Raw genomic sequence first — 72,089 nt, 5'->3', positions numbered from 1 at the left:
AGGAAATCAACAATTGTGTTTTTCTTTCTTGGCCTATCCAAAATGGTAATATTAAATTCATGTAGTAATAAGAGTTGTTGAGTGATTCTACAATTAGTGATTAGTTTATTCATAAGATATATAATAGCATAATGATCAATGTGAATAAAAGTCTCATATCCAGTAATATAGTGTCTAAACTTGTTGATAGCATGAACAACTGCCAAGAACTCCTTTTTAGTGACTGTGTAATTCAACTTTGTAGGAGTTAAATTTTTTCTTGTATAATATATTGCATAAGGAGTTAGATATTTCTATCCTAATACAACCCCTAGATCTGTGTCTAAAGCATAAGTGGAAATATGAAATGGGAGAGACCATTTTTGTCCTCTAATAATAAGTGTTTCAAATATTTTTTGTTTCAATGAATCAAAAGTTGACTACCATGAAAAATCCCAATAAAATTCACAATGTTTGGTGAGTAACTTAAAAGCGGTGAAGCGATTTTGTGTTGTTTTCTATGAACCTTCTATAATAACATGTAAATACCATAAAAAATATTACATCCTTTTGACATTTAGGTACCAAAATTTTGGAGATGACTTTAACCTTTACTGAGTCCACCTTACTCCTAGAACCTGAAACATGATGCCCCCAAAAAATTCCTTCATTAAACATCATAAAGAATTTTTCATTACTCAATGAAATATTAGTTTCTTGACATCTAACAAGGACCTTTTCTAGTCTTTCTAAAGCTTCTTCAAAAGTATTTCCATAAATAGTAAAAGCATCCATATATACTTCTACACAATCATGGATCAAGTCAACAAACCACCCTTTGAAATGTAGCAGGTGCATTACATAACCCAAAAGGAAGTACTTTATAAGCATACTTACCCTAGCAACACGTGAATTTTGTCTTATCTTGGTCTTCTGTTGCTATCTGGATTTGATTATAACCACGCGAGCCATCAACAAAAGAAAAGAAAAAAATCCTACTAGTGTATCCAAAACTTGAACAATGAAAGGTAATGGAAAATGATCTTTCAAAGTTGCTTTATTCAATTCTCTATAATCTATAAAAACTATCCACTTTCCATTTTTATTTGGCATAATAAACAATGGTGAGACCCACTGGCTATCTGAAATCAAATAGATAAAAATTTACATTGAGCAAATTATATATATATATATATACAATGCATGCAAGTGTTTGGATTGATTCATTTCATGCCTGTGTATTCTGATGCAAATGAAGAGGAATTTTTATGCAACATCATAATCAAATGTTCCTTTTGAAACTCTTCCAGGTTATTATTGATATTTTTTTTTTTTTCTAAACTATTTTCTACAAGAGTATTTCCAAATTTCTCCATTGAATTTAATGATAACTTAGATTGTCATGATGAAAAATCTTCAATACTACAATTTTCTTGAAAATTTTGTTCTAACATATGCACACAATAATTTTGTTTAAAATATTGAGAAAAATCACAATTATTCATAAGATTCATTAATTCATTTTCCTCATCATTTTGTTTAATTGTCATTTCTTGTGAGATAGTTAAAACTGGTTGAATATCTTCGTAATCTTCTTCATCATCATCAATCCATTCTTCATTTCCTAATTTAGTTATTTCTCTTTCTATAGGATATAATGTAATCTTTTTCATTGAATTGCCATTAGAAATGATCATGTCACCAGATCTACAGCTAATAAATGCATCGGTCATGGCTAACCAAGGCCTACCTAGTATTAATGGATGACCTCCTAGATTGGTTTTTGGTGTTAATATCATGAAATCAAATGGATATTCCCATGAATCTAGGGATACAAGTACATCTTCTAATATATCCTTTGGTTTGATAGTAGACATGTTAGCTAACTGTAATATAGTAGGAGTATATTGAAGATTAGTCAATTGTAATTCATCCATAATACTTTTTGTCATAACATTTATTGTTGCACCTAAATCGATTAATGTGTTTGGGATTTCAACATTATTGATGTGGATTTTTATGATGGGACTCCCTAGATCTAAATATTTTTCAATTGTAGTTTTTCCCATCATAAGTTTTGCAATTTTTCCAATGAGTTGTACTTTTTGTATTTTTTTTCTTTTTCTACCAGGTTTTTTAATACACAACTCCTTTATTGTTTTTGCAAGAATTGGAATATCCTTTATTTCTTGAAGTAAAGGAATTTTAATGCAAACATTCTTTAACTCATCTAGCATGTCATAGTTTGGAAAAATTAATTGTTTCTCTACACCTTTATCTATTTGTAATCTCTCCGAGAAAGGACGAGTTTGTAAGGATATAGAGGGTTGTTCTGCTAAAGGAGTAGTAGGAGTTGGTCTTATTTCATTGTCATTTATCTTGTCATGGATTTCTTCCTTTTGAGGAGTCTCCTCCCTTTCAATAGTTTCATTCCCTTTATGTTCTTTAATGACAATAGGAGGATTCTTATTTTTATAAAACTCTCCCATATCTAAGATGGATATCGTTTAAATTTAGAGGATCTATCATATAAGTTTGGAAATTTTATATTTCAACAATGTAAGTGGGTTGCGAGGTATTTTATTATTGGGGTTTGGGAGTGGTTGTGTAGGTAGTTGATTAGGTCTTTGTGGTAATTAAGTGGGCAGTAATGGGAGAGGTTGGCTTGTAGTCAACTAAGGGTGAAATAGAGGTTGTGGAGGTTGTGGCACATAAAATTTTAAGGATGGAAATTTATCTTAAAGCTTACAAACCTTGGTGAATCCCATTAGTCCATAACATGAAATCTATAAAATGTTGGGAGATATTTTTGTAAAAATATTCAAATTTATAATATTTTTATATAGTATATATATAATTTTTTGGCAATTTTTAGGATAAAATAATTTCATTCTATAAAATTTGGGCAAATCATTTTTACAAAAAAATGGAAATTAGCGAATCTTTTTTTTGGAAAAGGTATAGAAAATTAGCCCATGGGCGAATACTAGCCCCTAAAATTTTCCCTGGGTTGTGGTGGTGGATAATAATATTGACTTGTATTGAGGATATTGAGGGAAATATTGAGGATATTGTGGATTTATACCATAGGATCCTTTCCAACCTTGTGACCAAGATGGGTTTTGATGTTGAGGTGGACAGGTTTGCCAAGGTAGGGGTGTGTTCCAATTATTTTGAGATTGTTGTGCATAAGATTAAAATTGTGAATTGGGATCTTGCATCATACCTAGTTGACGAGGTTGTCAAGTTCTTTTAGGAGAAATAAAGAAAAGTTGTTCTGGTGTTTGACATGCCACTATCTTCTTCGTAAACATATTTCAACCTACGTAGTGGTGGACAATCTTTCGTAGCATGTGATTTGGCACAGGTGACACAAATTTCAATATTATCAAGTGGGCATTCTCTTAATACATATTTCTTTCTAAATCTAGCGCATAACATAGGCAAAGCAACATTCTCAAATTTTTGCTTGTTTTGTATTCTTAACATATCAATTTCTTCACTAATATTATGAAGAATTTTTGTGTTAAAATTATCAAGAAAATTTCCAAGTTCAGCTCGACTTACCGATCCTGATGCAAATTTACTTACTCTTGCAATAGTTGGATCTCTAGGACTTCTGCCATGCTTTGTTTTTACTCTTGATATGTGCTTGCACAAATCACAAATTTCTTCAAATGATAATTGAGACACGTCTCCTTTACCCATTAGGTTAAGGATATCACTTCACTCATCTTTGATTTCTCTATGTAAGAGGGATTTTAGTGAATCAAATCCTAGATTATGTAATTTTTCCCCCTTGAAATTATATGCAAATATCTCTACCAGATCCTCTAGATTCTCATCTTATTTTTGAGTCATTTTAAAGATTTACTCTTTAATATCATGATGTATACAATAGTCTCTATATTTCTAAAAATATCCTTTTCATATCATCCCATGATCTTATAGATTTAGTACCTAGACCCATAAACCATTTAAGAGCTCCATATTTCAATGTGGCTGGAAACAATTTCAACTTTTAAGCATCAAGTAAATAATCATAAGATATACATAATACTTCAAATTCAATAGTGTAAAGTTTCTAGGTATTTTGTTCTAATACAGTGGAAGTTAGGAAGTATAGATGGATGATGTTATTCATTATCGTTAGTATATTGAATGGGAAATTCATACATATCTTATTCATTGTCACCATCTCTATCATCACCTCTTCCTCTACCTCCTCTACCACCTCTTCCACCACCAGGAGGTTGTCCTCCTCCTTTTCGACCTCTAAGTAATGGTATTTATTCTTCTCCTTGTCCTCCTCCTATTATTGTTTCATGTCATTTTAGAGGAAATATTTTGCTTTCACCTTCTACCATTGATCCTTCAGAGTTGAGGTATTAAGGTTCTTCAAAAAGATTTTCTTCTTCAAGTTATTTTATCAATGGTTCTCCAGATAAATTTCCTTCTTCTTCTTCTCCTCCTTCAGCAAGTACTATCTCTTGCCCAACAAGTTATTTTCTTATTGAAGAAAGAAAGATGGCTGCCTTGGTTGAAGATGTAGTTTCATCTACTACTGCCTTTGTGGAAGAAGTTGTCTCTTCTTTGGTTGAAATTTCATATCTTTGTACTTCGAGGAGTCTTCTTCTACCTACAAAGGTTGGAATTCGTGATATGTATGGTGATGTGGCTCTTACAACATGATGTGGTCTAGTGGGGGTGGTTGGTGATCATGGAATTGAAGTTTGTCCTCTAAAAAATCTACCCCTAGAGTCTCTTTCCCTGTACATGCATTCTAGATTTTATGAAATTAATTTTTATGCATCTAAGAATGAGTGCAAATAAAAATGAGATGCAATTCAACAACTCTAGTCAGGAAGAACTTAACAATCATGATGCACAGGTTCTTACAACTCATCTTACTTCTCTTCCTATCCAAAGTTGTGTAAATAAAAATACATTCTAAATTGAAAGCTAATGCCTATGTAAACTTCCCCAACAATGATGCCAAAATTTTTGGGTAATTTAATTATGCTTTAAATTACTTTCATTAAAATGTCAATTCAAGTTCGTACACTTGTGAAGTACACTACACTATATGTGCTAGGAGATTAACTTTTCAATTTCAATGCTAAAGAAGAATTGTATTCTATTGGAAGCAAGAAAAAAATGACCAAAGAATGCAATAAAGTGACAAATATTAATCTAAGAAGTAATGAGAGTAATGAAATTCTACTTATGAGATGAAATCTAAATGAAACACACACACTTGTAATGAAAGTAAAGGTAGTAAAGATGAATATTTCAACTAGTGAAAGCAAGGATAATCTATTCTAAGAAAGCGATAAACTTCTTATCTAGGAAAATAATAAACTCTTAATCTAGTATATGCTTTAATCTAGGAAAGCAATAAATTTGATCTACTCATTTAAACTAGTAAGCTAATTCTAAGAAAGCATTTAAATTCTTATCTATCAAAGGTAAAGACAATTTACAAAGCATAAACAATTATTCTATAATAGAAATGAAAATCATCTAAAGAAGGAATGACAACTAAATTGTTAAATTATTGTTGCAACTTCAATAAATTACTAACTATTTCCATTGTTGCAAAATTGAACTGTAGGTGTATTTTTGCAACTCTGATGTTAATGTTATTTGTGTTCACTCACTAATTGATTTCGTGAAGCGATGTGTTAGTTTTTTTCTGCAATTCCCATTGTTGCAACACTACTATAACGTTAACATTACTCTATTTCCATAATCTTAGCAATTATAAGTTTCCTAAACAATTTTGATTTGTTATTTTACGCATTTGGTTTATGGTTGCAATTCCTTTACAAGAAAATGTGAGTTAATGGTTTGTAATTGGATGCATTTTCATTACATGTTCAACTGCATGTTAGTTACAACAACCAAGATCATTCTTAATACTTGAGCAAGTCACCTTTAGATGTTGGTGTGAATTACTTTTCTACAAGTGTGATTTAGTTTCCTACAACATAGATTAGACATTGTGCTTTACTTTCTTGAAAGTGTGAATTGGATTGAAGGTGTGATTTAGATTACTTAGTGACTTGTAAAAGGAACTTTATATCTTGAACTGTGACAATCATTTAGTTACTATAACTTCAAGATACATACATGATTTTACTAACATATACAGTGCACAAAGGTTCACAAGTTACCCTACAAACCTCAGGTTGACAATTAAATGAACAATATTTTGGTTATCTCTATAAGCAATTAGAAATGTAATTAAATGCCACCATCAAACTATGTTATAATAGGGTCACTAAGAGGAAGGGTTTCCCTTTTATTTGAGTGAATTTTGTTCCATATATGAGCAGAGTAACCAAGAGTAGATAGGGAGAGAGATAACATAGTTGGTTTGTGCATTGTAGTAGTACATGAGCCACATGCCTCACTTCTTTATGCTTGCAACTATTTTCATTCAAAGAAAGAGTGAGCGGAGCAACCTCACCTTCTAGCAGGGTTTTCTTTTGAAAGGGTTTTCTAGGTCATATCTTGTGTTATTGTGGTTTGTGAATCGTTGTTTATATGTTCTTTATTTTCCACATAATTATAATTTACATGCAAATGCAATAAAGAGTAATTAACACATCTAGAAATATAAGGAGAAGTAAACCCTCATATTGTAACTTTCATATTTTCTAATATATTAAGTAGAGCTATTGTGATGAACTGTCTAGTGGAATATCCACAGTAGTTTATGGATCAAGCATGCATCCATGACTCATCTAATATTTAATTCATACATATGAACTAATTTATCATTTCACAAGTAAAACTTGCATATTATCCCAAAATGCATTGTAAAATTTAAGCAATATAATAAAAATACTAGCCTTCTACAAAGAAGAGATCTAAGCATTGTTCTATGTTCAAGTGAAGTCCACTAAACTAGTTATAAAGAAGTGATTCACCACCCCATCATACCTATGGATTCCAAGCCATGCCATGATACCGTTAAAATAAGAGGAGCTCCTATAAATCTATAATCTCACTCAACCTAATCTACTTATCTGGTGATATAACAAATATGCTCATTATAAATTACTCCATGCTCTCATTCATCTATAATTAAGTGATGGGGCTCTCTTCCACTACCATATACAACACAATAAATATTGTTCATGGTCATTTACAAATTGATGTAAAACCAAACCCATGACTAAAAAATAGTATAATTAGAAAAAATATCATGCGAAAATCATTTTTGATGGTTACCTTCACCCTATAAAAATGCCTTAAATATAACCATGTTGATTAATATTGATAACTAGAAAATATATAAAGTACCATTTAAAAATAATTAATGAAATTTAATAATGTAATGATAAAATTTAAACTAAATTTAATAATGTAAGGTTAAAATTATGAAATTTAATAATGTAATGTTAAAATTTATTTAAAGTGAATAAATAATTTGTTAAATTAAAAGTGAAGGGTTTTTTTAATTGATTTTATTCCGATCATGCTTTGTTTTGAGATATTGAAACGAAATATGGTTTTATATAAAAATTTTGATAAATAGATTTAGAATTATAATAATATTTTTTATATTTAAAATTTAAATTAAATTTAAGAATTAATGAAGTATTATTAGTTGGAAATATTCGATGTGTAACTTTTAAAAAGATTATGTGAATGTTATGTGAATTTTTGTATCTATGGTTTCTGAACACATTTCTCCTATTTTGGTATTCCTCAATAGATCGACTATGAAGGACCCGATATGTGATCGATGGAACAATCCGATCCATACTTCCATGTAATCATCAGAACAGTTTATATGATCTCAATATAACAAATATAGATTTTTCTTCTAGAAAAAACTTTTAAAAAGATTAATATTTGTATGATTCTAACTTCTCACATTCAAAATTTAAATTTAAATCGGAGAAAGAAAATGAAATGGTAAATCATCAAATATCTATCATTCACAAAGGATATGTTTATATACAAGAATTTATGGTAAACTCAAGATAAATAATTTAATATTAATAAATAACATGCACTTCAATGCAACATGGAAAATTTGAAGCTAATATCATAAAATGGTATGTTTATTCCTTTGAGTTGATATTTGTTATGGGGGTGGCAAATGAGAAGTTCCCTATTCACTCCACTATTATAATTTGCGTGTGTTGGTTAAAAAAGCCGACATCTAAAAGAAAATTTTCATCCAAACATACATTGAATTCAATGTATGGAATGTCCAAAGTGTATTTGAACTCCTTGTTCATTGGAAAATAAGATAAATGAAAAGTTCAATGAATGTGGATTATTCAAAATCTTTAATATTTAAATCCATTGTATGAATAGTCTAAAATTTGTTGTTTGAAATGGGGAATTTTTGTTTGATTTATTTATTTGGCAATCTAGGGTCAACATTTGATCTTGTTATTTTAATCTCAATATATATAACTTTCATGAGTACTGTACATACACCCATGTGCCATATGTTGACACCATACCTCATGGACGTTTCTTGAACCCAAGGGGCGTTTGTATATGTTTGGACGGTTTTTGAAGTCCCCCCACAAGCAAATATTATGCCAAAGACTAAGTACTTTCAAGAATTTGTTTAAATGGGAGATTGGATGAGGTGGACCATAGAAAATCACAAATAAGCCAACTTAGGTAGGAAGAGCAACTAGAAGATGGAGCCCCTTTAATAACCAAGTAAGAATCGGAGCAAAGTATGCTAAATAAATATCACACACAGAATGACACCCCCACTATTTGGTCAAACAATGGTTGGGAAATATGACATTTGAGGAATTTCATTTGAGTAAGAGAAAGGAATGGTGGCACTAGGAGTATTTTAGTAATTACTATATAGATGGTGTTCTTATCATCACGAGCATGATATTTGTTTAGAAGGCTTATGTTTTATTTTTATTTTAAAATGGGATATATATGAATATGATTTTTATTTTAATGTAAGTGAACGTTGTATTTTTATTGAGGAAGATGAAAATATTTTTTATTTGTAAATTTAAAATTATAAACATAATATATTAAATGGTTTTAGGACTCATGCACATATAAGTGGATCAAATCTCACTCTCGTGACTTCTTTTGTTTTAAAGCAAATCCCATATGGGATGATCAAGGAAGTAATAAGGGGTGAGAGAGGTGAGACCACCATTACTCATGCAATGAATGAGGTCAACATGCCTGTCATCCTTCATTAAGAAGCGACTATATGGGTTATGGCTCAAGTTGCATTTCATTCTTGGTATGATATTCATTCAACCCAAATAATCCTTTTCCATGCACAGTCAAATCTGCTTCCGGATGCCCACTCATTCAACATATATTCAATTTGATTACACTTTGTTTCATGATGAAACTTTCCTCTCATTGGCTTCAATCCTTCTCTGCCTTTATTTCCATTAGCGCATTGTCTTTCCCTATGGATTGCACTGAGAGTGAATTTGGTTCTTTCCTCCCCATTAGTGACTTGCAAGACTAGCTTCATTGTGGATTTTTTGCTAGGGTTAATCAGTCTTTTTTCTTCCCTTGTTTATCGTTGCATTCACCTCATCCCCATCTCCCTCGACCATCAAATCTCTTGCTCTTTTCTTATTTCATTACATTCTCCCAATTTTGGTCATGACGACACCAAGACTAGTGTAGGCATGAAAGCACAAGCAAGGGTTCTCCAAGCAGCTCGAGAGCTCGTTTCCATGTTGAGTCTTTTGCTAGATTATTTCATGACATACAACAAGAGATATAAGACATATAAGTGAAGGTGTGGATGTGCAGGAATGTCTCTTAGATATATAGGCTTTGATAGTAGCAGTAGCCTAGGTACCTGACACGTGGCACACCTGAGGCCACAAAAACCAATATCTACATACCATCGATTTATATTGGCATATGAAATCACTCTTTGGCAAAGTCCTACTTGAGAGAAATGATGCTAAGGATGAGATTATGTTCTTGTTGGATGAAATTTAGTTTCAAATAAAAGACATGGATGGAAAATTGGCTCTCACAATGAAGCATCTATTGCTCTAGGTTCAGGGCCAGACACCCATAGCCCAACAATGTTGATCCCTACACAGATAGAAGCTTTGATTTCCCCCTACTCTTTTATATGATTCAACATTATCTAGCATTTGTGTTTATTGTTTATTGTTCTCTTTATAAGGACTATCAAGATAAAGAAATTGTGGTTAAGTGGTCGTTTTGAAATTTTCTAGTATAAATTTTGGTTCTATGTTATTTTTTATTAAATTCTGAACTTAAAAACTGTTTAGATAAACAATCTCTCGTTTTACCAAGAATCTAATTTCTCTAACAACAAACTAGAAACCAATAAAAATCTTAAAAATAAAAATATGTAATTTAATTAATAATAATAAAAAAATTACTTAAAAAAATAAAATATTAAACCGTTAAAATAAAACCTAAAAATTATTATCAAACTTAAATTAGGGTGTAAATGATTCATTAAAACTTGAAATGAGAGCAAAACCAAAAGCCTAATACTTTAATGTAATCTTAACAAGGCTTTGAAGAGAGACTACGAACAAGAGGCTAATACTTTAACATAATCAATGTAATAAATGACCAGGCTCAAATTTAATTATCAATTTAAGTTATGATATGAATGGAAAGCTTCAACCGGAAGTCAATATTTCAATGGAATCCTAAATAAGAAGGCTCATATTTAATTATCAACCTAGGGTGTGTGAATGGTCAATGAAATTTTCAGATGAGGCTAAAAGCACGAGGCTAATCTTGTAATGTAATCGCAAATAACATAAAATTACCTATCATGTAGTTAAAAAATCAAATTAAAATTCTATATATCATTATACAATATTAAATATAAAGCAATCCATTACCATGTAATTTTAGACAACTGTTATGATTGATGTTTATATTTTTCTAATATCATACGAAATCTCTTTCCATATCCATAGAATATGCTTTATTTATGAAAATGTCAAATTCCATATTCATTAAATCAGTACACAAAAATAAATATAAAACAATCCATTACATACATGATTTTAAAATATTCCGTTCCAAGCGATATTATATAATAGTAAATCTCTTTCTATATTAATATAAAATGTTTTATTGATGAAAAATCGAATTCCAACCTTCAAATTCCATATTCATTAAATGATTACACAAAAATAAATATAAAACCATCCATTACACACGTGATTTTAGAATATCCTAGGGTTTCTGTTGTTTTTTCTGTTTTCCTAATTAATTTTTGACTGTGTTTCTCTTTCGTGATTAATAAAGAGAGGACCGTTTATTGGAAGGGTTATGAAATTAAATTTTCATATGTAATAATTATTTTTAAATATATAATATAATATAATTTTTTTTAATTTGATAAGAATATATTTTTAACATGTTTAATATATTATTTAATTGAAATAAAAAATTAAATTAATAATTTTATAATACAAAATATCTTAACACAACATCTTTTCACCGCCAATCCAAAACCATACACAAAATAAATATTATATTTTTAAAATAATTCTAATTAAAAAATTTAACACAACTATCGTAAAAATTATCTACACATATCAAGGTTTATAATTGTAGTGTGTAGTCATGTCAAATAAAGTGCATATTCTATGACAACCAACCACTTTAAAAAAATATGTGTTCGTCATGCCAAAAGAAAGATGTCAGCAAACTGCTATTAAAAATTATATAAAGGTAACAATCATATCCAATTACAAACAAGCTCACCACCCACCATCCATATCTTGTCTTCCATTTCTTAATTTATTTTCCATATTCTTTCCACGTACTCAACTTTGTCGTTTACAAACAATTTTTCGGTTTGTCCCTTTCAAACATACCATTTTTCAACGAAATATTATCACTATTTCCAAAAAGCTGGACAAAGCTTAATTGCATCACATGTTAGTCAACCAAAACTTAGGAACTCAATCCCAAGCTAAAATGAAAGATGTGCATCACATGTTAATAAACCAAAACTTAGGAACTCAATCTCTTTCTCAAAGGAAATATGTGATGGGGTATTTTGTCATAGCCCCTTCCTCTTCTTCCACCAATATTCTCTATCCAGACTACTATGCCATAATTTTTTGCATTCACTAAATAACGTTATATAACTCCATAACAAGTATAATGAATAATTTTTCCCAATATGATCCGTCATTATCTATAGAGCCAAATTCTATAATCTAGAATATACAATGACCCAAAATTTTAAAATCTCCAAAAATAAAAACCTTCTTAATCCCATACTCATTTGCAATTTTAAGAAGGGTAATAAAAGAACGAAGTTATGCCCAATTGTTAGTGACTTTAACTAGTCTTAAAGAATAAGAAAATAAATGATAAGCATTCAAGTATATAACTTTACTAGCATCTTAAAGAGCAAGGTTGCCTTGGGAAGCCATATTAAAAAACACGCCAATACACCATTTAAGTCCATCTCACCAATCAACATAGGATTTATTCTTTCACATGAACCTTGAAATCTTCTTAATTGTATTTAACCTTTTGAAAGATATGTAGTGGAGATAGAATGTGAGGTTCAAAATGGCTTCATTTACTATAAAGTCAAGTGGTTATTATAACAAAGGAAATTCATGTACTCTTTACAACATAATCATCCATCCATGACTTTAAGGCTTCACAAAAGGACTGACTACTCTAATTCTTGATGCTATCAATAGAGGTTTTAGTAGCATCTCAAACTGCCAAGGTAAATGGGCATTCAACAAAAATAAATTAAATTGTTTCCCCACTCTCTCTTCAAAGATTGTAACTACTAAGGCTTTTCATGCCCTTTGATGCAAATACTTCCCACTAGTATAGAGCCTTGTTACCACCTCCACTCTTCACCTAACTATATATCTTGTGAAAAAGGAGAAGCATAATCCTACTTTACAAGGTAGGAACCATTTATTAAGTTCAAGGATTATAAGGATGAAGCTTAAGATTGCTAGCTTTCAGTTATCATGTGAAAAACTAGCTTTGCCCTTTTAGATCTTCACAAAGTTCATATTTTTCAGAAGTCTTTCATCTCTCATATCACATCACCTTTTGAATATAAGTAAATACATTAGTTAACACATGAATATTTAATAAATGCATATGGTCTAACACATTCTTGGAGAGTTTGAAGGGACCTTTGCAACCAATCCAAGGGTACATTCCTACTCTAAACTTATTACCATAAACTGCCTCCCATGTTAACCATGAGTCAAATATTGAAAAAGAAATGACTATTTCTTTCTATTTAATATTTTTTTAAGAGCTTCTATTCTAATTTTCTAGGGGCATAATATCAATAATTATGTTGATAGGTGCGTCTATTTTGGAATAGGGCTTCCAAAATTTTAATTTAATTATCAATACTTACTAGGCAAATGGTAAGTATTTAACCTCCACAGAATCTTCTAGAATATTTTGAGTATTAGTTACAAATCAAAGGTGGGACTTATCTCAAAAGTAATTATGCCCTTTCTACTTTTTTAATTAAAATGATTAATTAAAAAAATGTCATATGAACATGTGTCATATTGCTAAACGCACATGAAAATGTATCATTGAATGCATTTTATTCACAAAGCTATACATTTTAAACATTATGTAATGACCCTTGGTTTTCATATTCCAAGTGGTAGCTTGGTTTATAATGGCTCTTCATAATCCACACCATAAACCTTAATGGATTAGGTGTCCAACACATATGAATATGAGTTATGGTTTTTTGGGCACATGGTATTAGTCATAGATGGTATTGTCACAAAGCATATTTATAGGTTAGGAATCTCCATAGTTAAGTGGGGGTGAATCTCCATGGTTGAGATTTTGTTACACGTTTTTTTCAATGTATATATGTTCAACTCATATGTGTAGATCAAATCATGAGAATAAACATAGAATAGGCTAGGGAAGTACTTTAGATGTGATTCTAAAGTAAGTATCTGTCCTCCTCCTGAAATGCTCTCGAACTTCCCAACTCAATTTGCCACCCAACTAAGATCAACCTATCTGGCTTCCTAGCCCCCAGAAACATCCGCAAGTTCCCTATTCCTTTGTGCACAACCCCAGAAAAATAGCTCGTAGTGTGTCCAAATTGTTTGTCCAAACCACTAGGTGTTCAACAGATCCCTCAACCTCTATAGATTGTAACAACTACTCCATTCAAAACTCTTCCCATTTTTCCCAACTTCCTTTTCCTCCCTCAAGACTCCAAACAAAATCCAAGATGACCAAGTGAGTCCTACCATTTTTTGTCGCCCCTCCTTGACTCTCCCCGTTCTCCAAAAAAATGCATCCCATATGAATGGTTCATCTACCAAGTTATAAAGTATCCCAACCGACATCCTTGCCCCTCATAAAGCTTCACCCACTGAGTCATAAAGTCTCAGATACCCCCTAAATAATAATAATTAATACACAATAAAATAACCAACAATCTCAGTGATTTAGACAAAATCAATGACGCAAGTGACTGCCCAATTTAATATTAAATTAATCATAAGGTTACATTAATTAATCATTAATCAAGCTTTAAGTTAATCATAAGGTTACATCAATTAATCATCTAACATAGTAGACCACAAAATACTAATGTATCGATGGGGTGTAGTACATACCTTGTACATATACTAATAATATTAACAAGAAATTACACAACAATCAGTCTTGCAACAGGTAAGCTAATAACTAAGCATAACATAATAGGGTCACAGAGTGGGTATTACACAGAAATTACACAACAATTAATAAGCATAACATAATAGGGTCACGGAGTGGGCATTAGACACAAATTACACAACAATCAATCTTGTAGCAGGGAAGCTAATAACTAAGCATAACATTAATAATATTAACAGTAAATTACACAACAATTAGTCTTGCAACAAGTAGGCTAATAACTAAGCATAACATAATAAAATCACGGAGTGAGCATTACACAGAAATTACACAACAATCAATCTTGCAACAGATAAGCTAATAACTAAGCATAACATAATAAGATCTAGGAGAATGGATTCACTTTCCTTGACCGCCAACAATCATGGCACAAAAAATTCAATTCACCCAAGGATAATGGAAGATGAATATGCTTATCCAATTCAAAATCTTATGGAGATTGAAGATCCATACTCACCAAAAAAAGCAAAGCATGGATCATTTCTCACAAAGTTTGATTTTTTCTTTTTTTGGAGTTATCTGTATTTTATCTCTATATATTAAACAAGACATTAGTAGACATTAGTAAAAAATTAAATATTTTTATTTAGAAGAGATTTTTTGTTTTTTAAAGATATTATTCAAAAATATAACTAATTTATAAAAATTCCCATATACCTTATAAAATATACTAATTTAAAAATCTTTTTAAATGAATATAATATTTTTCCTAGGAAGGAAAAAAATACCTTAAAACATGTTAAAGAATCACTAATAACTATGTTTTGAATATATATATATATATATATAATCAATCTTATTACCCTCCAGCGTCATTATAACCAGAGCATATATATAATCTACCCTCCAGCATCATTATAAACAGAGCATTCAATACTATTAACCTCCAGAACATTCTAAACAGAGCATTGAGTATTATTCTTGAAATTTAAGTATGCTACACACCCGCATGCCTGGAAACCCATGGTCCTCTTTCTCAACGCCAGGAAAATCCAAGAAGTGTCTGATGTGATCAAATATTCTCCCAGGTTTTGGCTTCTTACAATCCAAAACCAAAACATATCCAAAAAAATGGCCGATTCGATATCCTCGACATAGATCACCAAAAATAAAGCGATTTAATTACCCCTGTAACGCTACCAACAAACTACATGATCTTCATGTAGAGAAAAGCTGTTTTGGGCGTAAAATGTTGGCTCTTTTTGGTGGGGTGGGAAATGAGGTAACATTCATATTTGTTTTTTTAAGAGGAAAAAAATTATCATAGATTTATATTAAAAAATATAAAGATTGGCATTACATAACAAGATTGAAGACAAAAGAAAGTCCAGATGCTGATACTAAATAAAAGGCTAGATTTTCAGGATCATCCAAAAATTATGAAACCAATTAACAAAAATTGTAAACTCAAATCAGCAGCATAACAAAATGGCTTTGGTCCATATAGACAGTTTGAATTTGATAACAAAATTTTAAAATTAACTCAGTTTTTGTTTGTGTAACTGATTACTAATAAACAGATTGCTAATTCTATCTGAAATCGCAGCTTTGTTCCTAGCTTGCAACAAAACAATAGTATTCAGAAAAACCATCTATGTGACTGGTGAGTCAACCCGAATGATAACAAGATAAGCATCCTCTTCTTCAGAAGTTGTGAAAACTAGGTCTGCAAGTTTCTAGGCCAAGATGGTGACCCTATCATTGAACTTCCTGGTCTGTTCTTGAATCTCATGGATACATAGATATATAGCAGTATCTCCTATTGAGTTTTCTGAGCTCTCAATAAAGACTTTGCCCATTACGGTTTTTAGTTGTCAATAAATGTCTATGGTCTACATGTATCTGGTATGCATGGTCTGGCAATGCCTCATCCACTTCAGCACGAGTAATCAACCTTCCTTTTATCCTGGCTTCCCTTTCAGCCTCTTGAATCTCTTCCCTGATTCAGGAGGTGTGGATTGCACATAGACAGCAGCAGAGGGTTCTGGGAATGATGGGCTTTGGACCAGGTAGGTGTTGGTTGAGTTCTTCGTCCCCTGCAACCCCAGCACAACCAGGGTGGACCATCGTTACAGGAGAGAAGATGGTCAACAAGTGACCTCAGCAACAGGACACCGAATAAGGAAGGAAGGAAGAAGCAGGCTGAAGAGATCAGAGAGGCAACAGGGAGGGCGAGGGCAGGGATTTAGCAGCTAAAGATATAACATTCAGAACCAGAGAAATCCATCCACCAGGGAGCTCAATCCAATTCTGATAAAACTAAACCCAGAACAGACAGCTATAGACAGCACACGGTGGAACTGTTAACAAGAAGGGGTTTACCAGTTTTTAAGATACAACATTCAGAACCAGAGAAATCCACCCACCAGGGAGCTCAATCCCAATTCTGATAAAACTAAACCCAGAACAGACAGCTATAGACAGTACACAGTGGGAATCTTAGGAAGAAGGGGCTTACCAGTTTTAAACTGATGCAGAAATTTGAAATTTCAATCAAAGCTTCGGATCGATGAAAACTCTGTCTTCTTGTATAACCGGATTTCAGTAGGTCAGTGGCGGAAGGGAATCCTACATTCTTGTTTCACCTGATCCGAATTCCATCGCAACACAATAGGTGTAAAAGATCCTAACCAGCACCACAAAAATAACGGCCCAGTCCGACCGCAGAGGAAATTAATGAATTCCAATCACATTCACTTACTATTATCATTCAAACAGCAAGCAGGCCTTGAAATTGCCTTAAACCCACTATCAGATAAAAAAACCTCTGTTATTTATTTTTCAAAAAGAAGAACCCATTTATATATTATACCAGATTTCTAACATTTTAAAAGTCAATAGATAAAATCTGTATACTAGAAGCCACCAGTCCTGGCCATATGGGAGATTACTGAACTCAAATTACATTTAATTACAACAATGACTCAGCTAAGAGCTCTGCCCCCTAAAAAGACTCTATTTATTTACAAGAAAAACCTTCATGGCCTCAGCGCAAGCAAGAAATCAATCGCAGCGGCGGTTGATGTGGCCTTTCCAGGGTTGCATATCTTGCCTGCGGAAGCCGCCATTTTTGTTCCGATCCATTTCAGAGCATCGAGGATTTCAGCCAAAGTGGTTCCGATCCTTTTCATGGCGTCAAGTATTTCAGCAAATATCACCTTCTTTATCCTCCCCCTCTCCGGCAGAGGATGCCTTGCTGTCCTTTGGGCTCTGCCAGTACCAATGCTAGTGTGAGGCTCTGCCATGGCTTCATAATAATACTCTCCCAATTGTTTACTCTCCATTGTTCCTACTTGCCAAACTGTATAGCTACCAGTCCCAGATTCTATGAAATGCTAGGTAAGGATAGCAGTAGGAGAGCAAGATGCCAGTGTTGGCGGACGGCCCGCCATTTATAAAATTCTGGTTGCCTTGTTTTTCCCTTGGGTTTAACTGTTTATTATTTTATGGAGGAATATTCTGAAACTTGAGAAGGAAGCAACTCATTCACTGCACCCTGTTGTATATTTGGAGTTGGGTAAATTTTGACAGTTTGTAATAATTTCAAGTGTTTACATTTTGCAATTTTCATTACCGAGACTGTATTCTATATCTTGTATCGAATAGAGCATGTGGGATAGAGACATGAGCATGTGTGTAGACTCCATTGCAACACATTTAGCACGTGGCTATTTGTGTTTTTGGTGAACTAGATGTGTTTCTAGAAACATTACTAAATACAATTAGCAAACTTAGGCATGAATTTGAGGTTTTGAGACCCTATCTTTCCCGGAAAAGATGGATTGAATGATATGTTATCCAAACATCAACATCTTTGTGTAAAAAAAATCAACGCCAAATTTGGCATAATTTACCATGATATATATTTGTGGAGTAGTTTTTTTTTTATATATCTATATATTACCTTTATAGAAATGGTTGGCTTGACTTATTTTAGTATGGAAAATAATTTTTCAATTTATTAATTTTGATTTTGATAATCCGTATTCTTAATTTAATATTTTTAAATGAATTGAGATAAATAAAGTATTTGTATTGATTTATATAAACTTTATTTCTTCTTCATATAGTTAAAGTCTAAGAGTCATTTTCTTCCAAACTTTAATACTACTCACATGTAATATATCTTCAATATAGTGATGGATTCATTTAGCTCATCAAGTACACCATACTCCAATTACCTTGCACCTTAATGGTCCATTTCCCCAAACACATAGTTAGCTAGTATCCATTTTGCATTGAGATAAATCACCATATTTCTTGGGAGCACCATAAGTCAAATACGTTCTTTAGAGTCTAAAACTAAGGACCATTTTGTATACAAATGCTCTTTCTACTATGCGATCATAACATGGTTCCTTCATCTCTTGAGAGATTCACTTGGTTTCTTCTAAACATTCATGACCTATGTAAAGTAAAGATGCTCAATCGTCTTCCTCTTGTAGATGTTCAACCTTCACCAATAGCTTACCAAAAACTAGTTCTTTAGACAAACATTCACCATGTTGATTACCTCTTACTTCATAGGAGACCTTTCCTTTGGGGATTACAGGGAACTAGTTTTCCGGCGACCAAAATTTGATTAGCCCATATAGTGGCTATCCCTCCTATGGTTGTGGGTGTTGGTTGTTCATGTTAAACATACAATTATTTTTGCCCAAGATGATCCATAAAGATACGATGGCGAGAATAAATTTACTTAGTTTAAACAACCCTAGTGAGTGATTTGTATCTACTTTATAGTGTAATGGACCTAGATGCTTCTTATGGACATTGAGGCACTCCATTAAACTTTCTTTGTTTCATATTTAATTAAAATCTACTAGTTATGGATGCATACAACCTCATAAACAATTCTTACATGCAATAGAGATCTTAACGCTCAATAGCAACTACCTTGTTTGAAATTTAAGCCAACATAACATAAATAAACATGTATGCACAACAATCCATTAAGTACTCAACAAGGATTTAACTACATACATAACTTATCTAAGATTATCATCCATCTTAGTGAACTAAACATTTCACAACTACAGTTTACATGCAACCCAATTTAACTCATAGAATTCAAGCAATAGAGTCTAAATACCAACTTTCCACAAAGCAATAAATTCAAACATGCACTTATGATCAAGCAAAATCCACCAAACAATTAAAGAGTTATTTACCATCTAACCATATTAATTGTCTATGGATTCCACCCTCAAGCTAGGCCATGACATCACTAGGTTAAGGGAAGCTCCTATATGTCTATAATCTCACTTAGCCCAATCTGTTCTCTTATGAAACAACCAATATGTTCACTATAGAGCACTCGATGCCCTCATCCAACCATGAATAAACGATGATGCTCTTTTCCACTACAATACACAACACAAGGGAGATCCTCCTTTTCTTTGTTCTATAGTTCCTTAGGGAATTTCTTCCCTTTTGGTGTTCTTTAATGGAAGTAGAAAGAGATCAAACTACTAATTGCCTTCTTGGAATAACTTAGAAGAGAAACACTTAGTTCCATATAGTTAATGAACAATAATAACCGATGCAAATTTAACAATGTTTTCTTCATTTACTATAAATTTTCCAACCATGAATTTTCCCTCTAAAACATCATGTTTCCTCTAATGTTTTTAACATCACATTCTCAACTTCCACAAGCTCTTACTAATTAGATATACATGGAATTCTCTTTCTATTAAAAGACAAAACAATTATAACATCCACAAAACTCATATAAATTCCTGAACAACTAGTTAAAAAGAAGTTTAATGGAATAAAGAATTGATTACACAGGATAAATACTAATTCTCCTTAAATTTAAAAAATTAAATTAAATAAATATATTTATTTTTAAATTTTATATTTAAAAATATTTAAATTAATAAAATTTATCTTTTTAATTATATAAAAACCAATAAAAATGTATAAATTAGAAGTATGACTTCATATATTAGAAGTATAATTTCCGTTTAACCTTTACTAAAATTAAAGGTGAATCATTTTTATCCTGAAAGCCACTATTCACCAAGGATATGTTAATAGAAACACTAATAAATACATAAAACCGAGGATAAATAACTTTCTTCGTTGAGGCAGTCGACTTAACCGCGAATTGATTCGCTCCCATCCACAATTATAACATTTGACCCGAAAAGAAAATTCGTCGTCATATCTTAAAAATGCATCACTTTCCACTCCACCATTCAAGTGCAATTGCATGTGCATGTCCCTTTTTCAAGTCAAAGAAGTCGACATCCAAAGAAAAAAAGTAAAATCGAAAAGCTTAAAGCTTTAAATGCCTAAATCCAAAATATGGAAAGGCTAAATATTTAAATATTGGGATATTTTTTTATTAATTTGTTTTTTTGTTTTGAAAAGTATTTTGTAGGATAGAGATGTTGTAATGTTTTATTTATCTATTTAGTTTAAATTGCATAATAAAAATAAATTTATAATTAATAATTAAATTAATTTATATCTATTTTAATTTTTGATCTATTAAGCATTGAGAGAGATCAAATTTATAAAAATGCAAATCTCTTTTAGAGTGAAACGAAATTTGACCGTTCTTAACGCTTGGTAGATCGAGAGTTGTATCTAGGCAGGTTTCATCTTTTTTAAATCAATAGTTACGTATTTTAGTGTTCGTTTTTGTCCTTAAAATTTCTCTTAAGTTAACATTGATATTGAGAAACCATCCCAATGATTCTTTTGGTTTTCGTTTGCTTTTCACTTTATATTGTTAACTAGTTTAGATCCACTTTAATTCTAGATGTATCAAACATCTAGAGGGATCAAATCTCTCAAGATGCAAACCTCTTTGAGTGCAAAACTTGAATAAAAGTTTGCTCCTTAAGAGATTTGATTCCTCTCGGTTCTTGATAGATTTAGAGTTAAGATGGATCTAAGTTGGTTTATATATATATATATATATATATATATATATATATATATATATATATATATATATATTTTATTTTTATGTAATTTGAGCATCTCTGCCATACTAGGTTGGAGAGTTCTTTTCAGTGCCATTATAAGTAATTGATACATTGTGTGTAAATTGTTATTGCAATGTAAATCTGGCGTTGAAAGCTTCAAGAGCATTATGTGATCTCGTTGATATGTCCAACATTTCGGGCAAACACTTACCCATCTTCAAGGATCATAAGCTTATGATCCCTAACGATGGGTGAAGTGTTCACCTGGAACGTTGGACACCTCATTGAGATCATAAAGTGCTTTAGAAGCTTTCAACATCATGTTCTTAACTAAATCTACATGTTAAAATGTTAATTTGACATTAAATTAAAGTTTTTAATTATTATTAAAAGTGTAATTAAAAGGGGAGACAAGAGGGAGAGGGGTTATATACAACCCCGATGGAAAATTAGTTATCAGTTATTCTTGGGGACTAGGCCAAAGGACCAATAACTAATCTAAGATGTATGGCCTTATGCTAGGTCTAGCCTTGTCTAAAGATTCGCATATTCAGAATTTGGCAATCTTGGGGACTCTCTCCTAACAATCCAAAATCTATGTAAGGACACTTAGCCCAGAGAAAATCACTTCAAACTCCTACTCCAAAGAATCTCTAGTAATCTCAAATTCTTTCCTTCCAGATCCTTCTACAACATCCTGAGACACCAAAATATCGAAGCTAACAAACAAGCCAATTTAGTTTGTCTTCTTAAAGCTAGACAAACTGAAATTAATCATAGTTATGGATGGAAAAATATACCCTAACTCTCTCCCTTGCACTTGTTTTATATCTGCAAAATCACATTACCCTTAGCCTCACTCCAAACATTAGGAATTCGAGTAAAAATTTGGGGAGCACGCGTCAAGGTATTGTGGCTCCCATGGATGAAGTGTTACATGCAACTCATTTAGTATCAATCCATTCACACACTCAAAGTAAAGGGGAGCATCAACATTTGATCTTGGCCCAGACCTTGCACTCTAGATATTGATTGTTCCAAGGGTTGTGGAAGTTATGAAGCTTAATGGAGTATGGGGTGGACTCACATGTGAGACAAACTCCAGTCATATTAAATTTCCGGTCTCAAATCGCCCTCCTACGCTTTGCTGGTTAATTCCCTGCCAATTCAGGTCCTATCGCAGTTGAGGGTGCTTTGTGTTGTTATGCCTGAGCACAGTCACCTTCTCTGGGGTTCTTTGGTGGCGAGCTTATCTTATAGGGTGGTTGTTCCTTTCGCTTTTGAATGTCCTCTGGAGGTTGCGCTTTCCTCTAGTCTCATCTGGACTTCAAGTTCATTTTGGTATGCCACTATCAATTTGAATTTGTTGGTTGTATTCACCTCTTTTAGGTCACTTTGTTATGTTGGAACTCTACAAATTTGGATTATTTCACTCTTTTGTTTGATATTTTCATCTTTGGGTGCACCTTTTATGCCTTTGAATTCCATGGAACCTCCTTCACTCCTAGAGTCAGCTCTATGTTTTGGTGCACTTCTTACCTTCTTACTTTTTTCTATGAACTCAATCTTCCTCGCCATTTTCCAGGCTCGGGTGTCATTATTTCTTGTTTAATTTGGGGGGTTCTATTTCCTCTAGTAAATTAGGTATGTTCCCTCTCTATTAAGATTGTGCAATCTGATACAGAGATGCTCTTGCCTTTCCTTGGGCAACCTTCGCCCTATATTTTCTCTCATATCGCTCTCTTATTATTCTCCAGGGTCTCTTGTGAACCACACAAGAAGGAACGAGGTCTTCCAAGCTAACAGTCAAAGCATGTGGGTTAATAGAGATCAAATTCCACAAATAGTGGGTAAACCGGATTGTAGCAATAGTTCCCCTCAAAATGAATCTTTCCAACTGGAAACAACGGAAATTAATTGGAATTTGCACCAACAAATGACAATTTCCATCACCCTTCATGAAGAAATTCTATGATGTACTTCATTCACAAATGATAATCCCCCTACAATTCTATGATGTACTCCCTTGACAAATGCGTTTTGCTTCTCGGCTAGTTTTGTAAAGTTCTTGTATGTAGTTCGATAGAAATAGTCAGTTTCTAATACAAACTTTTTGTAATCCCAGAACGCTTCTCTCTAGAAGACCAACAATTAGATTAATCATTGTAACTATTTCCCAAATAACTATTGCATCCAAACACATATTTTAATAGCAAAAATTTTCATTTTTATTAAAAAAAATGATTATTAAAATTTATGAGAGTATAAATGCTTTATTTATTTTAAATTTGAATTAAAAGAAAACATAGACTTTCATAAATATTAAAATGTTAATTAATGTTAAAATTTAGATTTTATTTACCATAAATAATCAATTTATTAAATGGAGAATAAATAACCAAATAAAATAATAATACATTAAAAAAAATTATGTTAAGAGGATACAAATCATGTCATTATAATTAAGCACTACAAAGTAATAGTATAACCAAATTTACCAAGCTAATATTTAGGTATCATTTCTATAAAAACACAAAGTTTACAAAATAATATGATATAATTTTTTTATTAAAAAGAGATAAATTATGTACTTATATTTAATGTTTTGAAAATTGTTTTATTTTTAATGAAAATTTGTGATACAAAAATGAGAGGGCAAAATTCTAATGAAAAAGAAAAAATGATAAAATAAAAGTAATAAAACAAATTGTGATACAAGAATTGTATGGCTAATTTCTAATGACAAAGGGAAAATGGCAGAACAATTAGATTTATTAAGTATTAAAATAGATTAAAAAGTTATTACTTACATGTGGTGATAAATATGTTCCTCAAAACACTTCAAAATAAAATAATAATACATTAAAAAAATATATGTTAGCCTTTTGCATGCGATTGAGCTTGGAAGATTATACATTTACAAATTAAATTAAATAGAATAAAGATCATTCTTGTCACAATGATATCTAAACATCTTTTTACTAAAATATTAAATTTTCATAATATTATTTTTGTAAATTTTGGGATAACCTCACTCATTGTTTAAATGAGATTTCATATTGTGACATTGATACATAGACTCTAATAGATGGTAACCTATGAAGTAGTTTTTTTAGATACCCATATGATATTTGCTCTCAAGTTCTGTATTGTGCATGGAAAATGTGGGATCGATTCATGTTGGAGTAGAGCTAGATTTCTTTATAGGTTTCACATTGTACAATGTTGAAGTTGGGGAAATTGGCCTTTGAAGTTTAGATGTAGGTCTTCCTCTTACTCTAGAACTGGTGTAAAATTGGGTTTTGCTAGTACACTTTATCCTCTTCTGAAATCACATAGTGTTGCTGAGAGTGTAGGTTTTAACCCTGTACATAAATTACCTACATATGAATTCTAAAAACAGAAAATAAACAATGGAAAGAGCATAAAACATAAAACAGATATACACAAAGATTTTCCCTTGGATCCCAAAACCGAAATTACCAGATTGATTTTTCATTATATTCCTTTCAATGTTACAATACATATATATATATAGATATATATATATATATATATATATATATATATATATATATATATATATATATATATATATATATATATATATATATATATATATATATATATATATATATATACATGTTGAAGCATCCATAAATCCCAATCCATTAACCCCGGATTAGAACATAATTGCAATTCCCTTGACCGGATCTACAAAAAATACCATGGACAGAAAACCATCATGCCCAAAACCATGAGCGAAAATCATGCACAAAACCATAGGTAGGTTCGCTCACCTAATATAGGGTCCAATTTTTTTTTCCACAGGGCGCTGCCCCAGACCCCATAGAGGGGGGGCTACTGCCCCCCTGTGACCCCCCCGCACATGGGGCTAGTTGTGGAAAGAATATAACACACATCCAACATTATCCCACTTGTTGTTTTCTTTCCATGGGGGGCCACAGGAGAACTTCGTCATTGGTCCAATCCTGCAACGCCCATTGTTTCTCTATACTAAGATAACTTCTCAGTGCTCACAGACATTGTCAATGCATTTGCAGTATTCTTCAAAGTGTCCACCTTTTCCAGCAACACCTTTTTGTCCTCAACCATATCCCTTACAAAGTGATATTAAACATCAATGTGCTTTGTCTTTGAATGATAAGCAGGGTTCTTTACCAAGAAAATTGCACTTTGGTTGTCACATTCTATCCTTATAGCTCGTTGTCTAACCTCATACTTGAACAAAAATCTCTACTTCCAAACTGCTTCCTTGCTTGCATGAGTAGCTTCCATGTATTTTGCCTCTGTAGTTGAAAGTGCCACTACAGACTGTCTCTTGCTCATCCAATGGACTGCACCTCCAAATAGGTTAAATACATACCCACTTGTAGATCTTCTCTGATCCAGATCTCCAGACTAGTCTGCATCAAAAAATCCACAGATGTCCAAAACTCTATCCAATCCTGGTATTCCTTGGTAGCGCAGACCATAATCACCAGTGCCATGCAAATACTTGAAAACCCGCTTCACTATTGTCCAATGCTCCTTCCCTGGTTTTGACATAAACCTTCTCAATAGTTCCATTGCATGTGCAATGTTTGGTCTAGTACAAACCATTTCATACATCAAGCATCTGACTGCACTTGCGTATGGAATACGAGACATGTCCTCTTCCTCTTCTTGTGTCTTGGAAAACTGTTCAACATATAACTTTACACCAACAGGAATAGGAACCTTCACCATTTTACTATCCTACATATTAAACTGCCACAATATTGTCTCGACATACTTCCTCTGGTTTAACCAGAGCTTCCTTTTTTCTCGATCTCGTTTAGTTTTCATACCCAAAATATAGTTTGCAGCACCAAGATCTTTCATGTCGAATTTGGAGGACAATTGGGTCTTCAATTCCTAGATAATTTCTTTGTTATTTCCAATCACCAACATATCATCCACATACAAAACCAAATAAATAACACAGTCGCCAATTAATTTAAAATACACACAATGATCTGCTTTGCTTCTGCTAAAGCCAAGTCCCTGTATACATGTATCAAATTTCAGATACCACATCATTGGTGACTGTTTTAATCCATACAAAGACTTCTTTAACCTACATACTAATTATTTCCTATCCTTCACCACAAAGCCTTCAGGTTGCTTCATGTAGATCTCTCTTCCAGATGCATGTGAAGGAATGTTGTCTTCAAATCCATCTGTTTTACCTCAAAATCAACAGAAACAACAACAGATAAAAGTAATCTAATAGAAGTTATCTTCGCAACAAGAGAAAAAATATCACCAAAATCAATTCCCAGCACCTAAGAATAACCTTTTCCTACCAACCGAGCTTTGTATTTCTCTAACTTTCCTTCTTCATTAATCTTCTTCTTGAACACCCATTTTCTTCCAATGGGTTCCCTTCCAACCGACAACTCCACCAGATCCCAAGCCTCATTTTTGTGCAAAGATGCCATTTCATCAACCATGGCCTCTTTCGAGAGTTTTCCATCCTCAGTAATAAATAAAGGAAATTTAAAAAAAAAGCATTTGGACTATACCTTTTTGGCTACCTTCTTTCTCGAACCGATCTTCTCACAACTAGAGTTTGTGGCTCTTCATCTTCTGATTCCTTTTCTGCTATAGAGTCTGATTCCTCCTCCTTTAGCTCAAACTCTATCTTCTGAGGTTCCTTTGGTAGGACTTCATGTTTAATAACATATTTCACCTCCTTAAACACCACATCACGTCTGTACACAACTTTCCTTGTTTTTGGGTGCCAAAGTTTATATCCTTTTAATCCATCCTTATACCAAATAAATATGCACCTTTCAAATTTACTATCCAACTTGGTTCTTTTCTCCTTTGGAACATATACATATGCATCACATCCAAATACACTCAGACGTGAAAGAGAGGGTTTCTTACCATTCCATACCTCTTGTTGAGTCTTATCCTCCAACACTGATGAAGGTGCTCTATTAACCAGGTAACATGCAATCTCCACTACCTTTGCCCAGAATTCTTGTCCTAACCCGACAACACTGAGCATGCTTCTTTCCTTTTCCATCAACGTCCTGTTCATTCTTTTTGCAACTTCATTTTGCTGAGGTGTGTATGGAGTAGTCTTCTTCCATGCTATACCACACTTCTTACAGAACTCTTCAAATTCTTTCTTGCAAAATTCTTCACCATTATTTGTCCTCAACACCTTTATCTTCTTCTCTGTGTAGTTTTCCACCAGAGCCTTAAATTATTTAAACCTATCAAAGGCTTCCTGAGGAAATATATCCATGTATTGAGAATTCATCTATAAATGATACATAGTACACAAACTTACCTAATGATGGAACTGACACAGGTCCAAACGCATCATTGTGCATAAGCTCTAATATATGTTTCTCCCTATAGGGGAAACTCACCTGATTCTGCTTCCCATATACACAATTTTTACAAAATAAAAATCCAGAGAGAAATTAGACATACCTTCTACCATACCATTACCATGAAGTATTCAAAGGCCCTTCTCTCCAATATGTCCAAGCCTTTGATGCCATAGCATGGTCTTTACACCAAAGACCACTAGATTTTCTGCTCCACTTTCAGGAACCACATAACTGTTGCACCCATCAATAACAATGCTACCTTGACGCTTGTATAGAGTTCCAATCCAAAATCCCCGCATCAATACCAGTGCTCCATGAACTATCTTGCAAGTATCATTCTCAAACATTTTTTTTACGCTTGCATCATCTAGCTTGCTTACAAAAATCATATTTCTAGCTAATGCAGGAATATGCAGAACACCCGAAAATGTTCTAATCCTTCCACCTTGCAAATTCAACTTGAATTTTCCATGACCGATGATTCTAGCCTTCCTCTCATCCCCTAAGAAGGCACCACTGCAATCATATTTATCATACTCGCAAAACCACTCCCTATGGGGAGTGAAGTGAAAGGATTCACCTGAGTCAATCAATCATGCCTCATGATTTACATGTGTACTTGAAGAAGAAGCCAAGTACACATCCCCACCTTCATCTGAGGTGGTTTTCACCTTTGAAGAAGGAGCATCATCAGATCCCTTTCCTTTCTCAGGAGCTTTAGATCTATAGTCTTTTTTGAAGTGCCTTTCCTTTCGCATTTCCAACATACCTTTACAGGTTTTCCTAGAGATTTAGATTCCCATTCGAGGATTTATTTTTGTTTATGTTATGGGACCGTCCTCGTACATACAAGGCATCACCATTTTGGCCCTCCATATTTTTTTCATCCCATCTCCTCTGATAGCAAGGATGAGACTATTTCATCAAACTACAAGGCAGTCACATTGCTACCTATTGCAACAACTAGAATATCCCACGAATCTGGTAGAGAACACAACAAATTTATGCACTTATCCTCATCTGAAATTTTTATATCAACATATAATAATTGGCTTACCACAGTGTTAAAGGCATTCAAATGCTTTGTCACCGAGTCTCCATCCTTCATCCTCAGGTTATACAACTTTTTCAATAGGAACAATTTATTCACTAGAGAATTAGATTGGTACAAAGTCCCTAACTTGTCCCACAAAGCCTTCACCGAAGCTTCCCCTGATACATTCAACAATACTGAATCTGAGATACACAACTGTATTGTGCTCTTTGCCTTCTGATCCAACTTCTTCTAGTCTTCATCGGGCATTGCCATTGGTTTAGTACTCGAATCTACTGCTATCCACTAATCTTTATCCACTAGCAGATCCTCCATCTTGAGTTTCCACAACTCAAAACTTTGACCATTAAATTTCTTGATATCTATCTTTCCATTGCTCACCATCTTCTTTCACCACAAGAATCAATCCTACAGATCTCCCACTGAACAAGGTCTACCATAGGCCTGAGAAAAATCCCTCAGTGGCAAAGGCGTCCCCTTGAAGACAAAATAACTTTGATACCAAATGTAGATTTTAACCCTATATATAAATTAACTACTTACGAATTCTAAAAATAGAAAATAAACAATGGCGAGAGCATAAAACATAAACCATATATACACAAATATTTTCCTCTAGATCCCAAAACCGGGACTAACAGATTGATTTTTCATTATATTCCTTTTAATGTTACTATACATATATATACATGCCAAAGAATCCATAAACCTCAATCCATTAACCTTGGATTAGAACATAACCGTAGTTACCTTGACCGAATATACAAAAAATACCATGGATAGAAAACCATCATGCCCAAAACCACGTGCGAAAACCATGCACAAAACCATAGGTAGGTTTACCCACCTAATATAGGTTCTAAAAGAAATTTCCCCGGGGCATTGCTCCAGACCCTGTAGAGGGGGCCTACCGCCCCCCTCAAACCCACCGATAGGGGGGGCTTCCGCCCCCCTTGCTGCGCCCATTGCAACGAACAGGGGGGGCATATCCCCCCCCCACCCTTCCGCGCACGGGGCTAGTCATGGAAAGAATATAACACACACCCAACAAAGAGCCTATGTTTAGGCCTTGGCCATAATTCTCGAAAATCTGGCATTCTGTGTAGTTCCCCTTGACTTTAGAAATCTTGTAATTCTTAATTCCCTTTCCCTTTGAAGCTTCTACAGAAATCCAGTGATTTGGTGGTTCAATGGTGAAAAAGACAACACAATTATGCAAAGGTTAGATCTCACCCGAGACCAAATTACCCCTTATTCAAAACTTTTCTTATCTGGTGGTCCAAACATACAGGGTTATGTGAGGTCAACTCTACAGGTCAAGGCCCAGATGGGCGATAAGATGGATTGCCCTCAAACAAATGTTGGATCCTGTGATTCGGGGAGACAAGGAAAGGGAGGTTACAAGGTTGGTAGACCAGATGGTCAGATTATGTTGAAGTGTGGTAGGATCTAGTGATCCATGATTCAAGGGTGGCAAAAATGGAACACCCCTAAGAAGGCCCATATGGGTACTATATTGGGATCTGTAGATCCGGGAGATTGGGAGTTTTAAGGTGTAATACCACTATTGGGTTCCTCCTATGACACCAATTTTGCTCCTTAAACATCCAATTTTTCCTACAAACATTATCATCTTTCACTCCTAACTCAGCCCAAATCTTATATTTCCATCACAGGTATATTTATGTTTGCTTTTACACCTTGTCTCTTTTGTTTGGAACTAAATAATTGAAAGGTTGATTCAAAGTAGTGCATAGGTTTATTTGGTTTGAATAAGATATGGTTACATTATATATACATAATGAGTGTGGATTGTAATAAATGGTTCGACTTATTGATTCAAATTCTAAGTGTTTGGTTACAGGATCATATATCATGCACCTTGGTTAAATACCGACAACATAATATTTTTAAGATTTCTATATGTTTTCATTTTGAATGAAGTCCACAGGCCTTGGTTACAAATAAGCGCTAGATGGATATATTCATGGGTGTGATTGTATTCCAAGCAAATGTGCTTGTAGATTCAATTATGTGTTAGATCGACGCAAGTTGCAATGTTAAAGAGAGCGATTATAGTTTGACAGGGACACTGTTGTTAGAGCTATGAGGATTCTGGGTAATTTAGTTATCAAACCTCATGAAGAACCTTTGCACAAGATTAATTATATTCTAGGAGGTTGTTATCCAATGATAAACAGAGTGCTTTGTGATCTCGAAGGATAGCGCCTGTTCCAGCTAGTTGCAACCATAGTCATAAATTCAACTGTGGTCAAGATGCTCATTCTTGACTACTCATATGCTCCTGGAAGATCAAGTTGTTTCATGCGTCAAGTCAAATTTTTGGAAGCCATTGAATACTCTACAATTCATATCCCTTAAGGATAAAGTTAGCATAGGAAGTTTTGAACCATGACTATAATTGATATGGAACTATAACTAATTACTATATTATGTCTTTCATTAGTTAGCACGAATAAGACCAAACCTCTTTGTGTGTTTTATAAACTTTATATAAGACTTAAGTGCTTAGAGCGTAACAGTTGTTATCATTGTCATTTATCTTTGAGTTATAATATCAATCTTGTTTTTTATGTGATTGGCTGAGGTTCAATTCTATATATGTGCTCTATATTGTGGTATGCATTGAAAGCTTGTTTATTTTCATCGTTTTGTGTTGAGTAGTTAGAACACAAGCACAGACCAAGCCTTGAGTTGGGCGCGCTCAAGGCGTGGTCACATGTCATAGTCATTTTTTTTTGCATGATATTGTTTATTTATAGCTTGAACAAAAGTTCAATAAACTTTGTCACCTGTCCTTTCAACAAAACTATAATTTTCATCTTTCGATTTGTTTATATTGTGTGGATATTTTGAAATAGTTGTGTTTATATATATATAATGTATTTTGTGTGTTAGGATAGTTTGATATTTCGTTAGTGAACGTTATGCGAAGACTTTAAGTGATTTTATTTTGATTTGTTTAATGGAATTGGTGATTAGTTTCATTTTAAAAGTGTTATAAAATAATTAACTACAACAAAATAAAAAATACTACTTCAATAACTTTGAAGCTATATTGAGCTTACCTATTAATATGTTTAGGTAATTGTAAGGCCAGTTAACCAAATTAATTTAGGAGGTAGCATCCCTTTTGATGAAACCACCATTCCCATGCACTTAGCTTATGTTATATGAATAAGAGAGAAATTTGGTCATTCGTGCATATTGCACTGAGGGCCTCATAAGTTTACTAGCCTGGTTGACAATTAAATCAATAATGTTGATTGATAATATTTGAGACTAATACTAAAAAACTCGTCATTTTTGCGCCATTGTCGGGGAGGTGCTCAAGGAGTCAAGACTTCTCGCATAAATAATACAAAGGATATTAGAGTTAGAAGCGATTGAAGGGGTTGTAATTTCACTTTTCAATAGCCTATGTGCCCTTTTATCTTTGCATTATATCATGATAAATGCATTTAAAACATCATAGGTAGGAAAAAGAAAATGTCCCTTAAAACCCCAACACGTGGTACAGTGGGGACCACTCCTAATAATGTGTTGGAAAGCCCAAAACATAATCTTCCAAAGGTCACCTTTACCTATAGTATAGTGAGACAACCATTGAAGGGGGAGACACCAAATAAGGAATAATCCCCCTTTGAAGAGGAATGTGAAAGTTCACAAGGATATAATAAGGTTCAGGACTCTAAGAATCCAAGGAGAGAAAAGACGGCTGAGGAGGAAGTCAAGATCCCGATGCTAGAGTACAAATGAAAAATATTCCTCTTTCGGCCCTTCTAAATTTTCATGTCCTATTTAAGGAAGATACCGACACATTCTTGTTTGAGTTTGATGTCCTCTGTGGAAGTTATTATTATTCAAGAGATGCCCAAAAATTAAAACTTTTTCTTGCAACATTAAAAGATGCGACCCTTCATTGGTTTATGGGATTAGGGGGAAACTCTATTTGATCTTGGGATGATATGAAGAAGATATTTTTGAGTAAATACCAATATTATTAAAAAGTCAAGGGAATCAAGGCAAATATTTTTAAGATGTCTCAGTCATATGATGTGAGTCTAGAAGACTATGTGGAAAGATTCCAACATACTTTGCAAAAAACTAAACAAAATACCCTAGACCTTGAAACTTTATTTATTCTCTTTCTCTACGGAATACAAGAGGATTGTTTAGATACTTTGAACTTGATGGGAGCAAAGGATGTTTCTCAACTATTATATGAGGAAATCTATTAATTATGCAAATATTATTCTAGAGGAAGTGCAAAATATGGGAAAAATTCTTGAGATATTATATCTTGGATTGGTAGATCAGGTGGAACAAGGGTGACTAAGATTGAACTAGGGAATCTTTTTGACAATTTTAAGACTAATCTTTTAAGTATACTTAGTTCACAATTTGACACCTTGAAAGTTAAAAGAAAGAAAGAAAAAGTTGAAGTAGCCTTCGATATATTTTGTTCCAAATGTCAAAAAAAGAATCCGCTTAGAGAATGCCCTTTGTATAATGTAGAGGTGTGTTGAATTTGTGAACAAAAGCATTACACTCAGGAATGCCCTTCTTTTCTAAGACTTAAAGCAATGTTTCAAGAGGCAGATGGGGAGATCGAGAAAATTTATTTTATAACCCAAAAAAAAACTTGGCCTCCTCGAACATCTGTACCAACACCTCTTGATCCTTCCCAACATTTTACATTCCCTTTTAGATGGTACCCTCCTATGTTGTGGCCACAATGGCCTCCTCAGGTGTAGGGTCAAGGGTGGACCCAGGGATGGAGAGGACCCTCATCTTTTGGGAATATGACGCCTCCTGAACGACACCCACAACAACTTCAATTTCCTTCCAATCAACCAACTCAAATGCAACAGAGGCCTCAGTTTCCTACCTAGCCTATTCCAAATCCAAATAATAACAAAACGGTTCAACCCACCTACAATATTGAACTGTCTCCCTTTCCTACCTATCCTCTTTCAGGCGTGGACTGTAAAGACATCTACTTGCACTCTAGGAAATCTATTCAAAATAAAACCTATTTTATCATCCAAGAAAAAGATGAGGAAGATAAATTACCCAATCCAATATTACCTTCTTATGATCATGAACAAACTCCTGAAAAGGAGTCCAAGTTTTCTTCTTATCCAAAAAGGTTATGCCTAGCAAAATCCCTTACTCATCCTAAATTTGACTTTTTAGGGGAATTTATAAATGTCTATGTAAATATTCCATTGTTTCAAGCTATCAAGGATTTTTCTATTTATGCAAAGGTTGTTTGGGAACTTTGTTTGAAAAAGCCGGGAAGAAAGGAAAAAGACCCCAAAACAGTACAATTAATTGGGAAACTAACTGATTTAATGTTGGGTAATTTTTTTGCAACAAAATATGGTGATCTAGGAACTCTTGTTGTTACCGTATATATAAATAACACCCCATATCTAACACCTTGATAGATTTAAGGGAAATTACTAATATTATGACTAAAGAAACCATTTTTCCAATAAAAAATTTTAAAATAAAAATATATAATTTAATTAATAATATATGAACTAGAAACCAATAAAAATCTTAAAAATAAAAATATATAATTTAATTATTAATAATAATAAAATTATTAAAAAATAATAAAATATTAAACAATTAGAATAAAACTATAAGTTATTATCAACTTAAATTAGGGCGTAAATGATTCATTAAAACTTGAAATGAGACCAAAACCAAAAGCCTAATACTTTAATGTAATCTTAACAAGGCTTTCAAGTGAGACTACGAACAAGAGGCTAATACTTTAATATAATCAATGTAATCCTAAATGACAAGGCTGAAATTTAATTATCAATTTAAATTATGATATGAATGGAAAGCTTCAAACGGAAGTCAATATTTCAATGGAATCCTAAATAAGAAGGCTCATATTTAATTATCAACCTAGGGTGTGTGAATGGTCAATGAAATTTTCAGATGAGGCTAATCTTGTAATATAATCCTAAATAACATAAAATTCCGTGTCATGTATTTAAAAAATCAAATTAAAATTCTATACATCATTATACAATATTAAATATAGAGCAATCCATTAGCATGTAATTTTAAAAAAATATGTGTTCGTCATGCCCCAGGAAAGATACATGGAAGATGGCAGCAAAGTACTATTGAAAATTATATAAAGGTAACAATCATATCCAATTACAAACAAGCTCACCAACCACCACCATCCATATCTTGTCTTCCATTTTTTAATTTATTTTCCATATTCTTTCCAGGTACTCAACTTTGTCCTTTACAAACAATTTTTTGGTTTGTCCCTTTCAAACAAACCATTTTTCAACGAAGATTTTGTAAGTTGGCAACCATTCCCAAAAATAAGTGAATGTCAAGTAATATAAAATATACAAATAACAAGTCAAGCACATTATATATGAGAGAATAAAATGTACATCGAAAGTTTCTAGAAAACAGATATTAAAGCACTTTATTATTATTTTTATTTATGTAGAGCGAGTCTTTCTTGTCGAAGTCATGAGGAGGTCATTTGTCAAGCTGGTAAAATGTAAAGGAAAAGGTGTGTATAAGGTTCTATCATTAAATTGTTTGGTTGTCTAACTTGTGGGTATTTATGGGTGTGGGGCGGGTTTATATAAGGATGGTAGCGGTATTTGTTAAAATTGATTTTATGTTAAGTAAATATGAATTTAATCTAATTGTCGATTTTTTCAACAAAAGATAAAAAAAATTCGTTGAAAAGGCACTACACCATATATCGTAGAACAAACGTAATATCATGTATTTGATTATTTCTCTAGGGAGAGTGACTTTAATTTAAATGCCCTATAAAATCTCATAAGCAATCTCTAACCACTGTACTTATAATTTTGAAATTTAATATATAATTTATTAAATTAAAAGATGTAATAATTTAATATATATAACTTGTTAAATTTTGTTTGTGTTATTAGATTTTGAGGATTCTGTTTTGTAAGGAAGTTAAGGTTTGAAATTTGTGGTAGTTGGGAGGAGACATCCAAATAATCTAATCATGTTAAGGGCTAGGGTGACCCATGTTGAGTGTGATCCCTGAGTTATTTTGATGGTTTATATATCCCTTAGTTGTGGGTTTTTTAGACTACAAGATAGTTCCACAAGTTATAAACTTGTTAGCAAAGAAAAAAAACTTAATATATATAAATTTGAGGAATTAAATCAATTGATTCTTACCAATATTATTAGATGTTTGGCTAGCTTTGTGATAATAGTATTGAATTCAATCCCATGAATGAGATACAATAATATATGTCTATTAAAAATATTATTTCATAGAAAGAAATGATATTGCATTTAGCAGGTGTCTCAAACATACTCAAATCTTATAAGGAGAAGCATATTAAAGTCTACGCGATGCTATATTAACTTTATGGTCAAAATACTATCACCATTTCCAAAAAGGTGGACAAAGGTTAATTGCATCACATGTTAGTCAACCAAAACTTAGGAACTCAATCCCATGCTCAAATGAAAGATGTGCATCACATGTTAATAAACCAAAACTTAGGAAGTCAATCCCTTTCTCAAAGGAAATATATGATGGGGTATTTTGTTATAGCCCCTTCCTCTTCTTCCACCAATATTCTCTATCCACACTACTAAATCTCCATGCCATATTTTTTTGCGCTCACTAAATAACGTTATATAACTCCGTAAGAAGTATAATGAATAATTTTTCCCAACATGATCCATCATTGTCTACAGAGCCAAATTCTATAATCTAGAATATACAATAACCCAAAATTTTAAAATCTCCAAAAATAGAAACCTTATTAATCCCATACTCATTTGCAATTTTAAGAATGGTAATAAAAGAACGAAGTTATGCCCAATGGTTAGTGACTTTAACTAGTCTTAAAGAATAAGAAAATAAATGATAAGCATTCAAGTATATAACTTTACTAGCACCATAAAGAGCAAGGTTGCCTTGGCAAGCCATATTAAAAAAACACGCCAATGCACCATTTAAGTCCATCTCACCAATCAACATAGGATTTATTCTTTCACATGAACCTTGAAATCTTCTTAATTGTATTTAACCTTTTGAAAGACATGTAGTGGAGATAGATTTTGATGTTAAAAATGGCTTCATTTACTATAAATTCAAGTGGTTATTATAACAACAAAGGAAAATACATGTACTCTTTACAACGGAATCAACTAATCATGACTTTAAGGCTTCATAAAAGGACTGACTACTCTAATTCCTGATGCTATCAATCGAGGTTTTAATAGCATCTCAAATTGCCAAGGTAAATCGGTATTCAACAAAAACAAATTGAATTGTTTCCCCATTCTCTCTACAAAGATTGTAACTACTAAGGCTTGTCATAACCTTTGATGCAATACTTCCCAGCAGTATAGAGCCTTGTTACCACCTCCACTCTTGACCTAACTATATATCTTGTGAAAAAGGAGAAGCATAATCCAACTTTACAAGGTAGGAACCATTTATTAAGTTCAAGGATTATAAGGATGAAGCTTAAGATTGCTAGCTTTCAGTTATCATGTGAAAAACTAGCTTTGCCCTTTTAGATCTTCGCAAAGTTCATATTTTTCGAAAGTCTTTCATCTCTCATATCACATGACCTTTTGAATATAAGTAAATACATTAGTTAACACATGAATATTTAATAAATGCATATGCTCTAACATATTTTCAGAGAGTTTGAAGGGACTTTTGCAACCAATCCAAGGGTACATTCCTACTCTAAAATTATTACCATAAACCACCTTCCATGTTAACCATGAGTTAAATACTGAAAAAGAAATGACTGTTTCCATCTATTTAATAATTTTTTTTAAGAGTTTTTAATATAATTTTCTAGGGGCATAATATCAATACTTATGTCCATAGGTGGTCTATTTTGGAATAGGGCTTCTAGAATTTTAATTTAATTATCAATAATTACTAGGCGGATGGTAAGTATTTAACCTCCACAGAATATTCTAGAATATTTTGAGTATTAGTTACAAATCAAAGGTGGGATTTATCTCAAAAGTAATTATGCCCTTTCTACTTTTTAATTAAAATGATTAATTAAAAAAATGTCATATGAACATGTGTCATATTGCTAAACACACATGAAAATGTATGGTTGAATGCATTTTATTCACAAAGCTATACATTTTAAACATTATGTAATGACCCTTGGTTTTCATATTCCAAGTGGTATCTTGGTTTATAATGACTCTTCATATTCCACACCATAAATCTTAGTAGATTAGGTGTCCAACACATATGAATATGAGTTATTGTTTTTTTGGCATGTGGTATTAGTCATACATGGTATTGTAACAAAGCATATTTACAAGTTAAGAATCTCCATAGTTAAGTGGGGGTGAATCTCGATGGTTAAGATTTTGTTACATGTTTTTTTCAATGTATGTATGTTCAACTCATATGTGTAGATCAAATCATGAGAATAAACATTGAATAGGCAAGGGAAGTACTTTAGATGTGATTCTAAAGTAAGTATATGTCCTCCTCCTGAAATGCTCTCGAACTTCCCGACTCAATTTGCCACCCAATTAAGATAAACCTATCTTGCTTCCTAGCCCCAGAAACATCCACAACTTCCATAGTCCTTTGTGCACAACCCCAGAAAAATAGGTCGTAGTGTGTCCAAATTGTGTGTCTAAACCACCAAGTGTTCAACAAATCCCTCAATCTCTATAGATTGTAACAACTCCTCCATTCAAAACTCTTCCCATTTTTCCCAACTTCCTTCTCCTCGCTCAAGACTCCAAACAAAATCCAAGATGACCAAGTGAGTCCTACCATTTTTTGTCGCCCCTCCTTGACTCTCCCCGTTCTCCAAAAAAAGGCTTCCCATATGGATGGTTCATCTACCAAGTTATAAAGTCTCCCAACCGACATCCTTGCCCCTCATAAAGCTTCACCTATTGAGTCATAAAGTCTCAGATACCCCCTAAATAATAATAATTAATACACAATAAAATAACCAACAATCTCAGTGATTTAGACAAAATCAATGGGGCAAGTGACTGCCAATTTAGTATTAAATTAATCATAATGTTATATTAATTAATCATTAATCAAGCTTTAAGTTAATCATAAGGTTACATCAATTAACCATCTTACATAGTAGACCACAAAATACTAATGTATGGATGAGGTGTGGTACATACCTTGTACATATACTAATAATATTAACAAGAAATTACACAACAATCAGTCTTGCAACAGGTAGGCTAATAACTAAGCATAACATAATAGGGTCACGGAGTGGGTATTACACAGAAATTACACAACAATTAATAAGCATAACATAATAGGGTCACGGAGTGGGCATTACACACAAATTACACAACAATCAATCTTCTAGCATGGAAGCTAATAACTCAGCATAACATTAATGATATTAACAAGAAATTACACAACAATCAGTCTTACAACAAGTAGGCTAATCACTGAGCATAACATAATAAAATCACAGAATGAGCATTACACAGAAATTACACAACAATGAATCTTGCAACAGGTAAACTAATAACTAAGCATAACATAATAAGATCTAGGAGAATGGATTCACTTTCCTTGACCTCCAACAATCATGGCACAAAAAAATCAATTCACCCAGGGATAATGGAAGATGAATATGTTTATCCAATTCAAAATCTTATGGAGATTGAAGGTCCATACTCACCCAAAAAAACAAAGCATGGATAATTTCTCATATAGTTTGAATTTTTTTTATAGAGTTATCTGTATTTTATCTCTATATGTTAAACAAGACATAGGTAAAAAATTAGATATTTTTATTTAAAAGAGATTTTTTTTGTTTGTAGATGTTATTCTAAAAATATGACTAATTTATAAAAAGTCTCACATACCCTATAAAATATACTAATTTAAAAATATTTTTAAATGAATATAATTCCCACCGGGAAGTAAAAAAAATACCTTAAAACATGTTAAAGAATCACTAATAATTATGTTTTGAATATATATATATATATATCTTATTACCCTCCAGCGTCATTATAAACAGAGCATTCAATACTATTAACCTCCACAACATTCTAAACAGAGCATTGAGTATTATTCTTGAAATTTAAGTATTCTACACACCCGCATGCCTGGAAACCCATGGTCCTCTTTCTCAACACCAGGAAAATCAAAGAAGTGTCTGATTTTGATCAAATATTTCCCCAGGTTTTGGCTTCTTACAATCCAAAACCAAAACATATCCAAAAAATGGCCGATTCGATATCTTCGACATAGATCACCAAAAATAAAGCGATTTAATTACCCCTGTAACGCTACCATCAAACTACATGATCTTCATGTAGAGAAAAGCTTTTTTGGGCGTAAAATGTTGGCTTTTTTTTGGTGGGTTGGGAAATGAGGCAGCATTCATATTGCTTTGCTAATAATAAATGCAGTTGTCTATAAAGCGATTTTTTGAAAGCTTTTCCGGTGGGTTTTTTTGGTCGAAATCCCGCAGGAATTTATTGGAATCGCAAGTTTGATAGCTAGTTTCTGCACAATGAAAGCGTTGCAGGGGTTTTCCAGGGTGCTGAATCCAAATATGCAGTTAAAAAACCATTTTAACTGCAACAAATCAAGATTTAACCTCAATTGGTTTTCCAGGGTGCTGAATCCAAATATGCAGTTAAAAAACCATTTTAACTGCAACAAATCCAGATTTAACCTCAATTTCTTCCGCCGGATTCCGTCACCGGAATCTCCAAAAAGTCGCATTATAGACAACTCCTAAATAAATTAACAAAAATTGTGAAACCAAACCAGGGGCATAACAAAATGGCTTTAGACCGTTTGAATTTGATAACAAAATTTTAAAATTAACTCAGTTTTTGTTTGTGTAACTGATTACTAATAAACAGATTGCTAATTCTATCTGAAATTGCAGCTTTGTTCCTAGCTTGCAACAAAACAATAGTATTCAGAAAAACCATCTATGTGACTGGTGAGTCAACCCGAATGATAACAAGATAAGCATCCTCTTCTTCAGAAGTTGTGAAAACTAGGTCTGCAAGTTTCTAGGCCAAGATGGTGACCCTATCATTGAACTTCCTAGTCTGTTCTTGAATCTCATAGATACATAGATACATAGCAGTATCTCCTATTGAGTTTTCTGAGCTCTCAATAAAGACTTTGTCCATTACGGTTTTTAGTTGCCAATAAATGTCTATGGTCTACATGTTTCTGGTATGCATGGTCTGGCAATGCCTCCACCTCCTTATCCACTTCAGCACGAGTAATAAACCTTCCTTTTATCTTGGCTTCCCTTTCAGCCTCTTGAATCTCTTCCCTGATTTCAGGAGGTGTGGATTGCACATAGACAGCAGCAGAGGGTTCTGGGAATGATGGGCTTTGGACCAGGTAGGTGTTGGTTGAGTTCTTCGTCCCCTGGAACCCCAGCACAACCAGGGTGGACTATAGTTACAGGAGAGAAGATAGTCAACAAGTGACCTCAGCAACAGGACACGGAATAAGGAAGGAAGGAAGAAGCAGGCTGAAGAGATCAGAGAGGCAACAGGGAGGGCGAGGGCAGGGATTTAGCAGCTAAAGATATAACATTCAGAACCAGAGAAATCCATCCACCAGGGAGCTCAATCCCAATTCTGATAAAACTAAACCCAGAACAGACAGCTATAGACAGCACACGGTGGAAATGTTAACAAGAAGGGGTTTACCAGTTTTTAAGATATAACATTCAGAACCAGAGAAATCCACCCACCAGGGAGATCAATCTTAATTCTGATAAAACTAAACCCAGAACAGACAGCTATAGACAGTAGACGGTGGAAATCTTAACAAGAAGGGGTCTACCAGTTTTAAACTGATGCAAAAATTTGAAATTTAAATCAAAGCTTCGGATCGATGAAAGCTCTGTTTCTTGTATAACCGGATTTCAGTAGGTCAGTGGCGGAAGGGAATCCTACATTCTTGTTTCACCTGATCCGGATTCCATCGCAACACAATAGGTGTAAAAGATCCTAACCAGCACCACAAAAATAACGGCCCAGTCCGACCGCAGAGGAAATTAATGAATTCCAATCACATTCACTTACTATTATCATTCAAACAGCAAGCAGGCCTTGAAATTGCCTTAAACCCACTATCAGATAAAAAAACCTCTGTTATTTATTTTTCAAAAAGAAGAACCCATTTATATATTATACCAGATTTCTAACATTTTAAAAGTCAATAGATAAAATCTGTATACCAGAAGCCACCAGTCCTGGCCATATGGGAGATTACTGAACTCAAATTACATTTAATTACAACAATGACTCAGCTAAGAGCTCTGCCCCCTAAAAAGACTGTATTTATTTACAAGAAAAACCTTCATGGCCTCAGCGCAAGCAATAAATCAATTGCAGCGGCGGTTGATGTGGCCTTTCCAGGGTTGCATATCTTGCCTGCGGAAGCCGCCATTTTTGTTCCGATCCTTTTCAGAGCATCGAGAATTTCAGCCAAAGTGGTTCCGATCCTTTTCATGGCGTCAAGTATTTCAGCAAATATCGCCTTCTTTATCCTCCCCCTCTTCGGCACAGGATGCCTTGCTGTCCTTTGGGCTCTGCCAGTACCAATGCCAGTGTGAGGCTCTGCCATGGCTTCATAATAATACTCTCCCAATTGTTTACTCTCCATTGTCCCTACTTGCCAAACTGTACAGCTACCAGTCCCAGATTGTATGAAATGCTAGGTAAGGATAGCAGTACAGAGCAAGATGCAAGTGAGTGTTGGCGGGCGGCCCGCCATTTATAAAATTCTGGTTGAATCTGGTTGCCTTGATTTTCCCTTGGGTTTAACTGTCTATTATTTTATGGAGGAATATTCTGAAACTTGTGAAGGAAGCAACTCATTCACTGCACCCTGTTGTATTTTTGGAGTTGGGTAAATTTTGACAGTTTGTAATAATTTCAAGTGTTCACATTTTGCAATTTTCATTACCGAGACTGTATTCTAGATCTTGCATCGAATAGAGTATGTGGGATAGAGACATGAGCATGTGTGTGACTCCATTGCAACACATTTAGCACGTGGCTATTTGCGTTTTTGGTGAACTAGATGTGTTTCTAGAAACATTACTATATACAATTAGCAAACTTAGGCATGAATTTGAGGTTCTGAGACCCTATCTTTCCAGGAATAGATGGATTGAATGATATGTTATCCAAACATCAACATCTTTGTGTAAAAAAATCAACGCCAAATTGGGAATAACTTACCATGATATATATTTGTGGATTAGTTTTTTGATATATTTATATATTACTAGAAATGGTGGGCTTATAGAAATAGAAATGGTGGGGTTGATTTATTTTAGTATGCAAAATAATTTTCAATTTATTAATTTTGATTTTGATAACAAGCATTTTTAATCTAATAAATAAATGGAGATAAATAAAGTAACCTTTACTAAAATTAAAGGTGAATCATTTTTATCCTAAAAGCCACCATTCACCAAGGACATGTTTATAGAAACACTAATAAATACATAAAACCGAGGATAGATAACTTTCTTCGTTGAGGCAGTCGACTTAACCGCGAATTGATTCGCTGCCATTCACAATTATAACATTTGACCCGAAAAGAAAATTCGTCATCATATCTTAAAAATGCATCACTTTCCACTCCACCATTAAAATTTGCATGTACATGTCCCTTTTTCAAGTCAAAGAAGTCGACATCCAAAGAAAAATGGTAAAATCGAAAAGCTTAAAGCTTTAAATGCCTAAATCCAAAATATGGAAAGGCTAAATATTTAAAATATTTAAACATTGAGATATTTTTTTATTAGTTTGTTTTTTTATTTTTGTTTTTGTTTTGAGAGGTATTTTGTAATTTTGTATGATAGAGATGTTGTAATGTTTTATTTATTTATTTGGTTTAAATTACATAACAAAAATAAATTAATAATTAAACTAATTTATATCTATTTTAATTTTGGATCTATTAAGCGTTGAGAGAGATCAAATTTATAAAAATGCAAATCTCTTTTAGAGTGAAACGAGATTTGATCCTTATTAACACTTGGAAGATCGAGAGTTGTATATAAAAATACAAATCTCTTTTAGAGTGAAACGAGATTTGATCCTTATTAACACTTGGTAGATCGAGAGTTGTATCTAGGTAGGTTTCATCTTTTTTAAATCAATAGTTACGTATTTTAGTGTTCGTTTTTGTCCCTAAAAATTCTCTTAAGATAACATTGATATTGAGAAATCATCCCAATGATTGTTTTGGTTTTAGTTTGCTTTTCACTTTATATTGTTAACTAGTTTAGATCCACTTTAACTCTGGATGTAGCAAACATCTAGAGGGATCAAATCTCTCAAGATGCACACCTCTTTGAGTGCAAAACTTGAATAAAGGTTTGCACCTTAAGAGATTTGATTCCTCTCAGTTCTTGATAGATTCAGAGTTAAGATGGATCTAAGTTGGTTTATATATATATATATATATATATATATATAGATGTGTGTGTGTGTTTGTGATTTGCGCATCTCTTCCATATTGGGTTGGAGAGTGCTTTTCAGTGCAATTATAAGTAATTAATCAATTGTGTGTAAATTGTTATTGTGATGTAAATTTGGCGTTGAAAGCTTTAAGAGCATTGTGTGATCTCGTTGATATGTCCAACATTTCAGGCGAAAACTTCACCCATCTTCAGGGACTGTAAGCTTATGATCCCTAAAGATGGGTGAAGTGTTCACCTGGAACATTGGACACCTCATTGAGATCACAAAGTGCTTTAGAAGCTTTCAACATCATGTTCTTAACTAAATCTACATGTTGAAAAGTTAATTTGATGTTAAATTAAAGTTTTTAATTATTATTATTAAAATTGTTATTAAAAGTGGTGGCAGGAGGGAGAAGGGTTATACACAACCCCGATGGAAAATTAGTTATCAGTTATTCTTGGGGACTAGGCCAAAGGACCAATAACCAAGCTGAGATGTATGGCCTTCTGCTAGGTCTAACCTTGGCTAAAGATTTGCATATTCAAAATTTGGCAATCTTAGGGACTCTCTCCTAACAATCCAACATCTATGTAAGGACACTTGGCCGAGAGAAAATCACTTCAAACTCCTACTCCAAAGAATCTCTAGAAATCTCAAATTCTTTCCTCCCAGATCCTTGTACCACATCCTCAGACACCAAAATAATGAAGCTAACAAAAAAGCCAATTTAGTTTGTCTTCTTAAAGCTAGACAAACTGAAATTAATGGTAGTTATGCATGGAAAATATACCCTGGCCCTCTCCCCTGCACTTGTTTTAGATTAAGGCTATAAGGCAAAATCACATTGACCTTAGCCTCACTCCAAACAATAGGAATTTGAGTAAAAATTCGGAGAGCGCGCGTCAAGATAGTGTGGCTCCCATGGATGAAGTGTTACATGCAACTCATTTAGTATCAATCCCTTCACACGTTCAAATTAAAGGGGAGCGTCAACATTTGATCTTGGTCCAGACCTCACACTCTAGATATTGAGTGTTCCAAGTGTTGTGGAAATTATGAAGCTTAATGGAGTCTGGAGAGGACTCGCATGTGCGACAAACTCCAAGCATATTAAATTTTCGGTCTCATATCGTCCTCCTACGCTTTGGTGGTTAATTCCCTACCAATTTGGGTCCTGTCACAGTTGAGGGTGCATTGTGTTGTAATGCCTGAGCATAGTCGCCTTCTCCAAGGTTCTTTGGTGGCAAGCTTATCTTACAGGTTGGTTGTTTCTTCTGCTTTCGAATGTCCTCTGGAGGTCACGCTTTCCTCTGGTCTCATCTGGACTTTAAGTTCGTTCTGGTATGCCACAATCAATTTGAATTTGTTGGTTCTATTCACCTTTTTCAAGTCACTCATTGTTTAAATGAGATTTCATATGGTGACATTGATAAATAGGCTCTAATAGATGGTAACCCATGAAGCGGTCTTTTTAGATACCCATATGATATTTTCTCTCAAGTTTCCTATTGTGCATGGAAAATGTGGGATCGATTCATGTTGGACAAGAGCTAGATGCCCTTACATGTTTCACATTGTACAATGTTGAAGTTGGGGAAATTGACCTTTGAAGTTTGTATCTAGGCTTTCCTCTTACCATGGAACTGGTGTAAAATTGGGTTTTGCTAGTACCCTTTATCTTCTTCGAGAATCACATAGTGTTGCTGAGAGCCTATGTTTAGGCCTTCGGCCATCATTCTCAAAAATCTGGCATTTTGTGCAGTTCCCCTTGACTTAAGATGATCCGGATTTAAACAGGAACGCAACAAATTACAGAGATAACCATATACACAAAGATGCAGTGGAAATAATACTTCATTTCATTAATGGAAAATACTGATATATGCTTACAACTAGAAATGGAAATAAACCAGCTAGGGCGATGGTAGCTTATCTCTGAGAAGAGATGTGATGGCTACATGCCTCTGAACTGTCTTACAATGAGGCTCGAAGGCCTATTTATTGTTGAGAAACAGTGGAAAAACCCTTAACATTCCAAAACCTAACCCTAGAAGATGAAACGCCAAACTATGGGCCCCGTTTGGGGTAAGTTGGTACATCAACTTCCTAGGGTCGTAACTTTGGCATACGATCTCCGTTTGACGCATACAATAGCTCGTTAGAAAGATCTATCCGAGCACTATCATTGTTGGAACGGGCAACATGGAATGGACCCATGTTGCCCCCGGATTCCCCAAAAAACGTCGTTTAGGGCCTCAAAACGGCTCCGGAAGTTCAGGACCCAAAAAACTGCTAAAAATAGTAAGTTGTGCTACAATTAAGGAAACTGAAAATGCTGAGAAGAACAATGGTGGGGGTCCAGGTGGACTTGGCAGGTGGCCACCAATATCCACCTGGATCATTCCTCCCCCCTTAGGAAGCAATGGTCCCCATTGCGTTGAGCTCCTCCATGAGATGAGGAAACTTTTGCTGAACTTGTTCCCTGGTGAGCCACTTGCCCTGCTGAAGGAGTTGGCCTGCTTTGACAACTCGATACAGTTGGATATTCTGTTGGCGAGTGTTCTTGATCTGTGTGTCCATGATCCGATCAGTTGCAGCTTGTTCCATGCAATCTGGATTTAATTCTGTGGGTTTGAGCTGTTCTGCAATGTCGGATGTGTCTAGCAATGGTGGAAAGTATGGCCGAAGGCGGTCCACATTGAACACTGGGTGCAGGCCAAGGAATGGGGGAATGCTGAGCTCAAATGCATTGTCTCCCATAGCCTTAGTAATGGTGTAAGGACCATATCAGAGTGGTCTCAATTTCCGATAGGCTCCAGTAAGGCGTTCCTTTTGCAAATGCAACCAGACTTTGTCGCCCACCTGAAACTTGTGTGGCACCCGATGTTGATCATGTCGCTGCTTGTACTTGGCATTTGATTTCTCAAGAATGTCATGGACCTGCTGGCGAATGTGTTGGATGCGTTCAATGAAGCTGGTGGCCTTATCTGTTTCGGACTGGACATGAGCTGAATTTATGTGAGTAGCTGCAAGTGGCATGGCCACATCAATGGGGCATAGTGGTTGGAATCCCAAACCCACCTGAAAAGGGCTATGGCCAGTGGAGCTGTGAAGAGCTCGGTTGTAGCTGTGCTGAACATAGGGGAGGCTCTCGTCCCATGTGCGTGGATGCTTTGAGTTATACATGCGCAGAATGTGCACAATCATCCTATTGACAACCTCTGTCTGGCCATCAGTTTGAGGATGGAAGGCTGTGGACTTCGTGAGTTTGGTGTCCAGCATTGACCAGAGACTGGACCAAAATGTGCTGAGAAACCGACTGTCCCGATCTGAGATGATAGACTGTGGGATCCCAAAGTGCACCCACACTCGTTCAAAGAAGAGTTTAGCAGTGGCTTCTGCTGTGATATTCTTCTTGCAGGCCACCATAATGGCCATCTTCGAGAACCTGTCGACGACCACAAAAACACAGTCATTTCCATGCTTAGTGGAAGGAAGGCCTGACATGTAATCCATGGAGATGGATTCCCAAGGTCGACTTGGGGTAGGCAACGGGGTATAGAGGCCGTGCTTCTTAATGGTCGGTTTGGCAATGGCACAGGCAGTACATGATCTGATGTACTTTCCAACATCCTGTCGAAGATTCGGCCAATAGAAATAATTTTGCAGAACTGCCACTGTTTTCTCGACCCCGAAATGCCCAGCAGCCCAGTAGCCCGCTGTAAATGGGCTTGAAGGAACACAAAGGTGACCGAGGTGGCATAATAAGGCATCCTGGAGGTGAAAATCTGGAACATGCCGACCCTCCAAGAGTGTCTGGTATGTGTGGCCGAATTCTGGGTCGCTTTTGTAGAGAAGTGGCCAATCAGAAGTCTCGTGCCCACAAGAGTTGAGCACGGTGGTTAACGCCATGATCGGTGGTCGACTGAGGCAATCTGCAACATTATTGGTGCTGCCCTTCTTATACTTGATATTCAAGTGGAACTGTTGCAGGTATGTAGACCACTTCTGATGGCGATCATTCTGCAATTTCCCTTGGGTCTGTATGAACTGCAGGGGTCGGTGGTCTGTGTGGATGACCGTTTCCTTCCCCAAAATGTAATGCTTCCATTGTCGGCAGGCCTGTACAATGGAATACATCTCTTTATCATAAGTGGGGTACTTCCGGACTGTTTCTGAAAGTGTTTCACTGTGATATGCCACTGGATGTCCATGTTGAGTAAGGACTGCCCCAATAGCATAGTCAGAGGCATCTGTCTCGACCTCAAATGGTTGTTGTAAATCTGGTAACGCGAGCACTGGTGCCCTGCAGAGGCGATCCTTCAACTCCATGAATGCCTTCTGTTGAGATTCAGACCAAAAGAATTTTGCTTTCGCCCCTCCCTTGGTGACTTGACTCAAGGGCCAAGAAATATGAGAAAACCCCAACACAAACCTGCGGTAGAAGTTGGCAAGACCTAGAAAGCTGCGGAGCTCTGTTAGAGTGGTTGGAGAGGGCCAATCCCGAATGACTTGGATCTTGGCTGGATCGACATGCACCCCCTGTTCATCAATGATGTATCCCAGATACTGAACCTGGGTCATGCCAAAAGTGCATTTCTCCAAATTGGCACATAGCTTGTGTTGCCGCAGTGTTTGGAGAACCTGTCGGATGTGGTGGAGGTGCTCTTCCCAACTCTGGCTGAAGATCAGAATGTCATCCAAGTATACTACTACAAAGGAGTTGGTGAATGGACGCAAGATGTCATCCATTAGCCTCATAAAGGTTGCAGGAGCATTCGTCAATCCGAAAGGCATAACCAACCATTCGAAGAGGCCCTCCTTGGATTTGAAGGCAGTCTTCCACACATCAGAGGGTTCGATTGGTACCTGGTGATATCCTGACTTCAGATCGATCTTGCTGAAATATTTCGCCCCCTTTAGTTGGTCTAGGAGGTCATCAATCCGCGGGATCGGGTACCTATTACGGACAGTGATCTTGTTCAGCGCCCGATAGTCAATACAGAGTCTCCACGTCCCATCCTTCTTCTGTACCAACACGATCGGGCTCCCACAGGGCGATGAACTCGGACGGATGTGACCTTTCTGCAGGAGCTCCTGAATCTGCCTCTTGATTTCATTGTTCTCCAGAACGGAGCGCCGATAAATTGGTCCATTGGGTAGCGGCGCACCTGGGGTCAGATCGATGGAGTGCTTGACTTGACAGTGCAGAGGAACCCCTGCCGGGGAGGTGAAGATGTCCTCGTACTCCTCCACAACCTTGTCCATCTGTAGTTTTCGTGCAGAGGGACCCCGTCTGGAGGCCGCGGCCACTGTCTTCTTCTTTCCTTGAGGGCGTATCATCAGGAAAACAAATTTCCTGGTTTTGGAAATGATCTTACTGCATTGTTTTGCAGTAATCAAAGAGATGGCGGTAGGTGGTGCTACCTCTGGTATCCTGAACAACTTATTTCCCAATGTAATAATAACAGCACGGGGCCTTGATTCATACACAGCATGTCGCTTCCACAAGTATGGTTGTCCTAGTAATACATCACAAACTTCAAGGGGAGCAATGTCACACAATACCTCATCCGTGAAGGGCTTGATGTTGTATGGAAGGCGACACTGCTGGCTCACGCGAAGATCTCGTCCTTGGTGAAGCCACCCAATGGTGTATGGTTGTGGATGTGCTGTGGTCGTTAAGCCCAACCGCTTCACGACCTCTGCCGAAATGAGGTTCTTTTGACTCCCGCTATCAACAATGAACTGTATCGGGGAGCCCTTTACCCACATCTGGGAGTGGAAGAGACGCTCCTCCTCCTCTGGATCTTCGGGTTCATTTTTCTGGATCTTTGCGGTAGCAACAGTGGCGCTGGGATCCGCATCAATGATCTGCTTCCCTTTTTCATTCCCCTTATCGGGTTCTGACTCAGAGTCGGAACATGCATCTGATTCTGAAACCTTTAGCTCAGCCACCAGTGACTGCTTGGCCCGACACTCACTTGTGTTGTGAGTGGAGCTCTTATGGAACTCGCACCATTTTCCAGTGTCCTTTCTCGGCTTCGCGGCGCTGTTCTTTGCTTGCAGCTTCGGCTGGTTGTCTTGGGCTGTCCCGCCTTGGCTTTGTCCTTTGTTCTGTGGTTTAGGGGCACCTTTCCCCTGCTTTGGATTCGCAGATCCAAAGTCTCGCTTCTTTTGTTTAAACTTCTGCTCGACCTTGACGGCATATCGGTATGCTGCGCCGAGCGAGGAGATGTTTAGGAATTGTATTTCTTCCTGGATGTACTTGTGCAGGCAGCCACGGTATTTGAGTATCAAATGTTGCTCCGAATCCTTGATACCCAACTTTGTGCGAAGGGTATGGAAAATATTGGTGAACTCTGGCACGTCTTGGTCCCTTCCCTGCCGCAGCGTGGTCCACTTTATGTATTCATCCTCATAGCTTCCAACAGGGTAGTACTGCTCCTTGATGGCATCCCGGAACGAATCCCAGGTGGGTGCGGCTGAAAATAGTGAGCCAGTACTTTCATCCTTCTGCTCGCAGTAGGTTTCCCACCAGTCCTTGACGTGGGGGGCTGCTTTGAGAAGAGCAAAAACAATCTTTTCCCGACTCGAAAATTCATGAACAAAAAAATAACCCTCTAGCAGATTTAACCATTTATCTACGGCATCTGCGTCTATCTGACCCTCGAATATGGGGATTTCAAAATTAACTTGTACCTTAAAGGGTGTGGCGTTTCCAGAGTAGCTGCTGGAAGCCGATGCGTTGCTTCTGGGTAGCCGCTGAAGGATCTGGGCAAAGTTGTCCATCATCGCGTTCTGTTGTTGCTCGAGGGCTTCTTCGAGCAAGATTTTGATGGGATCTCCTGCCCCCTCGTCTTTCTTCTCATCCGCCATGGGAGGCCGTCGGGATTTGCGAGGCTGGTCTTGCAAAGGTTCAACCAGTTCAAGCCCTAACTCCTTATATGCCGACCTTGTTGGGGACATGCAAATAAAAACAGAGAAAAAGCAGACCGCTCTGATACCACTGATCCGGATTTAAACAGGAACGCAACAAATTACAGAGATAACCATATACACAAAGATGCAGCGGAAATAATACTTCATTTCATTAATGGAAAATACTGAAATATGCTTACAACCAGAAATGGAAATAAACCAGCTAGGGCGATGGTAGCTTATCTCTGAGAAGAGATGTGATGGCTACATGCCTCTGAACTGTCTTACAATGAGGCTCGAAGGCCTATTTATTGTTGAGAAACAATGGAAAAACCCTTAACATTCCAAAACCTAACCCTAGAAGATGAAACGCCAAACTATGGGCCCCGTTTGGGGTAAGTTGGTACATCAACTTCCCAGGGTCGTAACTTTGGCATACGATCTCCGTTTGACGCATACAATAGCTCGTTAGAAAGATCTATCCGAGCACTATCATTGTTGGAACGGGCAACATCGGTCCATTCCATGGACCCATGTTGCCCCCGGATTCCCCAAAAAACGTCGTTTAGGGCCTCAAAACGGCTCCGGAAGTTCAGGACCCAAAAAACTGCTAAAAATAGTAAGTTGTGCTACAATTAAGGAAACTGAAAATGCTGAGAAGAACAATGGTGGGGGTCCAGGTGGACTTGGCAGGTGGCCACCAATATCCACCTGGATCATTCCTCCCCCTTAGGAAGCAATGGTCCCCATTGCGTTGAGCTCCTCCATGAGATGAGGAAACTTTTGCTGAACTTGTTCCCTGGTGAGCCACTTGCCCTGCTGAAGGAGTTGGCCTGCTTTGACAACTCGATACAGTTGGATATTCTGTTGGCGAGTGTTCTTGATCTGTGTGTCCATGATCCGATCAGTTGCAGCTTGTTCCATGCAATCTGGATTTAATTCTGTGGGTTTGAGCTGTTCTGCAATGTCGGATGTGTCTAGCAATGGTGGAAAGTATGGCCGAAGGCGGTCCACATTGAACACTGGGTGCAGGCCAAGGAATGGGGGAATGCTGAGCTCAAATGCATTGTCTCCCATAGCCTTAGTAATGGTGTAAGGACCATATCGGAGTGGTCTCAATTTCCGATAGGCTCCAGTAAGGCGTTCCTTTTGCAAATGCAACCAGACTTTGTCGCCCACCTGAAACTTGTGTGGCACCCGATGTTGATCATGTCGCTGCTTGTACTTGGCATTTGATTTCTCAAGAATGTCATGGACCTGCTGGCGAATATGTTGGATGCGCTCAATGAAGCTGGTGGCCTTATCTGTTTCGGACTGGACATGAGCTGAATTTATGTGAGTAGCTGCAAGTGGCATGGCCACATCAATGGGGCATAGTGGCTGGAATCCCAAACCCACCTGAAAAGGGCTATGGCCAGTGGAGCTGTGAAGAGCTCGGTTGTAGCTGTGCTGAACATAGGGGAGGCTCTCGTCCCATGTGCGTGGATGCTTTGAGTTATACATGCGCAGAATGTGCACAATCATCCTATTGACAACCTCTGTCTGGCCATCAGTTTGAGGATGGAAGGCTGTGGACTTCGTGAGTTTGGTGTCCAGCATTGACCAGAGACTGGACCAAAATGTGCTGAGAAACCGACTGTCCCGATCTGAGATGATAGACTGTGGGATCCCAAAGTGCACCCACACTCGTTCAAAGAAGAGTTTAGCAGTGGCTTCTGCTGTGATATTCTTCTTGCAGGCCACCATAATGGCCATCTTCGAGAACCTGTCGACGACCACAAAAACACAGTCATTTCCATGCTTAGTGGAAGGAAGGCCTGACATGTAATCCATGGAGATGGATTCCCAAGGTCGACTAGGGGTAGGCAACGGGGTATAGAGGCCGTGCTTCTTAATGGTCGGTTTGGCAATGGCACAGGCAGTACATGATCTGATGTACTTTCCAACATCCTGTCGAAGATTCGGCCAATAGAAATAATTTTGCAGTACTGCCACTGTTTTCTCGACCCCGAAATGCCCAGCAGCCCGACTGTAGTGTGCTTCCCAAATCATCTTGGCACGCTCGCTTGAAGGAACACAAAGGTGACCGAGGTGGCATAATAGGGCATCCTGGAGGTGAAAATCTGCAACATGCCGACCCTCCAAGAGTGTCTGGTATGTGTGGCCGAATTCTGGGTCGCTTTTGTAGAGAAGTGGCCAATCAGAAGTCTCGTGCCCACAAGAGTTGAGCACGGTGGTTAACGCCATGATCGGTGGTCGACTGAGGCAATCTGCAACATTATTGGTGCTGCCCTTCTTATACTTGATATTCAAGTGGAACTGTTGCAGGTATGTAGACCACTTCTGATGGCGATCATTCTGCAATTTCCCTTGGGTCTGTATGAACTGCAGGGGTCGGTGGTCTGTGTGGATGACCGTTTCCTTCCCCAAAATGTAATGCTTCCATTGTCGGCAGGCCTGTACAATGGAATACATCTCTTTATCATAAGTGGGGTACTTCCGGACTGTGTCTGAAAGTGTTTCACTGTGATATGCCACTGGATGTCCATGTTGAGTAAGGACTGCCCCAATAGCATAGTCAGAGGCATCTGTCTCGACCTCAAATGGTTGTTGTAAATCTGGTAACGCGAGCACTGGTGCCGTGCAGAGGCGATCCTTCAACTCCATGAATGCCTTCTGTTGAGATTCAGACCAAAAGAATTTTGCTTTCGCCCCTCCCTTGGTGACTTGACTCAAGGGCCAAGAAATATGAGAAAACCCCAACACAAACCTGCGGTAGAAGTTGGCAAGACCTAGAAAGCTGCGGAGCTCTGTTAGAGTGGTTGGAGAGGGCCAATCCCGAATGACTTGGATCTTGGCTGGATCGACATGCACCCCCTGTTCATCAATGATGTATCCCAGATACTGAACCTGGGTCATGCCAAAAGTGCATTTCTCCAAATTGGCACATAGCTTGTGTTGCCGCAGTGTTTGGAGAACCTGTCGGATGTGGTGGAGGTGCTCTTCCCAACTCTGGCTGAAGATCAGAATGTCATCCAAGTATACTACTACAAAGGAGTTGGTGAATGGCCGCAAGATGTCATCCATTAGCCTCATAAAGGTTGCAGGAGCATTCGTCAATCCGAAAGGCATAACCAACCATTCGAAGAGGCCCTCCTTGGATTTGAAGGCAGTCTTCCACACATCAGAGGGTTCGATTGGTACCTGGTGATATCCTGACTTCAGATCGATCTTGCTGAAATATTTCGCCCCCTTTAGTTGGTCTAGGAGGTCATCAATCCGCGGGATCGGGTACCTATTACGGACAGTGATCTTGTTCAGCGCCCGATAGTCAATACAGAGTCTCCACGTCCCATCCTTCTTCTGTACCAACACGATCGGGCTCCCACAGGGCGATGAACTCGGACGGATGTGACCTTTCTGCAGGAGCTCCTGAATCTGCCTCTTGATTTCATCGTTCTCCAGAACGGAGCGCCGATAAATTGGTCCATTGGGTAGCGGCGCACCTGGGGTCAGATCGATGGAGTGCTTGACTTGACAGTGCAGAGGAACCCCTGCCGGGGAGGTGAAGATGTCCTCGTACTCCTCCACAACCTTGTCCATCTGTAGTTTTCGTGCAGAGGGACCCCGTCTGGAGGCCGCGGCCACTGTCTTCTTCTTTCCTTGAGGGCGTATCATCAGGAAAACAAATTTCCTGGTTTTGGAAATGATCTTACTGCATTGTTTTGCAGTAATCAAAGAGATGGCGGTAGGTGGTGCTACCTCTGGTATCCTGTACAACTTATTTCCCAATGTAATAATAACAGCACGGGGCCTTGATTCATACACAGCATGTCGCTTCCACAAGTATGGTTGTCCTAGTAATACATCACAAACTTCAAGGGGAGCAATGTCACACAATACCTCATCCGTGAAGGGCTTGATGTTGTATGGAAGGCGACACTGCTGGCTCACGCGAAGATCTCGTCCTTGGTGAAGCCACCCAATGGTGTATGGTTGTGGATGTGTTGTGGTCGGTAAGCCCAACCGCTTCACGACCTCTGCCGAAATGAGGTTCTTTTGACTCCCGCTATCAACAATGAACTGTATCGGGGAGCCCTTTACCCACATCTGGGAGTGGAAGAGACGCTCCTCCTCCTCTGGATCTTCGGGTTCATTTTTCTGGATCTTTGCGGTAGCAACAGTGGCGCTGGGATCCGCATCAATGATCTGCTTCCCTTTTTCATTCCCCTTATCGGGTTCTGACTCAGAGTCGGAACATGCATCTGATTCTGAAACCTTTAGCTCAGCCACCAGTGACTGCTTGGCCCGACACTCACTTGTGTTGTGAGTGGAGCTCTTATGGAACTCGCACCATTTTCCAGTGTCCTTTCTCGGCTTCGCGGCGCTGTTCTTTGCTTGCAGCTTCGGCTGGTTGTCTTGGGCTGTCCCGCCTTGGCTTTGTCCTTTGTTCTGTGGTTTAGGGGCACCTTTCCCCTGCTTTGGATTCGCAGATCCAAAGTCTCGCTTCTTTTGTTTAAACTTCTGCTCGACCTTGACGGCATATCGGTATGCTGCGCCGAGCGAGGAGATGTTTAGGAATTGTATTTCTTCCTGGATGTACTTGTGCAGGCAGCCACGGTATTTGAGTATCAAATGTTGCTCCGAATCCTTGATACCCAACTTTGTGCGAAGGGTATGGAAAATATTGGTGAACTCTGGCACGTCTTGGTCCCTTCCCTGCCGCAGCGTGGTCCACTTTATGTATTCATCCTCATAGCTTCCAACAGGGTAGTACTGCTCCTTGATGGCATCTCGGAACGAATCCCAGGTGGGTGCGGCTGAAAATAGTGAGCCAGTACTTTCATCCTTCTGCTCGCAGTAGGTTTCCCACCAGTCCTTGACGTGGGGGGCTGCTTTGAGAAGAGCAAAAACAATCTTTTCCCGACTCGAAAATTCATGAACAGAAAAATAACCCTCTAGCAGATTTAACCATTTATCTACGGCATCTGCGTCTATCTGACCCTCGAATATGGGGATTTCAAAATTAACTTGTACCTTAAAGGGTGTGGCGTTTCCAGAGTAGCTGCTGGAAGCCGATGCGTTGCTTCTGGGTAGCCGCTGAAGGATATGGGCAAAGTTGTCCATCATCGCGTTCCGTTGTCGCTCGAGGGCTTCTTCGAGCAAGATTTTGATGGGATCTCCTGCCCCCTCGTCTTTCTTCTCATCCGCCATGGGAGGCCGTCGGGATTTGCGAGGCTGGTCTTGCAAAGGTTCAACCAGTTCAAGCCCTAACTCCTTATATCCCGACCTTGTTGGGGACTTGCAAAGAAAAACAGATAAAAAGCAGACCGCTCTGATACCACTGATCCGGATTTAAACAGGAACGCAACAAATTACAGAGATAACCATATACACAAAGATGCAGCGGAAATAATACTTCATTTCATTAATGGAAAATACTGATATATGCTTACAACCAGAAATGGAAATAAACCAGCTAGGGCGATGGTAGCTTATCTCTGAGAAGAGATGTGATGGCTACATGCCTCTGAACTGTCTTACAATGAGGCTCGAAGGCCTATTTATTGTTGAGAAACAGTGGAAAAACCCTTAACATTCCAAAACCTAACCCTAGAAGATGAAACGCCAAACTATGGGCCCCGTTTGGGGTAAGTTGGTACATCAACTTCCCAGGGTCGTAACTTTGGCATACGATCTCCGTTTGACGCATACAATAGCTCGTTAGAAAGATCTATCCGAGCACTATCATTGTTGGAACGGGCAACATCCATGGACCCATGTTGCCCACGGATTCCCCAAAAAACGTCGTTTAGGGCCTCAAAACGGCTCCGGAAGTTCAGGACCCGAAAAACTGCTAAAAATAGTAAGTTGTGCTACAATTAAGGAAACTGAAAATGCTGAGAAGAACAATGGTGGGGGTCCAGGTGGCCACCAATATCCACCTGGATCATAAGAAATCTTGTAATTTTCTTAATTCCCTTTCCCTTTGAAGCTTCTACAAAAATCCAATGATTTGGTGGTTGAGTGGTGACAAGAGCCACCACAATTATGAGGAGATTGGATCTCACCCGGGACAAAATTACCCCTTATTAAAAAAAAATCTTGTCTGGTGGTCCAAACATACAAGGTTATGTGAGGTCAACTCTGCATGCCAAGGCCCAAATGGGCGTTAGGATGGATTTCCCTCAAACAAATGTTGGATCCAGTGATTTAGGGACAGAAATGGAAAGGGAGGTTACAAGGTTGGGAGGCCATATGGTTGAATTACATTGAAGTGTGGTAGGATCTAATGATATAGGATTCAAGGGTGGAAAAGGGAGCACACCCCTACGAAGGCCCATATGGGTATTATACTTGGATCTATAGATCTGGGTGATCATGAGTGTTAAGGTGTAATACCACTGTTGGGTTCCTCCTGTTAGAGTTAGTTAGTTTTCATTTGTCGAATGCCTTCGAATGCATAATTTTGTTGTCATGGAATAAGTCAAACTCACAAACATTTTTACTGTCATGAGTTCGACCAATCACTGCCTAAAAATCGGCATGAATCTAGTCATTAATTTTTTTGGTTGATAACATGAAGTGGTGTTGAGTCTTTGGGAGTCGTCGTCGCATATTTTTTTGGGGCATGGGGTATATTGTCAAAGTGAAGGTTTATTAAAGGTTTCATTTGAAAATCAACTACAGTCGAGGGTCTTTTGTTCAAAGCAGCATTTTTTGGGATACTACACTTCTTTTCCTCTTCTAATATTCATCATTTTCTCTATCCCCCTATTCTACCTTTTAATCTCACCTATTCCCTCATCCCTCATTCCATACAATTGTTGTATTTCCTGTCCTACTCTAAGCCTAATCCCCTTTAAAAAAAACCACCATGGCGCATCATGTATGATTACCACCCATTTACCCTAAGTCTCCATCCCCTCTATCCCCTAATGGTCATCATTTCAAATCACACTCGCATGCCTCACACTCACCTCCACTACCCAATAGTCATATCATACCTATGATTCAAAATCATTACCTAAGTCATCATACTGTTATATGCATGACTTACATCACTCAACCATAATGCCAAATTTCGAATTAAAATGATATGTCACCATTCCATTTCCATCATTGCCTGTGCAATTGTTTTCCAAGCTCAATTAAGTGTTCGTGGTTCAAATTTGAGGATGGTTCACAATTTAACCAAGCCTAAGATCGGAACACATCACCATTAGCATTTATAGAGAAGCGCACTATGCAAAGGAGCTACATAGCTGCACACAGAGCGTTGCGCAGCTTGCTACGCAGCGTCTTCCCGTTGGTCACCCCAACATGGACATGGTTTAATCTTGTTTTCTGGAGGTAGGTTTGTGTCACCCAATTCTCATACTGTGTTTTGTTGCCTAATTCAAGTCTTGGTGAGTTGTGATCAAGTTGTGTTATTAAGTTGCTACACACACCTTGTCTTCTACGCACATAGTCGCTTTTAATCTCAAAGTCAAGGTTATGTACAAATGTTGGTTGATTTTGAATGTTGAGTAGTCAGGGTGATTGTTAGTAAAGGTAATAAAGCTTGCCACTCACCCTCCAAATCGATAGAATGCCCTGTCAGCACAATGCAGTCTGCTACAAAAGGAAAAATTGCCAGGTGTTTTTAGGTCAAATGGCTCCCACCGCAAGCAAAAAGGGAGGGGATGTTGTGCATACAGAAGCTCAAACTTTGGCCCTAGTTAATTCTTCCCCAGCCATTAGGGTTTCTTTTGAGAATGTTGGGTGCATTCCATTTTGTCAAAAGGTTTAGAAGGTAGGTCATCACACTCAGCTAGCTAGCCTGTTTTCTCTGAACTTTAAGGATGACAGGGTCAAATTGGGAGATTTGGAGATAGTGGTCATAGAAAAACTTATTGTTGATGCTATGGGGCTTCCTATAGCTAGTGAGAAGTGGTTTAAAGGGGATGATATGGATGTCTCAGCCTTTAAGGAGTTTGTCAAACCTGAGTTTAGCAACAAATTTGCTACAACCTTCCCAATTGTATATCTTCAAGACCATTACAGTGAGTTGTTGAAGGTTATACAAAGATACTTCACATGTGAAGGTAGATTTAGTCGGGTTTACCAATACCACCTAAGACTCCTGTTGCATTTCACAGATAAGAATCCCATGAATTTAACTTTTTTCTTGCTCAAGAGTTTGGAAAGAATGGCAGGGAAGGTTCAACTCCAAAAGGATAATCACATGTCAAGTTTGTTTCATTTTTCCCTTATCAAAATTCTTGTTAAGTTTGTAGTGGACAAAAAGAAGGTTCATTGGTTTGATTTTCTGTCTAGTCTTGGTATATCACCTCAGACAGACTCTTCATCAATCAAAATTTGTGAAGAAAAACAAGAAGCTCATGGAACACATGATGAAAAAGTAACTCAGACAGTGGAAGAGGCAAAGACAGGTGAGGAAATAAGTGAACAACCCAACCAAAAATCTAAAGGCAAACCTGGAAAGCAGTTGAATAAGGGACATAGCACAAAGGGTAAGGAGAAAGACCAAAATCCAAAGGTTCATGTGGAAACATCCCAAACAACAAAGGTTTCAGTGACAACAGAGGAAACAATCAAGGATGAACAATTTGTGCTAAAACCTAGAACTAGGTCGAAAGTTAAGAAAGGTATGGAGGAGTCAACTTCTCAAACAACTGTTGAGGTCTCATAGGACAAACAAGAAAAGGAAGTGGAGGAGATTGAAGCAATGCAATTTGAAGAAGAGGACCCCAAGATGGATAAAATGAAAGAGGCACTTGCTAAGTACTAGTTGAAGATAACATTTTTGAAAAGGAAAAACAAAGAGTTGAGAGAAACAAAACAACAAGCAACTAAACAAAAGGAAAGGCCAAGGTCTGAGGTTCAACATGAATCAAAACCTCCCCAGCCAGTGTCTATTGAAGAAAAATACCCTTCTCCTAAAGTCACAGAAGGAAAAACATCCACTGGCAAAGCATCCACTAGCAAAGCATCCGGCAAGAGGAAAAGGAGGTAAAAATCCTTTGTTTGAAATTTTGCAATTTTGTTCATGACTGAAGGTTGCTTATGCTGTATAGCAGGGGTCCATTTTTGTTTACAAGCCACAGATGGTCTTTTTTATAGCATGTTGGGATGGTTCTGGGTGTATGAAGGGTCCTACAATATTGTTGGCTTAGTGGGTCCTGACCCAGGTTCAAAGTTAGTTGCACCAAACAAATCCCTACACTACTGGCCCTTTCGGCATCAATCCGTGGAGCGCGAACTGAAGTCTCACCCGAAGCAGTACGTTGAAGTCTTACTTGAAGTAGTATGGCTTATCGATATACCTTCCTTTAATTGGCCTCTAGACCTCTGCGAAGGTCTATGACTGTCTTTCGCGGACCTTCAACAGATTAATCAGTTGCTTAAGCGCATCAGAGATTACTCTTAACCCAACAATTACTCAGGTCAACCTAAGTGTTCGATAACTTTAACATACAACAAGATAATATTCGCGTAAACAGTTAATATTAATTGCGTTCGTATAACAATATAAATCGTGTAAAGTTGCGCATCAATACATCATTATTTCATAAACCCATCATTCATCACAACATAAGCGAATTCATTCATAACAGAAGTAAATAGACGAAACACATGATTTTTTGTAATAATCTTATTTATTGATAATCAGTTCAAGCTTATAGACTCAAGACTTCCCTACGCACTTAGCTACAGGGATCCGCGCACTCAGCCACGTACTCTACTCTAGGCCTCCATGCACACAGTTGCAAAGCCTTTCTTCCTACTCTTCTGTGCTAACTGTTATCACTCAGAAGTTTTCCCTAGAAGTTATCAAAAGAAGGAATAATCCGAGGTAAACACAAACCAATCTTCAGACTTAGGCTCTAGCCAACCTTAGTCCAGAGAGGGCTCTCTCTTTATAATTTAACTTTGTTTGGGTGGGATTTTAGGCTAGTTCTTAGTGTTCATAAGGTTTTAATTTTGGTTGGATGGTGGAATTCTAGGAACAAATGAATAGAGCTAGTTTCTTCAAGCCATTGGGCTATGGAGTCAATAAAAGGATAGCATAACTAGATCAGATCATTAAAGGGAGTGTTCACAGGGTAGGCTAGCAAAGCAAAAGGCAAATCTTCAAGGGCTGATGGATGGAATGATTCTAACCAGGGTGAAGGGCACTTAAGAATCCTTGGACTGGGATCAGAATGAGGAACAGAGGGTGATCATCAACAAAGGGAAATTAAGAATCCTTTGCTACATAGACCAAAAGGAAAACTACGGAAGCTAAGGAGTAGCTAAGAATTCCCTAGCTAAGATAGTTTAGCAGAAAACATTAAGAATGTAAACAGTCAAGACAGAGTGCATTTAAGCAAGTTCTGAAATATCATTCCTAGTTTAACATTCAGTAAAAACACATATGATTATTAAGAAACATAAGGAAAAACAATAATACACATGAGAGAATACTTATTTGATTTTCGCTTTACACAAGAATCCTGAAAAATGTCTGAGCTTTATTCCATGATCCAGCAAGCCAATCCATTTTTTTGATACAATAGGACTTTGATTTGAGAGAAAAGTCTACAGAAATGTCTTTGAATCCACCCTAAATACTTTGAAATATGAAGTATTTATACAAAAATAATTACAAAATATCTCATAACAGTTTGAGATTTAATTTAGAAAATAAAAATATCTTCAAGCATGAAGATAGAGACAAATGGAAAACTGCATCATGTTGTCCCTTTTATTGTGGTAGTGCTGGTTGTTGCAGTTGAGTTGTGGCCCTTTAAGCTAGCTGGTAGTTTTACGCTGGCATCTTCTTCATTTTGATCTTTCACTGATACTCTTTGACCCTGCTACTCTTTGACCCTGTTGATCTGTCTTTTACGTGTTTCATCTGGTTGCCTTCAGATTTACTGTGGTAACTTATAGTAAATCTGTCATTTTTTCCCACCATTCATCCTCAGGTAATTTTACTTTCAACATTCTTCTGTAAATTTCGTCTGCTTCTGTGTACTTAGCAAAATTGGGCTTGGTGACAAACAAATGTTTCACCTCATGCTCTAAAAAGAACAAGTTTTCAAAAGTGTCATATAGTACTTTCCCTGTAGGCAAGGCTTTGATACCTGAAGTACTGGCTTGTTCCTTAGCCAATTTCCTAAGTCTGTCAGTGTAGTCCAATTGGGTCATGAGTTTATCATGGATGACCATAGGACTGGGAAGGCCTTTGTCCCTCAAAATTTGAAATTTAGCCATGAACCTATCAATGGCCACCTACATGTTATGGCATTTTTCTTCTAAGTTGACCATGAGGTTTCTTTTGGAAAGAACCTTTTTGACTTCCAGGATGGCTTCAGTCCTATCCTCTATACCAAGCTCATTGAGCTCATGTCTGTTCTTACTGTTCAGGAAGTGGATGAGTCGATTGGCATCCTCAGGCATATCACCCAACTCTTCCTTTACTTTTTGGATAGCTCTAGTAGCTACCTTTACTAGTTCTATTTGCTCAAATATAACTTGAATTGATGGCCAAATATCATTGACAGAGTCAATGATATTGGCCCAAATCATTTCTTTAGTCTGTCCTAGTGGCTTCTGCAATGTCAAATATTTCTCTAGGACCTTAATTTTCTCACCCATCCTTAGGGCTTTTTGTGTTTCTTCTCTTTGTTGAATTTGGGCAAGCTTACAGTTAGTTTCTAAGCTTTCCACTTTCTCCTTTAACCTTTTGAGCTTTGTTTCCTGGATTGACATCTCCTCCATGGCTTTCACTAGCTCTGTTGTTTTCTCTATAGATGTGCCTGTTGTTGTAGACTCAGTTGTGATTGGCAGTGTTGTGGTAGGTGGAGCTGTAGGTGCCAATGATGCTGCCAATGTAGAAGGAACTGTTGTTGTCACTGTGGGAATGGTAGTTGTGGAAGTTGTTGCCAGGTCACTTTGTTTGGACTGAATCAAAATGTCCAACTCCTTCTCTGTCTCTTTCAATTGGTCATTTAGCTTTAGGACCAAGTCCATGAGCTCTTCATGTCCTTTTTGTGCCTCCAGGACTTCTGCTGTTTGTGGGTGATGCAACTATGGAATCTTGAGCTGCTTCTTTAGAGCAACTATATCATCATTCTTCTTCTTTATTAATTTTTCAGTGGCCTTTACATCTTTGGGATCATGTCCCAACTCAATGACTAAGTCCTCTAAGGACTTGATTCTGGTATCTTTGGCCTGTGAAGAGGCCTTTTCCAACTGGAACTGTGCTGATATATTATTCAGGGAGTTTTGCAATTGGTGGGCTGCGATGGCTTTCCCTGTCAAGGTGGAGTAAAGCATCTCCCCTGTCTGTTTGTGCAGCTCAATCTGGTCAATAGGATGTATGTCCTTTGCTAGTACTTCGAAGTCTATCTTTTTGAAGTCTGCTGCTGTTCTTGGTTGCTGAGTAGTGGGCTTCATGAATGTCATTTGCATCTTCCCCTTTTTTACATCATAAGCTAACATAAGCCTTGTTTGATTCGTAGGGGCCATATTTAAGTACTGTGCATAAGTGTGGGCTTTTAGCCTCTCATTTCTGGCTTTTATGTCCTTGTATATTTCTCTGATGTCTTGGTCTCTGTTAGATGGCATCCTGAATGAGGACACTTCAACAATCTGTTGCCTTTCCAACATCTAAGTGTGTGATGTGGAAGGTTCTAGTGTGCCTTCGAAGGGAGTGGCATGCCTGCTTCCTTCTCTTTCTGTGCTGGTGGCTCCAAATGTTTCTTCTGTGAATTTCTGTTAAGAGACAAGATTTATCCTTTGTCTTTTAATTAGGTTGGTCTCTGCATCGGCCTGTGATGTTGCTTTGCCTGAATTAGTGGCCTCTTCCCTGTTTCTTTTGAGGTTTTTCTCCTCATTTAGAGGAGTTTGCAAGGCTGGGGGAGTACTCATGATGGGCTCTGGTATACCTGTTTGAGTTAGCTCCTCTGATAGATCTGGTTGTTTTGACTCTTCTTGTACCTGGGATTCTTCTTCTACATGTGATTCACTTTGTGCCTGTGATTCACCCAGTACTTGTAGGAAAGAACCTTCATCAAGTTGTTTCTCTAGATCAATCAGTGTGTTTTCCACAACAACTTCAGTACTATCCCTGTCCTCTAAAGTGTTTTCCACCCACTCCAATTGGTTGGAATATTTTTCAATTTCAAGGATTCTGTGATGAATACAAGGATCCATCTTGTTTTTTTGTCTTTTGTTGCAGATGAAGTCTAAGAGATCATATCTCCATATGAAACACTGTTTTAGATTTAGTCTCTGAAGGATTTTCTAACCTTCTTTCCAGCTTCTCGGATATTACACACAAAGGGGCCTAGTGGATCTTTGATTCTGAGTTGGGCCTTCTTTTTGGCTTTGACTAAATGTACCTCATATGATACCTCATCTAAATTGATTATCTTCCTGTAGTACTCTAGAGCAAATAACCTCATTGGGAGGTATCTGGGTAGTTTATATGGGGCCAGCTCCCAGCCATAAATCCTAATTTCAGTGTGATTTTGGTACAAGTACCAATCTCCCACTTTGTGTTGTTTTGAAAGCTGCAGGACCCTCCTGATATCTGAACTGATTCTTGGAGGAGGGCTTTGTTGTGGGGAAAAATGCCTATGCAGGACGATCCTATCCACCTAAGGTGTGACAGTGCCTTAGCAACAAACAGAGACAGCTATTCTGGTTTCTCCCTTTATGAAATGCGAAAGAAGAGAGATCAATGGACTTACCGGTGTCTTCCGTTTGTCCCTCGATCCCGATCCTCTTCTCTTTGGGTGTTCACAGCTACTTGCCTCCTCGCTCGCCCAAGAGAACAACTACTTGATTCCTGCGAGATCACAAGAGAACAGCTACTTGCGACAAGAGAACAGCTACTTGCGACAAGAGAAGAACACAACACAAAGGCAGATATTCATATTCATAAATGATTCAGGATTAGAAATAAATCAAATACACTAATGCAATCATACATCAAAGATACATCAGTATATAGGAGAAAACCAAGATAGCTTTATTGATAAATAACAAGGTTCAGGAAGAGATACAACCCAGAGGGCTCCAATCCAGCATCTCCTTCCCAGCAGAATGGAATTCCTATCTTCACCTCCCTTCAAAGCATTAAGCACCCAATGATTCCAGTCTCAAACCAACAACAATTCTTTGCAATAACAAAATTCCAGCCTCTAGATCTCATGGAGGAGAGATCCATATATAGATGTTTTGGAGAGAGGATGAGTCAGCTTGAGATCTGACTAGTGTCCTCTCCCTCTGTCAGTTCTTGAGTCCACTTGGAGGTTCTTGCTTCCACTTGGAGATTTGGAACCTCTTACTCATCACCAGTCGAATTCCCTGAGGCAAGTGTCATTTTGGAAGCTTCCTGGGTTCTGACACCTTGAGGAATGAGTCTGCCACATGTCCAAACTCGCTCAGCGCAGGTAGCTAGTGTTGGAGTTGACATTCAACGCAGGTAGACAGTGGAGCCGCTGACATTCAGCGCAGATGGTCAGTGGAGCAGTTGACATGATCCTGAATTGACTTGTTTTTGAGCAGTTTCAGGTGGAGAACTTTTGTGAATTGCTGTGGTTAGTTAGCCTTGTTCCTCTAGGGGTAGGAACAACATGTTTAGGGACTTTGGATCCCTTAGATTATGGACATTTCATGCTCAATGCTGTAAGGCAAAAAAATGTCTATAACAGTTGCCCCCTAAAGTATGAGGCCGTTTATCGGGTGAAATGCTTTATCCAGGAGGGTCCGAAGTTCATCCATTTGCTGGGAGGAGACCTGTAATAAGATACAATACAATACATTATTTTTCATACGGCTTTCATGATCTAGCTGAGGCGGGCATTCCCATGCTCAGCTTTATAAATTCATTTTCGTACATAGAACAGACGATCGTCTGATGGTAGACTGATAATTTTGGTGAAATTATCATCCTTTGAGTAGGATGATCATCTGCTGCAATGATGTACATGTCAAATGTCTTTATATTTCCTGAATATATATCGCAGCCCGGATGGATGAAACTAGATCTAGGGTCTTCAAACTCGTTCGATCTTCACTCTAAGTACAAGTCGATCCATGTGAGAATTGTTCTGAAGTCGAACATGGAAAGACATCGCTTGATTACCGGTCAATGATGTAAACCGTTAACAAGCGCGAGAGGAATCACCGATAATGATAATGACCCTCAAGGTACTGCAGTACAATTCACGTGGTGTGAATAAAGGACTTGGCGTCGAACACCACGCAAAATCTTCTGGTCGAAGGTCATTGATGTATACCTGTCGCCGGAAGTGAGAAACTTGCCATTGAGGCATGCAAGCTTCAAAGTACTGAAGGGGTTGTCCCTAGATCAACTTCTTGGATAATGAGCTGATGTCGACAAGAAGCGATCCGTCAAAGGAGGGACTTAATGAATCCCACATCAGTGACACGGAACGGAGCTAATGATTTTGATGGAGGTGAAAACGATCTGTGACATGGATGAAGGATAATGTATGGCAGTGGATGGGACCCGGTTGACTCTTTCTGAACGACTTCTCTTGAACATATGGTGACACTGATGCGATGGATCGGTAGCATTACCCCAAATATGGATGGTATGGCGAGACCATGGTGATGTGACCGGTGAATGAAACAACCCAACCCGATTGTGGTACGGAGGAAAAGTGTCATGTTCAAGAGCGACTTGCTACCATCAAAGATTTCTTTAGTTTCTCCCAATTTTTCCCCAGTCATTGCTGACCAGTACCTCTTTATTTTTGTCAAGCTTGAGGAGGATAACATATGCTTGTTCTATAACCTGCCCTTCGGGCAAGCCCATCGCTATGTTTTAACGAGCCTAGCGATAGTGAAACTCGTTCTCGTCTAAAGACAAGTTTGTCGCTATTTAGTGATTTTAACGAGTCTAACGACAAAGACAACTCGGTCCCTTTTCATTTTTAGAGAGTCTGAAAAGGTACGTAAAGTTAACTCCAAAATTCCTTTTTCGTCATCTAATCCCTTAAGTTCGAAAAAGTATAAAACAATACAGAAGGGATGAGTTTTCGATCGTTTTAACGAGCCGAACAAAACAAGCGCTCGATCTTTTTGTGCAATAATCCCTCAGGTCCAAAAAGATTAAAATCTAGAGGAGGGATAGCACTTCCAGTCGCTTTAACGAGCTGGAAGGCCAAAACTCGGCAATCTTTTCATATTTTACGAGTCAGTTGAAAAGAGCTTAAATAAGACTCGTCTTTTGAGGAACGAGTGATAAACAGGGTTAGCAGCTGATTCTAGGTACAGGTTGGAATTTTCCAATCACGGCAGTGTCACAAGGATGGCTAGGTGAAATCACTCTTCGCAGCTGTTCCTCAAAATGGGTAAACAATCATATGGAGGTGAACGATCGGCCAAATGAAAAGTGGAGGTGACGGTGCAAACACGACCAAGGCTTTAATGGCTGATAAGGTTAACATTCACAGTGGTTATTTACCGGGTGGCGCTTATGTTTATTTTTTAACGAGCATGAATTCCGCGTTAAAACTGCTCGGATCTTGCGTTTATTTTTTAACGAGCATGAACTTTATGCTAAAACTGCTCGTTTATACCAGTCATATGATAAGAGTGTCTCATTGGAGATGCTATTTTTTATGGAGCTTCATCTCACGTAAGCTTTGCCCCGGATCCTTTCGTTATGCAAGTTCGGAAACGACTAATCCTACGAGTTTAAAGGGTTAGAGGTCCTAAAAATTTAAAAAATAAATAGCCGCCCCTTGCTTGCACTCCAAAAGGTTTGCATGCCCCCAGGCATAAGACAGAGTTTCAAGGTTACCTCTACTTCTTTTCCGTCAAAACATTTGTTTTAACGAGAGAGGCTTACCTCTTTCAGGTTACCCAAAGATTGTCTCGTTCGCGGCTATGAATAAAACACTTCTTCGGCGATGTCTACCAACGGTGAGCGACGACGCCCGCCGACTCACATAACTTTAACAAAAGAATCTTATTCTAGAACAACCCCTCTTCCTCTACGGACGGGGTACGGACTAGTCATATTCTCCCGTGGAAACCTACCCTATACCCAAAGTTCTCTGCCGAAGCAGACCAGGACGCATGCCCCCTGGGTTCCAGTCATATCCTCCCGGATTACTCGCGCTCATCAGGAGGACGAACTGTGGGTTGAGACACTTCTTGCGTGAATAGACCATTTAGGGATGGTACATGACTATTTGCGATGCGTGATCCGGGAAATGAAAGTTGGTCCACGAGCTTGACCACTCTTCCTTCATGCGGAAAACACATTACTCTAAAGAGTGAGGAGACGACGGCTCCCATGCAATATATATAGTCTCGTCCAAGGAGTAGGTTATAATCCAAGGGTCCTTGAACGACCATCACGTTCATTTGAACGGTCTTCCCTTTCAATGTTATGGGCACATTGGGGAGGATCCCTAAAGGTCGACTGGTTCCTTTATCAAAGCCCGATAGATTTCTCATTTCAGGCAAAAGCGCTGGCGAACCAAGCGCTTTCCAAGCAATAGAGGAAAGGATACTCACAGATGCCCCTTCATCAATAACTGTGCCAGCCATTACCATTCTGTATATTTGGACAATAATTCTGAATGGTATGCTAGCTGGCAAGCGGGGTCTGCCTAGTTGGTTCCAGTCGAAGGACACAACCAGGTTGCTTGGTGGTGGGACCGAATAGACGGCCGGATATCGCTCTGATGAACTTCCTTCCTGCGATAAAGGAATGGTGGCATTGCCCCCTTGATCATCAGAGTCAGTGCTGATGAAGAGAATTTGGACGGTGTCGTCTTTATTCTCCTCTGTGATGGTGTCATTCGAAGATAGAGCCTCTGAAGGCAAAACCGGGTCAACTGCCGTTTCAACCTTTAGACTTTCGTCAGGTGTGGATTCAGATGGTTCATCTTCAATGACAGGTGTTTCGCCTGACCACCTGGGCGGGTCAGCCGGGTTCTCAACTAGCGAAGGACTTGGCAGGAGTCTTTGATATCCAGGAGGAAGTTGCGCTCGTAAAATCGGGCGATCTTCCAGAACTCTTTTTGCCTCGTCTAAGAAGGGACAACGGTGGATGGCGTGATCGCCTTCACACAGTTTGTAGGGAAATCTAGCTTTCCCACTCTGTCCTGGGGCTTCACTTCCGCTAGTTGACGGTGAGCAGTCAACATGGCTATCAGAGGTCGATGCTACCGAATTGTGCAAATGGGGGGACCAGTCTCTTAGTATCCGGGGGATACAGGGACAATCTCGGTGGAAGTGGTCTCCCTTGCATATGACGCATGGCGATTTAGGCCTTGCTAGTGCAGTGTGTGGATTTTTGTCAGACGACACTTGTTTGCCCCCAGTCGCCTTTGGCTCCTTCTTCTTCTTCTCTTTCTTCTTCTTCTCCTTCTTCTCCTTAGGAACTCGGTTTTTTGTTCTACCAGTTCCGTCAAGCGAAGAGGAAGGAGGAGAGGAAGATGAAGTGGAAGGCTGGTGGGAAACTCTTGTCTGATCTAACTGTTGACTCGACTGTTCAGGAATGGTGGTGTTCTGAACGACACTGGTTGAAAAGAGCCAGACTGGTAGGCCAATTGTCAGTCCTGGAAGCGACAATGTGGCCATGTGGGGCGCACCAACTTCTCCCCAAGAGGAGAAGGGACTAGGATTTCCAGCAAGGGGAATTCCTTGGTTAGTGGGCTCCATCTTTTCAACCTAAAGATCAACGCGGGAATAAAGGGTGATTGTTCCGTTTAAAATAAATTGTTAACGACGCTTTAGACACAACTTGCTTTTTCACTTTTAAAGAGTCGAGAAAAAGCTAAAGATGACTCTAGTCTCCTTCGATGTTTTAACGAGCCCGAAGTGACAAATGCTCGGATGGACTTTTTCCGTTATAGAGTCTGAAAAAGGCCAAAAGGAACTGCTATGGAGTTCTAGGTAGAGGGTGTGCCAAACTTTTCGCAAAACCGCAGAATACTTTTTAGGGTACGGGCGGTCGATCTTCCTGAATGCTGTGTTCAGTGCATTGCGATCAGTAGGGCGGCCGACACGGCTTCCTAAGGATAAAGGTTTTATTCCTATAGGGGTCTCCCAATATATACGCGACGGTACGTGGGAGCACAATCCGTACTGGCGCTATCGTCTCTCAAGAGGAATCACCCACCTTCAACGAGATCGACAGTCACCAGGCTTTACGACGCCGGAACACGTCTCTAGCCTAGACCTCTATGTTGTGCGTTATGTTGCAAAGCGTTGTTAAGTTCATTCAGTTTATTTTAAGTTGATCTTTTTAGAAGTTTGCCTTTCTGGATCACCACGAGATGTATGATACAATTCCTAAATGCAGTCTAAAGATGATAAGCAAGCTTTATATCTTTTCAACTTTGAAAATCCTAGCTACTAAGGGAAAAGAAAGACACCATCTTTTCTCAAAGAGCAATCAACACACTTTAATGCACTTTTCCTAAATCAAACATGCAAACTATCAAGATGCAAATGCACAATGCAGGTGTTTGTTTTCCGCTTTCTTAGTATTGATGCCTACAAAGAAAGCTTTTTGTACAACTTTGAATTTGCTTTTAAATGACAAATACAAACAAGTTTACTTTTTTCGAAATCAGAAAGGGTAGAAGAGAATACAACACTTTGCGACTTTCGAAATGAACACTTGTTTCGACACTTAAAATAGACAAACTCAAACCAATAAGCAAAAGCGAATGTATAATCAACTGCAAACAGCCAATGAACTCTCTCCTAAGATCACAATCAACAGATCTGAATCAAGGGCTACAGGATGATTATTTCACTCATGCAAAGGAAAACTGTAAATGACGCCACAAACACATAAAAACACTCACAGTCTTTTTGTACAAAAGGAGGCGGAATTTAAGCAGAGAAAAGGAGTTATCAGATTGGTACCTATGCTGGTTACAGGCTGCAAAAATCAGAGATCAAAACAGGGCAAAACAGAGCAGAGAACCCCAGCTGCACAAGGCCAAACTGGTTCAGCGCAACCTCAACACAGGGTTTTGACATTCAGCACAGGTAGCCTTCACGGGACCTGCGTTGAAATGCAGAACCTCTTCACAGGGGTCGCGCTGAAGGAGAAACGAGAGTTTCTCACTGGGTTCTGGGTCACAGTTTGCTGATTAATCAACGGTTTGAGGCCAAATAAAAGCAACAAGCAAGGTACAATCAAAGGGATGCTTTGAGGGAGTACTAAGATCTATCACAAAGGATCATCAAATCATTTGTGAGTCCATTGTTCAGATCATAGACAAATCCAGGGTTTGGATCAAAGCAGCAACTGTCTACTTTGCATCTGAGAATAGCAGATGCAGTTCGATTGTTGCTGTTGAGTCTATGAAACAAACAATGATAGAAACACAAATAAAATGACTAAACAGATCTCCCCAGCGGAGTCGCCAATTTGTTGTGGGGAAAAATGCCTATGCAGGACGATCCTATCCACCTAAGGTATGACAGTGCCTTAGCAACAAACAGAGACAACTATTCTGGTTTCTCCCTTTATGAAATGTGAAAGAAGAGAGATCAATGGACTTACCGGTGTCTTCC

General features: G+C 37.4%; 2 protein-coding genes across 2 annotated transcripts; both read right to left on the bottom strand.

Moving 5' to 3' along the window:
* Nucleotides 1-17,435: 17,435 nt before the first annotated feature.
* On the bottom strand, nucleotides 17,436-18,096 carry LOC149188502 (uncharacterized). The gene has a single exon (XM_089413028.1). It carries the CDS (start codon nucleotides 17,961-17,963, stop codon nucleotides 17,658-17,660), a length of 306 nt encoding a protein of 101 aa, XP_089269154.1. The 5' UTR covers nucleotides 17,964-18,096; the 3' UTR covers nucleotides 17,436-17,657.
* Nucleotides 18,097-42,248: 24,152 nt separating this feature from the next.
* Nucleotides 42,249-42,918, bottom strand: LOC149188501 (uncharacterized). Its single transcript, XM_089413027.1, has one exon. The coding sequence runs from the start codon at nucleotides 42,772-42,774 to the stop codon at nucleotides 42,469-42,471; it is 306 nt and encodes a 101-aa protein (XP_089269153.1). The 5' UTR covers nucleotides 42,775-42,918; the 3' UTR covers nucleotides 42,249-42,468.
* Between the last annotated feature and the right edge of the window lie 29,171 nt (nucleotides 42,919-72,089).

Source organism: Pinus tabuliformis, chromosome 3_1 (assembly GCF_031772625.1).
Source record: "Pinus tabuliformis cultivar Carrire ecotype Pingquan chromosome 3_1, CPIR1, whole genome shotgun sequence".
NCBI lineage: Eukaryota > Viridiplantae > Streptophyta > Pinopsida > Pinales > Pinaceae > Pinus > Pinus tabuliformis.
This window is presented reverse-complemented; position numbering and strand designations above follow the sequence as displayed.

Coding starts and splice junctions, on each gene's coding strand:
- LOC149188502 (XM_089413028.1), bottom strand. CDS start 17,963: ATGGAGAGTAAACAATTGGGAGAGTATTATTATGAAGCCATGGCAGAG.
- LOC149188501 (XM_089413027.1), bottom strand. CDS start 42,774: ATGGAGAGTAAACAATTGGGAGAGTATTATTATGAAGCCATGGCAGAG.